The sequence below is a fragment of the Heteronotia binoei genome, chromosome 2 (genome assembly GCF_032191835.1).
Source record: "Heteronotia binoei isolate CCM8104 ecotype False Entrance Well chromosome 2, APGP_CSIRO_Hbin_v1, whole genome shotgun sequence".
In the NCBI taxonomy this organism is placed as follows: Eukaryota; Metazoa; Chordata; class Lepidosauria; order Squamata; family Gekkonidae; genus Heteronotia; species Heteronotia binoei.
The window spans coordinates 86470057-86541981 of NC_083224.1; the positions used below are offsets into that span (position 1 = coordinate 86470057).

Here is a 71925-nt window from a genome sequence, read left to right on the forward strand (position 1 = left end):
ATCCTGCCAATATGTTTCTCTTTCCCTGCCTGCAATAGTTGGTTGCACCTGTGGGAATGGTGATTTGGAGGCATGGGCATCTGGACGTTAATCAGGAAATGAACTGAAACTATCCCCACTCTTCGATACTATTGTTATAAGTAATCAGAACTGGAAAATTAACAACTGTGGGTAACATTCAGAATCATTTGGATCTGGCTGTTCTTCTGTTGTCTGATTATCTGGCTTAGGATTCAAGGAGGAGAAGGAATAATGAGGAGAGAATAATACAGCATGGATGTAACTGACAGGGACATTTACCAATCAGCTGAGTTGTTCAGGGAAGATTGGCGGGGGTGGGGGGAGGAGGAGATAGCCAGATAGTTGCATGCATCCAAGTACCCTTGGACTTTTGCACTTCCGCCTCTTGTTGCAACCCACAGAGCCATGTGAATTTTTTCGGGGAGTTCACAGACTTCTATCTCTTACTATTTCAAGGGGTTATCTTAATGAATTGGTAAAATGAGTACCCAGCTTGCTGGGGGGGGGGAAGTGTAGATGACTGGGGAAGGCAATGGCAAACCACCTCGTAAAAAGTCTGCCATGAAAACGTCGTGATGCAACGTCACCCTAGAGTCGGAAACAACTGGTGCTTGCACAAGGGACTAGCTTTACCTTTTTTTACCCTCTAGTTGAATCATGTAGAGGTTTCATGATGGCAGAATAGCCATGGACAAACTGTCTGTAATAACAAGTAAACCATAGGAAGGTCTTCAGATCCCTATAATGATGAAGATACAGCAAGTGAGTGAGCATACTTGGGGGGTTTTTTTCTGGGTCTGTACTAACCCTCCTCTTGTGACGCTATATGTCCTACTTACTTGATAGACATCCTACAAAACTAGCATTTCTCAAATGACAATTTAAATCTAGGGATGGACACAAAGTAATAAAAGAATTGTGATTTGTGCACAAATTGGGCCAATTTGTGTTTTGTTTAGAACCAATTTGTGGAATTGTGTCATCCCCAATCCAAAAACAAAACACATTTCCTTTGCAGTGTAACATTTGTTTCATTTTTGAAGTTGCTTGCAAGACTGCCTGGCACTGATTCAAACAATTCTTAGGCAATGCTGGGGGTGGACTTCTGGGAGCCCTAGAAACACCCATAACAGTTGTCCATAGCTTGATTGCCAGGTCTGGAAGCCAATCTGTTAATTTTATATGATGTTCAACACCCTTGGCTTTCCCAAGATCCCATTCATGAAGTGAGAATACTTGGGCTCTCTGGCAGAGTTTCTGTCTTAGATGGTCCTTCCATGCCTCAGGAATGGGTGAGCCCCCAAAGTCAATTACAGCTGGTCCAATTTTAATCAGGTGGTCTACACCTACTTGATTCCATAGGAACTGCCTGAGACAGATCCATCATCTTTTGATTGAACTTCAGTGCAATGTTGTAATTGGATATACTTGAAATCCACCATTTATAGATTCTTGCCTTTAGGTAGGTCAGTAAATCCAACCAGTATCGATAATCCAGGAAGCAACCCTGGATCATCAGGATGCTCTAGAAGATGGACAATTCCTCTTTTTGTCTCTGAGACAGATTTGTTGTTGTTGTTGTTCAGTTGTACAGTCAAGTCCAATTCTTTATGACCCCCAGGGACCAACTCATGCCAGGCCCTCCTGTCTTCTACCATCCTCCAAAGTCTGCTCAAATTCGTGTTAGTTACATCAGTAACTCATCTTTTGCTGTCCCCTTCTTTTACCTTCTGTCTTTCCCAGCATCAGAATCTTCTCCAGTGAGTGCTCCCTTCTCATTTTGTGGCCAAAGTATTTGAGCTTCAGCTTCAGCATCTGACCTTCCAGGGAACAGCCAGGGTTGATTTTCCTTAGGACTGACTGATTTGATCTTCTTGCAGTCCAAGGGACTCTCAAGAGTCTTCTTCAGCACCATAGCTCGAAAGCATCTATTCTTCTGCGCTCGGCCTTCCTTATGGTCCAACTCTCATAGCTATACATTACTACTGGGAATACCATTGCTTAACTATATGGACTTTTGTTGGCAGGGTGATGTCTCTACTTTTTATTATACTGCCTAGGTTTGCAATAGCTGTCCTCCCTAGGGGCAAACGTCTTTTAATTTCATGGCTGCAGTCACCATCTGCAGTGCTCTTGGATCCCAGAAATGTGAAGTCTGTCACAACTTCCACGTCTTCTCCTTCTGTTTGCCAAGGTGTGATGGGGCCAGATGCCATGGTCTCAGTTTTTTTGATGTTGAGTTTCAAGCCTACTTTTGTGCTTCCCTCTTTCACCCTCAACAAGAGGTTCTTTAGGTCCTCCTCACTTTCAGACAGAGACTACACACAGCCCTGTCTCCCACAAGGAGCCCAGCCTCATTGGCTGATCTCAGCCCCTTGTCCAGTTGCCTTTACAACTAACCAGCCTAAGCCCACAGTCTTCCCTTCAGACTCCATCTCTGAAGACCTAACTCAAAGACTCTCCAGCTAAGACTTCTATCCTGATGTGTTCCACTGCTAAGCAAACCTCATATTGTTACTTTTTCGTTGCTAGGGCAACGTTCCAGCCAATAGCTGCAAGCCTGTTTCCCAGCTCTCAGGCTAAGCTCCTGAATACATCACAACTATATATTCATAAGGGATGCAATCAAGGTCAAACCTGAATGGCCTAATGGCTTCCCCAGTTTTCTTCAGTTTAAGCCTGAATTTTGCAATGAGCCACATTGCAATGAGCCACATTTTGCAATGAGCCACATTCAGCTCCAGGTCTGTTTTTGCTGACTGTAAGGAGCTTTTCCATCTTTGACTGCAGAGTATATAATCAATCTGATTTCTGTGTTGCCCATCAGGTGATGTCCATGTGAAGAGTCGCCTTTTAGGTTGTTGGAAGAGGGTGTTTGCTATGACCATATTGTTCTCTTGACAAAACTCTATTAGCCTTTGCCCGGCTTCATTTTGTTCTCCAAGGCCACACTTATCAGTTTTTCCAGTTACCTTTTGACTTCCTATTTCGGCATTCCAGTCCGCTATGATGAGGAGGACATCTTTTTTTGGTGTTAGTTCTAGAAGGCGTTGCAGATCTTCATAGAACTGGTCCACTTCAGCCTCTTCTGCATCAGTGGTTGGGGCATAGACTTGGATTACTGTGATATCGAATGGTTTGCCTTGGATACAGACCGAGTTCATTCTGTCATTTTTGAGATTGTATCCCATTACTGCCTTCCTCACTCTCTTGTTAATTATAAAGGTCACACCATTTCTTCTATGGGACTCTTGCCCACAATAATAGATGTAGTGATCCTCTGAGTTAAATTCGCCCATTCCCGTCCATTTTAGTTCACTGATTCCCAAGATGTCAATGTTCAGTCTTGCCATCTCTTGTTTGACTACATCGAGTTTACCTTGACTCATAGATCTTACATTCCACATTCCAATGCAGTATTGTTCTTTGCAGCATTGGACTTTCCTTTCACCATCAGAGACATTCACAGCTGAGCATCCTTTCAGCTTTGGCCCAGCTGCTTCACTCTTTCTGTGGCTACTTGTATTTGCCCTCCGCTCTTCCCCAGTAGCATATTGGGCACCTTCTGACATGAGGGGCTCATCTTCCAGCGCCATATCTTTTAGCCTTTTGTTATTGTCCATGGGGTTTTCTTGGCAAGGATACTAGAATGGGTTGCCATTTCCTTCTCCAGTGGATCACATTTTGTCTGGGTTCTCAGCTGTGGCCTGTCCATCTTGGGTGGCCCTACATTGTATAGCCCACAGCCTCACTGAACCACGCAAGCCTCTCATCACATCAAGGCAGCAATCCATGAGAGGGCTGAGACAGATACATGTGTTCAAAGTTGTTTGTCAGCCCTTGTAGATAGAAGAAGAAGATAAGTAGGTTTTTACATCCCACTTTTCTCAACCTTAATGAGTTCTAGGACAGCCTTCCCTTCCTCTCCCCACATCAGGCACCTTGTGAGATAGGTGGGGTTGAGAGAGTTCTGAGAGAAATGTGACTGGCCCAAGGTTACCTAGCAGGCTTCATGTGGAGGGGTGGAATATGATGGACAGGAGGCTAGAGTGCCTTTGAGACTCCTCAAAAAGAGAAAAGCCAACTATAAAAACCTACTCTTCTTCTTCAAACCCTGCTTCTGTTAGTTGTTCCCACACCTTGAAGCACTGCCATTGGCTCATTATGATCAAAAAGGGGTTCATAGCCTCTGGTTGTATATGAAACTTTTGGAGCATAAGTTGAGATGCCAGCCTCCAAGTAGGACATGGGGATCCCCCAGAATGATAGTTCATCTCCAGTTCAGCCTGAAAAAAACAGATGCTTTGGAGGGTAGTAGACCCTATGGCATTGTACCCCACTGAGGCCTCTGTCCACCCCAGGTTCCATTCCCAAATCTCCAAGAGTTTCCAAACCTCCATCTAGCAGCTTTATCCCCCATTCCCCACTGGTGACCAGGGAGGACCTGGCAATCCTAAGCCTAAACCATTAGTTTCATGGTTCTTTGAGCCTACTCTGTTTTTTATTTCATTTTATTGCCAAGTGGGCTCTGTCTGGTGGACATTTTTTATATTTATATTTATTTATAATTATTGGTCCCTAGCCTTGGATTTTTATTTCTGATTCTCTGTACTATTATGCCATTTAAGGTCTGTGAATGTGCTTCTTTGAGCCTGTTTTCTAACAGCAATCTCCTCTCTGCCTCTTGGATTTCTTTCATTAGCAGAAGAAAAGCTGGTAGATTCCCTTGCTGTTCTTTCAGACAGATCCTCACTAGGAAGTTTATCATCTAGAGTCCCCTTTAGCACTTTGGCTCTCTTTTAGTCCCTGTGTTGGGGGTTTAGCCCCCCCCCCTCTTTTTTGAATTACTTGTTTCTCTAGCTTCTACTAATAGTTCAAATCCCTTCATTGGAAATAATGGAGGATGGGGCATCTTCTTTATTATTATAAATTGATACAGGGGTACAGAAAAGAAAAAAGGAACAAAGGGAAATAGAAATATTTTGTTTGGCATAAATTCCACATATCCAATTTTCAAATTTAGGTCCACAGTCAAGAAATTGTAAAACCCTTTGTAGAAAAGTCTAGGAAAGATTGTCAAATGCCTTTTCAGCATCTAGGAAGATAAATGCAGCTTTTTGTCTCTTTTTCTCTACAAATTCATTTCCATCAATAACAAATTGGACATTGTATTTCACAAACCTCTTTGGTACAAAGCCAGTCTGGTCGGGATGTATAATTTTTTCTATACATTTTCTTAACCTTTCTGTCATTATTGAAGTGAAGACTTTGTAATTTACATTTGATAAGGAGATTGGTCTAAGATCGTGGTAGCAGTATATCATTGCCCTCCTTATAAATCAAAGTTATGTGTGCCTCCTGCCTGTCTGGGGCAATATCTTATCTTCACTTATTTATATTCATTACCTTTTGAAGTTGCAACATTATTTCTTCTTCCAAGCATTCATAATACATTTGTGTTAACCCCTCTGGGCCCGGTGTTTTATCTTTCTTAATTTTTGTTATTGCTTGAGAGATTTCTTATATTGTAACATTTTGATTCAAAATATCTCTATTTTCTGATGTGAACTTTGGAATTGATGCATTGATGTATTCTTCAAGTCTTTCTTCTATTAAGTTTTCCTTCTTTTAGTTGTGAAAAGAGAGATAAATTGTTCATGTATTTCTTTTTCCATGTGTGTAATTCCACTTTGCATTTTAACTACTATTATCATTTTTTCTTTCAGATTCTTTTCTTAGGAAGTGAGCCAAAAAATTTCCTGGTTTATTTGCATGTTCAAAATACTTTTGTTTCATAAAGTTTAACTACTTCTCAAAGAATTCAGTTTTTCACGGCTGGTAACATCATTAGGGTTTGTAGAATCTTTCGGGATCAAGTGCCGTGTTCTACTGGAGAAAGTTTTCCTTCCAGACGTTTCGTTCTCAGCTGCGGAGAACATCCTCGGTGGCATTGCAGCCGGAGCAGGCGCTCAGACCTTCTTGGCTGCTGTGCATTGAGTGGGGCCAGGGCTGCTGGAGAACTGCTATTTGTAGGCTGGAGGGGGTGTGATGAAAGGGCAATTGTTTTGTGGATGTGCCCATTGTTTGGTGGGGCTTCCTGGAAGGGTAGTGATAAGGAAACTGGCTGTTGAATGTGACCATTGTTCTGTGTTAATTGCCGGGAAGGTTGGAAGGGGTTTGAAGATAAGGAAGATGGTTGTTGACTGTGCTGATTGTTCTGTGGAATTTGCTGGTTGTTCTGAGACTTTCTGCAATTTATAGTCTGTAGGGTGTTTTGCAGAGCTGGGTACCAAGATTGGTGGATGAAAATGCCTTCTTCCTTTCTGTTAAAATTGTGCTGGTGTTTGTAAATCTCAATAGCTTCTCTGTTCAGGCGAGTATGATAATGTGAGACCATAGAAAGGATTTCAGTTCTTTCAAAGTGGATGACGTGGTCTCCTTCTTGAAGTGCATGTTCAGCTACAGCTGATTTTTCTGGCTGAAACAAGCGACAGTGTCTCTTGTGTTTGGTGAGACAGGTGTTGATACTGCGTTGGGTAGTGCCAATGTAGACTGCACCACAGGAGCAGGGTATTTTGTAGACTCCAGGGGTTGAAAGTGGATCTCTCATATCTTTGGCCGAGCGCAGCATGTGGCGGATCTGTTGTGTGGGCTTGAAGACTGTGTCAACATTATGGCGTTTGAGAATTTTGCCAATGCAGTCGGTGACAGATTTTATGTAGGGCAGGAAAGCTGTACCCACATTTGTGTGTGGCTCGGGATTTGGTGTGGATGGTCTCCTGGGATGGAGGGCTCTACTAATTTCTTGTTGGGAGTATCCATTGGCCTGAAGTGACTGTTTGAGGTGGTGTAGTTCCTGTTGGAGTTGGCTTGGTTCACAGATGCGTGATGCATGGTGAATGAGGGTTTTTACAACTGTACGTTTTTGGCGAGGATGATGATTGGAATTCTTATTTAGATAGCGATCACATTATCATACTCGCCTGAACAGAGAGAACTGAGAACGAAACGTCTGGAAGGAAAACTTTCTCCAGTGGAACACAGCACTTGATCCCGAAAGATTCTACAAACCCTAATTTAACTACTTCTGCTTAACATCAGTTTGTAACATATTTAATTTGGTGGGTTTTTTAGTTGTTTAATTTCTGTTAGGATCACTTTCTCGAGAGTTTTTTTATGCTGTCTTTCCAAGGTTTGAATTTTTATGTAATTTGCAATATATGTTCTAATTTCTCTTTTCTTTTTTTGGATGCAAAGGCTATCAAATTCCCTCTTCATGAAAACTTTACTTGCTTTCTAAACTGGGGAAGGGAAGGTGAGGGGAAGCATCAAATGCTATGCTTGAAATTTGGGGCCTCTACCTCAAAAAAAACACACACATAGAACCCCAGCTACCCATGGATCAATTCTCCATTATATCCTATGAAGAACACAGGGTATAATGGAATGCCTAGTGGATATTCACCCCTCCAACACACTTTCTGATAACTCTGAAGCAGAGGGAGGGCCTCCAAATCAGGTGATCCCCTGCCCCATTGAGGATTGGCAACCCTACAGCATAAGCATAGCTGCCCTGAGCCTGTTAAGGGGAGGACAGGATATAAATAAAATAAAATGTCTTCATGCCTGAAGAACAGCCTAGTGATGGTCTATAAAGTCAGGGCCCTACTCACTGTTTATTAGGAGGACAACTCCCTGCTAATATCCTGGGTTATTGAAAAATTGGTTTGGCAGAAGGTAGCTCCTATGGTCCTGTAGTCCATGTCCTGGATGCACTGTTTTCTTGCAGAATGTGCCCCAGCCACAGTTCCTCCAATCCAAGCCTCCAAGGTGAAATGAAGTTCATAGGGCCACTCTGCTCCTCAGGATGTACTTTCAGCCAGCAATGGTTAGGAAGGCCTTGATCAAAAGAAATCAGTAACAATCCAATCAGGTAGTCAGGGCTGGGGGGGGGGGGACCTATTCCCCAGGAAGTGATTTCAGAAAAGAGAGGATGGGAGGAAGGTCCACACCAGGAAAAAAAAATCACCTCAGGAGTAAGATTTTGAATTTGAATCCAATGGGAGTGGCTTTCTTTGTAGCTCCTGCCTACTGTTTCTTCAACTCAGGCCTTTCAGAAATAAAGTAGCAATAGAACAGAACAAATACAGAAGTTTTTAAGAAGCTTACTCTGTCCCACATGCCTCCCAGTTCTCCCAGCCCTCATGCTCCACAACTTACCAAAATTACAGTGAGCAAACTAGCTGTATCCTTCCTTCCAACTTGTAAATTAAATAGTTGCATTGCTTAGGCTTCCCAACCCTCCTGCCCTGGCGGGGGACCCCAGGATTTTCAGCCTCTTCCCCCGCTCCCCCAAAAAACGGAAAAGGGGGGAAACGGCGCCAAGGAGCGGGCGACACCGCTGCGCAGCTGCCGCCTCTTCTCCGTAGCTGCTCCTCCGAGATGGGCTCAGCCTGAGCCCATCTCGGAGGAGCAGCTACGGAGAAGCGTGGCGAGCCCCGAATCTGGGTCCTTCTAGGACCCCGAGCAGCAACGCTGGAGGAGCGAGAGCGGGCCAGACTTGCGCCCTGCCCCTCCGCTCCCTGCAGGGGTGAAGGCGGCCTGCGTGGGCAAGGGGGGCGCGCTTCGCTTCTCCACCCGGCCCCTCTGCTGGGCCTATGGCTGCGAGGGCAGCAAGGGGCATGCTGGGCCGGTCTCGGAGGAGAAGGAGGCGGCGGCGCTGAGCTGAGCCGTGGCGGGAGGAGGAGGAGGCGCGCTGGCCTTCTGAGCCAAGGACTGGGTAAGGCCGGAGGCGATGCGGAAGGCGGGAGGGGAGCTGCGCTAGTAGCCAGAGGGAGAGGCCCTCCTCGTCTTCCCTGCTGGCCAGTAGGGTTGCCAATCCCCAGGTGGGGGCAGGGGATCCCCCGGTTTGGAGGCCCTCCCCCCCTTCAGGGTCATCACAGCCTTGATCTTGGCTCCACCCCTAATGTCTCCTGGCTCCACCCCCAAAGTCTCCTGGCTCCACCCACAAAGTCCCCAGATATTTCTTGAATTGTACTTGGCAACCCTAGCATTGCTCCATCCAACAGTCTGTATTTCTAAAGCTCTAGATATCTATTCCCACTTGACTGGCCTCCAGCAATTGGCTCACTTTTTGCAGTCCTTCCTGGGCTGGAAATCCAGTTTAGATATCATTCAATTGCAGACTGAATGCAGTGCCAGACTGGGTGGGAGAGAGATCTTCCTACAGAACCTTTAAACCATGAACTTGTCCCAGCCCATAGGATGTCATTTGATACAAACCTATGAGGCAATTTCAGTTCATAAGAAGGAGGAGTAAGTGGCAGTACCTAGGCAAAATATAATGCAAGTGGAGAACAGCAGATACTAAAGGTGGCTCTGTCTTGGAAATTCCTTTCTATCCAAGAGGCTGTCATCAGGGATTCTCCATGACTGTCATGTGGGTGGGTAAACAAAGTGCTCGGCTACTATGAGGCTTGCATGTTTTAGATACACCGAATACATCTAGACAGGGCTTTTTGGGTTAAAAAGGCCCAGCAGGAACTCATTTGCATCTTAGGCCACACCCACTGACATCACCATTGTTTCACACAGGACTTTTTGTAGAAAAATCTCAGCAGGAAATCATTTGCATATTAGGTCACACCCCTGGATGCCAAGCCAGCTGGAACTGCATTCCTGCTGGCATTCCTACTCAAAAAAACCCCTGTATCTAGAAAAACCTAGACATAAAAATACCATTAAACTCTACATTTAACATTCCAGAAATGACAGTACAGCTTTTTCTTCATTGCACATGCACTAATACAGTTTAGGTAATAAATGCTCTGGGATAACTAGTTTTAGGTGCCACACAGTATTGGTTTCAAATTCTGCACAATCTTATTCATACATAAAGGCTACATTTGGAGCTAAATCTGACCCAAGAGCAACACTTGAATTATGCCAGAAGCATCTTTTTAAAAAAATTAATTAAGTCTCAGGATAAAAATGAGCAAACCTCCTAAGTACTTGGGCCACACTTCATTAAATTTGTTCAAGAAAGAGCATTTAATAATTAAAAGGGCTGTTGAATGTTTACATAAATCCGCCTTGCGATTTAGTATTGCCATCCAGTCATGTTTAAAACTGGTTTACATCCCCTTAAAGTCAGTCTCCCATAGAATGGGAATGACAAAGCATGTTCTTAGCTCTGTACAGTTATCCAGGTTTATTAAGATGCTCAGCATACCAATGGGAATTGACAAGATGAGCTTATTAGGTCTCTTATAGGATTAGGGACTGTTGCACAGCTGTCTGGTTCTTTTTACCTCCTCTGAAGTTTATGGAAGAAACGAAAAAGGGGGCATTATACAGTAAAGCAATCTGCTTTGCTGCTAAAATCAACAGTCCCCTCACATCTGGGGAGGAAGATAAAAACATACAAAATCTTCACACACATTCCCATAGGTTCTCAATTCCCTACAAAGCAACTTGTATCATTGATTGTAAAAAAATAATAGAAAAATGGTCCCCTGATTAGAACATAAAAACTACTATAAAAGTAGAGCAAAATATGATGTGATGGCTGATGATTAATATACACTTACTTGTTAGCCAGATTTCTGAAATATAACTATAAAATTACAATAGAGCTTTGACACTAGCTGCTCCAAGCAGCAGTTTAAAACTCCTCAAGTATCAGTTATAAGTGCTGTAAGTTATTTCTGAATAACAAGTTACAGGTGTCTTTAGACAGCAGCTAGAAAAACAATCCCCCAATATCTCTGAGTCTAGATTTCAAATTAAGGAGGGCAGTCTGATTTAGCATTGTCCACTGTGGTTGGTAGCAGCTCTCCATACATATACATGAACACACCAAGTTATCTCTAATGATCTAGCTAAATTTGCATTGTCTATTATGAGTAGCCATGGCTTTCTACAGTCTTGGTCAGAGATTTTTCACATCTTCTACTACATGATCCTACTAACTGATGGAGGTTGAATCTGAAACTTTCTTCATGTAATGCCCTACCAGTGAGCCACAGTCCCTTCCCTGAGCCATGACCCCTCCCTGACTGTTCCAGATAGAGAAAGAGTTCTCCTAGTTAGTACATGCTATCTCAGATCTTTTACGTAGGGATTTTGTTCTTCAGTCACACAGTCAAATCCAACTCTTTGCGGCCCCATGGACCAAATCACACCAGGCCCTCCTGTCTTCCACCATCCTCCAAAGTCCACTCAAAATCATGTTTGTTACATCAGTAATGCTGTCCAGCCATCTCATTTTTTGCCATCCCTTTCTTCCTTTGCCTTCTGTCTTTCCCAGGATCAGGGTCTTTGGGTCCTTCTGTATAGAAGGCATGTTCTCTACCATTGAGCTACAGTCTCTTCCACAGTCTTATCCTGAGGGCAGATAGTTAACAAGCAAGTCTGTAAGGGAAGATCTTGCTTCACTAACCTGTTACATTTCTTTGAGGGGGTGAACAAACATGTGGACAAAGGAGACCCGATAGATATTGTTTACCTTGACTTCCAGAAAGCTTTTGATAAAGTTCCTCATCAAAGGCTCCTTAGTAAGCTCAAGAGTCATGGAGTAAAAGGACAGGTCCCCTTGTGGATCAAAAACTGGCTAATTAATAGGAAGCAGAGAGTGAGTATAAATGGGCAGTCTTTGCAGTGGAGGATGGTAAGCAGTGGAGTGTCACAGGGCTCAGTACTGGATCCCATGCTCTTTAACTTGTTCATAAATGATTTGGAGTTGAGAGTAAGCAGTGAAGTGGCCAAGTTTGCAGATAACACTAAATTGTTCAGGGTGGTGAGAATCAGAGAGAATTGTGAGGAACTCCAAAGGGATCTGTTGAGGCTGGGTGAGTGGGCGTCAACGTGGCAGATGAGGTTCAATGTGTCCAAGTGCAAAGTAATGCACATTGGGACCAAGAATCCCAGCAGAGGTCCATCAGTGGCTATTAGCCACAGTGTGTATATATATGTATGTGTATATATGTATGTGTGTGTGTGTGCGTGTGTGTGTATATATAAAACAAAAATTTTTGGCCACTGTGTGATACATAGTGTTGTACTGGATGGGCCATTGGCCTGATCCAACATGGCTTCTCTTATGTTCTTAATTAATACTTCTAAAACTATTGCATTTTACTTGATTCATCTTGTTGATTATTCAGCTAAATTTTGCAGTCTAGTTGTATTTGATTCTCCTCCATCCGGAAATATTATTTGAGTCATAACTGGGTATTTGACATAACATAGCCAAGATACTGTTCTGTTTGATTTTCCTCCCTACTTGAGAATCATTCTACTTACATCGTTAAAGCCAGACTTTACCCAGGCTATATTCTACTCTGTAGCCATCCCCCACTATAGCAGAAGTGCAAAAAAGGTAAGAAACCAGCATGGAGTGGACTTGTCCTGAATACATTTGAACTGTTAATAATCAGAAGCCTGGAGTGCATCCTGTTGCCAAAATACTTACAGGATAGGGATTCCCTTAAAAGTCACTGTGCTCAGGGTTATCAAGAAGCTCTTTGTGCCCAGGGCAGGTTTAGGTGACAAGACCACCAACTACTAAATTTGCCATAATTGCTACTGGGCCCAAACTCTGGTAGTGGTTGTCACGGTGGAAAAAAGCCTGACTCAAATAGTAAGAGTGTAGCAAAGCCATAGACAATGACATGTAACTTCTCTGCTTTTGTTTTGTTTTTAATTTTCTGTTATACTCCACTCCAGGATGGTTCCCAGAAAGGTGACAGCAACACTTCTGCTTCTGTACATGTTAGCCCTGCTGGCTAAACAGAGTGAAGGTTTCCTGTCCTTCCACACTTATGGAGACTTCGAAGGGATGCAGGTTAGACTCTTTAGAAATATGGTACAATGACAGGATTAGAAAGGATGGAGGAAAATCATAATTCCACCATAATCTCTCCTCTTGCTGCTGTAGTTGTGGTTTAGATCCTAAAACAGGGGTGGCCAAACTTGCTTAACGTAAGAGCCACAAAGAATAAACATCAGATGTTTGAGAGTTGCAAGAAATGAATGTCAGATCTTGAAAGCGACAAGACAGGAAGGAGGGAAAGAAGGAAGGAAGGGAAAGTGAGAAATAGATGGGAAATAGATGGGAAAGTGAGAGGTAGAGAGAAAGCAACTTTAACTTTAAATGCATTCTCCAATCTGCCAGCTGACTTGGCTTGGAGAAGTGATTTAAAGAGACAAATGCCTTCTCTATGTCAGCTGACAGGGCAGTGAGGGCTTCAAGAGCCACACAATATGTGTGTAAGAGCCATATGTGGTTCCTGAGTCACAGTTTGGCCACTCCTGTTCTAAGAAATACAAGTAGAGTTGCACTAGAGGAAGGCAACCCCCCCCCCCCCCCCCACAATCTTCCACTGTAGATTTCTGTGCCTTCTGAAAATAAGCTTCTATAGATTAATGAACCCTCAGAAATGGGGGGTGGATTGGCAATGTGGAATCTATTGTGCGAGGGGGGAATTGACAAAAATCACCCTGCCATCCCCATAAACAGAAAAGCCATTCCATCAGCAGGACTGCTGTTACATTACTGGAATAACAGGATCCAAGCCCATATTTCCATCTTTCTACTCAGGAGGGCAATTCTGTTGTTGATACAAAACCATTAGTGCTGGGGTTGGAATAGCCAAAATGTTTTGAATATTATTTGAGCCTAATCTGGATTGAGTTCTGGCCTGTAAACTGTCCACCTCTCTATTTTTATGGGGCTTTTACTTGTTTAGGACTTTCAGAGCTATTGAGGCTCACATCCAAGGGTCACACTCCCCGCAAAGGTACAAATGGTGCACCAACCAAACACAAATGAAAGAAAGAGAATATGCACAAAATGCTGATAAAGACAGTGGATAAGATTCTGAGAAAAGGATTTAATTTTCTTTAAAAACAACACAAACTTGGTCTTAAACATGTTTTTAGACCTTTAGCATGTGTGTGTATACACACACACACACCTTCTAACCATGGGAAATGCAGGAAGTCAAAATTTGGAATGGATGTAACTTATCTAATAGATATCATAAGGAAGATCTCAACACATAGTTGTTGTTTTCATTTTGAAAGCAGTGGATAGTTGTCGATTGTAACCAGTCCCATCTTCTCTTCTTTAATCTCCAACAATGTGCCATTTGTCCAATACGTAGTTCTAGAGCAGCAGGTTTATGATGTCATTGCGCACAAATTCCTGAGAAACTCCTCTGATTAAAAAAACCTTTGTACTGGCAACCAGGAATTTCTATTCCTGCATCTTTTAGTGCAATCTAAGCTGCACATCTGTATTGGGATCCGTGTTGCCAGAAAGTGTAGATCAGTGTTTCCCATTTGCAGGGTCATGACCTGGTACTAGGCCACAGAAGCCTCACTACCGGGTTACAAGAAAAGCCAAAGCTAGCCCCACCCCCAGCAAAGCTAGCCCTGCCCCCAGCAAAGCATGATCTCTGCTCTTATGTTCTTTCTTTCCATGTCTTTCTTTTCCTCTCCTTCTATTTCAATCTTTCCCTTTCTCTTTCTTTCCTTCCATTTTTACTGGATAAAACTTTTCTGTTCATCATACTGTTGTTGCAGACATAGGAGCTCTGCCAGTGAAAAGTTGGCACCCCCAATTGTAGCCAGCTGGCCTTTCTATGAGATTTCTGTGTGAGTGAGTGAGAGTGAGAGGTGTGGGGGCAGAAAGAGATTTTTGGAGATTACTGAAGTATATCTCAACAGCACTGGAAGTGATGGTACTATGAACTTGGCACCACCTGCTTTTAACAGCTTTCTGACTAGGCTTGCCAATCCCCAGGTCCCAGCAGGGGTTCTTCCGCTTTCCCAGGCTCCTTCCCGCCCCCAGTCAGCTGGCTGGTGGGGGGAAGCCCCGCCCCCAAAGCCACATGTGATTTTCCCCCTCTGGAGGCTCCCGTCTCCGATTGGAAAGGCTTCCTCTTGGGATGGGATATCTGTGTTACTTGGAAGAAGTTGGCTGCAACTCATGAGTGGAGAGGCCAATCACTCGCTTCAGAGTCACCAGAAACTAGGGGGGGGGCATCTGCTGAGCACTTCATTATTCCCTATGTGGAGATCGATTCTCATAGGGTATAATGGGGAATTGATCTGGAGGTTTCGGGGGCTCTGGGGGAGCTGTTTTTTGAGGTAGAGGCACCAAATTTTCAGTATAGTATCTAGCGCCTCTCCCTAAAGTACCCCTCAAGTTTCAAAACAATTGGACCAGGGGGTCCAATTCTATGAGTCCCAAAAAAGGTGCCCCTATCCTTCATTATTTCCTATGGAAGGAAGACATTTAAAAAGGTGTGCTGTCCCTTTAAATGTGATGGCCAGAACTCCCTTGGAGTTCAATTATGCTGCTCACACCCTTGTTCCTGGCTCCGCCCCAATGTCTCCTGGCTCCACCCCCAAAGTCCCCAGATATTTCTTGAATTGGACTTGGCAACCCTATTCTGACACCAAAATTAAACTCCTCCTGTAGATATTAAAAAGGATGAAAGAAGTTCACTAGCTAAATATCTGCAAAACAGGTTGCTTTTAAAGGCATGGGAAACACAGCCAGTAAAAAGCTGCAAACTCCTCATAAGTATCCTTTTTGGAATAACTGCAGAAAAGCTTGTATGAACTTCATAAAGCTTGAAATTAATTCATTTAATTGCAGTACAATTCTCTGCTACCTTTCACAGCAATTTCCCAGTGTTTCAGCCAAAGAAAAGTATGAAAAATAGCTGTCAAGATTTTCTTGAAACCAAGCAAGCTTGGTCGTAGCTTTAGTCAGGGTTCCAGTAGTGGCAGCTGAAGGAAGGGCCTACTAAATGTTTCAGCATATTTTGAGGTAGAGCAGCTGCCAGGGCCCAGTGTGGGTGATACAAAGTGCTGTCATTCCTGATAGCAATGGCAACAGCACTCCCAACTACATACGCTGGCCAGTGCTGTTGAGGAAGGGGTGTGTAGGTGGTGAAGGCAATTGAACATGGGCATTAGGAGTGCTTGCAAGCTGGAGAAGAACACAAAAAAAGATGCAGGTGTGGGAGTAGAAAGAGAGGACCACCCACTTTCCACCCCCATTTTGGCTCAGCATGAGTTTCAGAGAGATTTTTCTGAAAATGAAGTTACTTCAGAAGAAGAGGCAGGTTTGGGGGAGTGCCCTGGAAGTGACATTACAGGAAAAGATGGAATTTTGATTCAGTGAGCCCCGGAAGTGACATCACTTGGCCCTTGACACCACAGGAAATGACATAATTCCTGTCTCCTGGCTCCACCCCCAAAGTCTCTTGGCTCCCCTCCCTCCCAAATTTTATTGGGTCACGAAGGAGAAGTATAAAAATAACCGGACCACAGGAAAGAAAAGTTTGGGAAACCCTGGTCTAGATATTTTATGTAAAGAATACATCGCATTGGAATGACTTCATCCCATTGCTGAAGTAGTGGGGATAAGAAGTAGAGCAGTTCCTGAAGAGCTCAGATCAACCCAAATTAATATAAGAGAATGAAGGATATGGCAAAAAAAAGGCTAATTCCTGGAGCACTAGATACATATAACATGGATTAAAAGGACTGGAGGATATGGAACAAAGGAAAACATCCAAACTCAGAAAAATCAATTTCCAAAAACATACATAATGCCTAGCTGGAAAATTAAATTAATCCAAATAAATCTAAGACTGTCATCTAATGAATATAGGAGCATGTCCTAGAACATGAATAGGTTCTGGCTGTCAGGGAAATTTTAACAAGCTTTTGTTTGAGGGAATATATGACCAGCTATATCTACATTTGAAATGTCAACATAACTATTCTGAGCGATACTCCTGTTCATGAACTGTCTAATAGTGGTATTCTTGATTGTCCCTTGTTTGACTTTAGAAAACAGAGAGGAACCAAGGGCAAAAGGGACCCCTGAACTTGCAGAAACGATCAGACACAAGAGGTTTTGCCAAACATTCAGAAGATGAAGGGCAAATCTTCAAGGTAAATTGCATGCCAGATTGTGTAAACAAGAAATAATTATATAAACGGACTTATATAAAGCCATTCTTATTTTAATTGTATTTGGGCTGAGTTTATACTTTTGCAGGTAAGAAATCACCTCAATATTTGACTAATTTAACTAATATCACCTACATCAGGGGTCCCCAACCTTTTTGAACCTACAGAGACTTTTGGAATTTTGAGAGAGGATGGTAAGTGCCACCTCAAAATGGTTGCTGCAGAAGGTGGAGCTAAGCACAGTACTTCTCCCCCCACTTTGCAGAAGAATTGCAGTGAGGAACTGAAAAAAACTAAAGAAAGCCCCAGTGGGGGGAAGAAAAAAAAAGGAGGAATAAAAAGAAGGAAACCCTTCAGGGGGAATGGAACCAGAAGCTTGGATGTTTCTTCCTGAGCCTCCAGGAAGGCTTTTCATTTGAATGACAGCAGTCAATAACAAGCCCTGCCTTACGAAGGCCCTGTACACTTTCTGAAAAATTTGCTGGTGCCGGGGAAGTACTAGTGGGCACCATGGCACCCATGGGTACCACATTGATGAACTCTGGCCTACACCGATATTTACTAGAGTGGAATGAAATTCAGTTTATACTAATCAAATAATCAGCTTATAATAGTCAAATATGACAATTTTTTCTCATTCAAATTCATGTCCCTGAGATAGGCTTCCCAACCCTCCCGCCCTGGCGGGGGACCCCAGGATTTCCACCCTCTTCCCCCGCTCCCCATAAAAACGGAAGCGGGGGGGGAACGGCGCCGGGGAGCCTGGCAAGCCGCCCGATCCTGGATCGGGCGAGGCCTCCGCGCCGCTCCCGCCCCCTCCCCGCAGCTGCTCCTCCGAGATGGGCCCAGGCTGAGCCCATTTCGGAGCAGCAGCCACAGCGAGCAGAGAAGAGGCGGCAGCTCCCCCACCAACTCCAAAACTCGTTTTTTTTTAAAGCTCTCCGTTGCAAAAAAAAAAAAAGAGAAGCGGCGCGAGTTTGGCGTAGTTGCGCCTGTGCTTTTTCCTCTTTTAAAACCGTCTCTCCTGCATTTGGTCGTTTGCAGTCCCACGTGGGATTCCCAAGCACCGCCCCGTCAAAAAAAGTTCCTTGGTGGGTTCCCAGAGGAGAGGAGGGTGGCTGAGGTTTGCAAAGCTCCCTTCCAGCACGCTTTTCTGCAAACACACACAAGCCGGCGGTGGTGCAGCAGCAACGCCTGCGGCCTGGCGCGATCCTGGGAGAGGCGCCAGCTGAAGCGCCAGCGAGAGCTCCTCTGCCCTCTGGCCTCCTGTTGGCAGCAGACTTAGGCGTTGTGCAAGCAGCCCGCTGCCCTGGTGACGTCTGCTTCTCGCACGCCCTTCCACGCTACAAAGAAGTACGCAACATGCGGCAAACTGCAGCGTGACTGTCTTTGGAAACTCCCCTAGAGGTTGAGGAGTGTCTACGTTTCTGACACAAACGCTTACCGTCGGTGCCTAGAACTTCATTGGGCTTAAAGGTGCCACTGGATTCAAACTTTGTTCTGACGTTTCAGTGTCCGCTCCAGGAAAAAGATCCATGTGTACGCACAGAGATGCTTTTGTCACGGAGAAAGCTACACTGCGCTCGTTCTCCCTGATGTGCTAGCTTTCTACGTGTAAAGAGATTTTTTTTTGTTAGTTTTTGCCCTCTCTCATGGCAGTTTCCTGCCTGCGGTGCTTGCACAATGTTTAAGCTGGGGTGGAGCAAGGCAATATTATTAATTTAAGAGTCAAAAATTCTGGCCCAATTATCAATTAACTTATCTTTACTAGAATATTTATTTATTTATTCACTGGCAAACTGGACGTTATCTTAAATGCTAAATAATATGTGCTACAAGGTTATATGTACTATAGTACTTTATGCACAGTAGAATTTTGTTATGTGTGGAATTAAGCTACTTGATACTACTTCATTCAACAAAGTTCTGTATAACTTTGAATTTTCATATGAAGAAATTTATCATATGAGGAAGGAAGGAAGGAAGGAAGGAAGGAAGGAAGGAAGGAAGGAAGGAAGGAAGGAAGGAAGGAAGGAAGGAAGGAAGGAAGGAAGGAAGGAAGGAAGGAAGGAAGGAAGGAAGGAAGGAAGGAAGGAAGGAGTTGTGGGGCTCCTGTATCAGCTAAAACAGGCCTGCTTTCCAATTTCCAGTGTAGGGTAGGGTTGCCAATCCCCAGGTGGGGGCAGGGGATCCCCCAGTTTGAAGGCCCTCCCCCCCACTTCAGGGTCATCAGAAAGCGGGGGGAGGGGAGGGGAATGTCTTCTGGGAACTCTATTATTCCCTATGGAGATTTATTCCCATAGAAAATAATGGAGAATTGATCCGCGGGGCTCTGGGGGGGCTGTTTTTTGAGGTAGAGGCACCAAATTTTCAGTTCAGCATCTAGTGCCTCTCCCCAAAATACCCCCCAAGTTTCAAAAGGATTGGACCAGGGGGTCCAATTCTATGAGCCCCAAAAGAAAGGTGCCCCTATCCTTCATTATTTCCTATGGAAGGAAGGCATTTAAAAGGTGTTCAGTCCCTTTAAATGTGATGGCCAGAACTTCCTTTGGAGTTCAATGATGCTTCTCACAGCCTTGATCTTGGCTCCACCCCCAAAGTCTCCTGGCTCCACCCCCAAAGTCCCCAGATATTTCTTGAATTGGACTTGGCAACCCTACCCTGAGACTATGTATATGAAATTCAGCTTCAGATCAGACTGTAGTGTTGATTAGTTCAATGTTAGGCTAAGTTAATAGAGAAAAAAATGTTTGTTAAAGCTATACTTAATGCAGGAAAAATGTTGATCAGAACAGCTTCTAAACTCCTGTACCAGATTTGTTGCAGATGGGTACCCATGTCAATAAGAGCTTTGATGTGTTGTACACAGATAACATACAACACACTAGAGGGACTTCAGTCAACTACTCTCCACAAATTGAACTGGCTGACCTAAGACTCATGAAGCTCCAAGGAGTTTGGCAACTGTTCTGCATACCTGCTGTGTTGAATGAAAACAGTCCATGTTTCATAGAAAATACCCCTTCCCCAACTTGCTACTTGTTTCAGATCTACATCTTTCTCTTGTTTCACATTTTATTGCCTCTCATATGCTAACATCTTTTATGCTTACTACTGTAGCAGAAAACTCCCATTACTACCTCCAGGACTAATGCACAGGACATCTGTGTGAAGCGGAAAGTGTAATACAGATGCTTCAGAGTCTAAGACTGTCCACTATACCCTCCTTTCTCTCATAATTGTTCTTGTTGCCAGTAATGTTGTTCTGACATATAGATGCTGTTCCTTATTTGCTATCAGCAAGCTAAAGTACATGAACTCCTCTAGATGCCTATGAATACATCAACCTTGGCCAGCAGCTCAAAAACTGCTCTAGAATCATGATTCCTTTAAAAAGTCCTCATCCATCTCACAATCAAAACCTCATCATCATCCTGCCTCTATTCTATCTTGCCAAACTGCCTTTCAGAAACATTAAAAAGTCAAGAAACTAAGTAATGAATATCAGGCACTTCCTGTTTGCATTCTGCAGTCCTATTTTTTTTATTCCCTGTGCATCTATGGGAGTAGAAATTTGGGAGAAAACTCACATATCTTAATTCAAGACATTTGAATCAATCACCACTCCAAACATAATTCTACTGATTCCAATCCCTGTATGCATGTGTATCATTGTGAATCAGATTGCAGCCTCAAGCTTTCTGAAAGCTAATAAATTGTCAAGATTTAAAATATCAGAAATGACTCCCATTGACTTTAGCAAGCACCCATCCAATTAGCAATTTAACCCTGTTCTGGAGGTCTTATCATCTTAAATGCTAAAATACTGGATCAAGAAATCCCTTTTAGCAATAATGAATGATCCAATGCTAACGAATCCTTCCCCTCCAGTGTGCATGATGTGGACTGTGGTTAAAATGTTGGTTTTCCTCGCTTGTTAACCCTGCTTTCCTTCACAGCTGATTGCTCCTCTAGAAATTGGAATACATCTGAACTCCAGACAGCTGGAAAAATACCAAGATGTCCTGGAGGAACTCCTAACAGAGATGTTGCCAGACGCTCAGAATGGTACTACAGGAACCTCAAATTCTGTCTCTCCCTTTCCTTGGATGCCCTCTTGGACGTTGGTGCTGAGATTCCAGGGATGGCTTTTGTGTCATCTCTTGCTCGGTTTCAAAAGTTTCTTCAAAAATATAAATCCTTCTATCAGCACAGATCAAAGGCAACACTAAGCACACTCCTTCCACATTTTCTCACCAAATCCACTCCCTCAGCAACAATGATTACATCATATTTAATATTCCAGTTTAACTTGGGGGAGGGGCTGCCATACTGCAGGGGGAACAACTTTGCTTCAGGTGAGATGGTCATGCTGAGCATTCTTCTTCCCATTTTTTTAGACTGGAGACTGGATTTTGATTGTTTTGATTATTTCTGTCATGTTCAGGGCAGAATCTGGAACTTTTACTCTATCCAGAGATTCCAGGATGCCCAAATTTATTTACTTATTTATTTCAATTTATAACCCACTCTCCCCCAAACCAGCTCAGCAAACAATAAGAAGTAAAACAAAACACAAGGGCACAGTCCACAAACTAGTCTGGAGTCAGAGAGCCTAAGGATCAATCCAAAGATCAGAGGAAGAAGAGTTCAGGGTCCGAGGCTTGGAAACCAGGGCAGGATACAAGGTTTGGGTCTCTAGCTGTAAAAGCAAGCACAAGTTGAGCAGGGCAGGTTACAGAGTGGGCTGACAAATAAGTTGCATGCAAAGTTGCTTCCAATGCTTGCTCAGCATGTTCCTTTTAACTGCTTCCTTTTGCTGACTCATCCCCAAAGCCTAGGTGTTGCCTCTTCCTTGCAGTTTTCTATCAGTCCTGATCCTGCAAAGACTCTGCTTCAGGAGCCAACACTGATCAGTGCTGTGCTATTAGGCGAGCCTCTTTCCTCTAAGGCTGCGGTCACATTAGTAGTATGCACCGATATAATTGTGTTACTTTTGCAGATTTAAAGAGCACAATCAGACAAAAACATCTGTCTTTCATGCCTCAGTTGTTGGCACTCTGCTTTGCCTTGCTTTGGAAGCAGAGTAATCAGGCACCAAGGAAAGTCCAGTATTTACAGGTGCCAGCACTTCTGCTCTGCATTTCCAGCTGTCTGAACTCCCCTCTTGCAAATTCAAACTGTTTGGGAAGTCTGAACCTTTCTGTTCCTGCCTTTTTCTGAGGGCGGGGAGGGAAATCAGGTAGTAAAGTTTGCATAAGTGCATAATCAATCCTGCTGTTGTCAATCACCATGGGCAAGTAATCATTCTGACTTGGGAGTCCTAGGGAACTTGTTTTTGAGCAATAACACACACACAAGAAAACCTCTGTCTCCTGTTTCTGCATCAGAGTCTGAGAGCTTCACATGCTTGGTATAAGGATAAAGGCACTGAAGTCAATAGAACTGTTCTCATGTAAATCTACACTTTAACTCACATCCATGCATCCCATGGAAGAAAGGCAAAGGGAAGGAGGCTGAGAGTGGCTAGAGTACTTGGCAAAGTGATTATGGAGCTGTCAAAAAGAAGTCAGAGCTTTGAATACACATGTATGCACTTGGGTGAAAGACCAAAAAAAAAAATGCTGCAATCAACAATGATCGACCAAGGGGCAAGCATGAAGTACAGGATGGGATGTCTGATCATAACTTCCCCCAGCTATTTAAACTGCCACAAACAGAGGTACAGCCAGATTGCCCCAAACCTCCAGTGTGACCGCAGCCTAAAGCTGTCAAGTGTTCTTTCCTTCTTTTATCCTCCATTGGTTCAGGAGACCCCGGTGGGAACTGAGGCTCTTTCTGTGTCTTTCGTTTGACTCCTGCCAAAATGAGCAGCCTGGCCATGACTGGGAAGTGTTCTTGCTTCTCAATGCTTCCTCATTGTGTCTGTTTCTCAGCACAGCTGCTCAGGTGGGTATTCCACCAGCCCAGAGCCTGACTCCTCTGATTCCTCCCAGGAAGAGGAGGTGCCAACTGGCTGGCTTGTGACAGTTTTGTTTCTATTTTGGCATAAAGTAAGAAGGGAAATTGGTAGGGTTACCAAAATAGGAGAAACTCAAATTGAGTTGGATCCAGATTAAATTTTCTATTACAGAACTTTCCTGCCTTCCCCCCTCCAATCGTATTCCACTGCTCTCCACAAAATGCTGTTTCCTGGAGATCTGGGGATTGAGCCTGAGGAGGGAGGAGTTTGAGGAGGGGAGGGCACTCAGTGCTGATGTGATACCCTAGAGTCCACCCTCCAAAGCTTCCACTTTCTCCTGGGAACTAATCCTTGTTGTTCGAAGTTCACTTGTAATTTAGGAGCCACCTGGAGGTTGGTAAGCCTACTGCTGGGGAATCAGGTTGCTGAGGAATAATATGAGAGGGGATCTTCAGTAGGCAGGGGGGAATCAGTGTAAACTTCATAAAAGGAAGGCTGCTGATGACTTATATGACTAGACCATGTCTTCAAATTAGAGTTGTTGCCAATTCTAGGTTGGGAAATACCTGGAGATTTTGGGGTTGAAGCCTGGGGAAGACAGGATTTGGGAGGGGAGGGACCTTAGTGTTATATAATGGCATAGAGTCCACCCTCCAAAGCAACCGTTTTCTCCAGTGGAACTGATCTCTATTGCCTAGGGATCAATTGTAATAGCAGGAGATTTAATTTAATTTTTTTAATTTAATTTTTGGATTTATATCCCACCCTAGCCCACAAGTGGACTCAGGGCAGCTTAAAACAGTAAAGTCACCACCTGGAGATTGGCAACACTACTTCAGATTTGTTTGTTTACTTACTTAATTTATACCTCACCATTCTCCCCAATGGGGAGTCAGGACTCAAAGTGCCTTATATCATTCTTCTCCATGTTATACTCACAGCAACAACAATGGCACAGTGAATTGAAGCCTCCTACATCAAACTGCATTACTTCTTCACATGAGTTACTCCTGATGTTTTTAAAAACTGATATCAGGCCTGGGCCAATAATACTTTAGGCTTGTGCACAAATATTGCTGCTAATAACTTTTCACAATTACTTATTTTCTCCCTTGAAATGAAACGGATTGTATGTGCATAAACTGGAGTGTGAACATATACACATCCTTAACCGACAGAAGCAAGAACACTGGTTTTGAAGCAATGTGGAAGCATGTGTGAGCATGTGTGAGCTGAATGAATAAAACCTTTTGGGTCTAGGGCATAATGTTCAGATTACCTCAGTATCCACCACAAGAGCCAGATATTCAAAGATTTGTGCCAAGCTCCTCTGAAAATGTAATTAAAATCTCTCACTTAGTATATCATAATTAGAACTGGCAAAGGCCTAATGAAATAGAATTATAGTCCATTTTACACAAGTGGGTAAACTGCAGGATTACAGTGTACCCTCTGAAGGCATAAATGAGATTGGATTTAGTGTAGTGTAATAACATAGATTTGTTGTTTGATATGAGATCTGTAGAATTACTTTGATAATCAAAACCCTTTTTATTATTTAAACCTCAGCGGGGGTTTTTGTGGAGGAGGCTCTATGTGGGAGACTAGACAATCAAAATTTTAAGACTGCATAACACTGATTCCCAAGCATACATTTTTATTGTTTCTTCTCTTTATAGCTAATTGATGTTCCCAGAATCAGAAGAAAAAAGTGAGATACTTCCTGAAAATTCACTTAGTGGAACATCTGTCTATAAGGCACTTGAGGGAAAAAATGGTTATATGGCTTAATAAAGCATGAAACTGAAATATATCACTTGTTTGTTCTAAGTTCATTAGAAAGGATTTAGAATGGCAGAAAGATGTCACCATAAATCATTGGGCAGCTGAAGGGAACATTAACTTTCATCCACAGAATTCTTTGCAAACACAAAGTATTTCAAACACTGCCCTCTTTCCCATTCTCAGGGCCTTATGAAATATTATCTTTATGACGATGATTCATTAAACCCTAGAACCAGCAACTTTGGATAGAAACCTAACTCTTATTAAAGTATGTTTAGATGTATGCACATGTGTACAATTGCCACAGTCTGCAGATACTAGTGGCATATATCCAGTGGGATGGACCCTAAGAAGTGATCTGATCATACACAATTATGAAGGCTGACTGCATGTTTTTCCAAACTTCCATAATACATTGCCAGTATTGAGTCCATTGATTAAGGCAGATAAAATGTTTTGCAGAAATCAGTAATGTTCTGCTTGACCATTCGCGTACATTTCCACCATCAACACAAATCCAGTATGGTTTAATCTAACCCCATCTTGAATCCTTAAATACTACTAAGGGTGCATTCACACTACACTAAATAATGTGTTTTGCAAGTGGATTTTTGCTATTCTTACACAGTAAAAATTCAGTTGCAAAATGCATTATTTAGCATAGTGTGAATGCACCCTGAGTCTTTTAGATGGAGTCATGACTACAGCATAAGCAATTTAAGAAAGAAGAAAAAACAGTCCCAGAAAAAAAATGCATCCCCCTTCAGATAATGGAGCCCAATAACTCCATGAGCACCACAAAATGAACGTATGAGACCAGTGCTTGCTATTACATAATTAAAGAACTGGAGTAGCATGGTGTCAAGAGCCAAGACATTCTCGCTTTTGAATCTCATCACATAGCCACCAAATTCCTATTGCTTTCAGGCAAACTCCTATTCTGTCAGTTTCTTTTCCATGTCTGTAATACAGGCATCATGATAGTAGGTTGGTGGTGGACAGTGCCATCAAATCACAGATGACTTATGTGATCCCACAGTTTCTTCAAGACAAGTAATGTTAAGAGGTAGTTTTCCATGGCCTGCCTCTGCACAGCAATCTTGGACCTTCTTGGTAGTCTCCCAGCCAAGTACTGATCACGGCCCATCCTGCTCAGCTTCCACGCTCTGATGAGACTGAGTTAGCCTGGGCCATCCAGGTCAGGGCAATAATAGCTTTCTTGCCATTGTTGTTGTCAGGTCACGGCTGACTTACAGCAACGTCGTAGGGTTTTCAAGGCCAGAGACATTCAGAGGTGGTTTGCCATTGCCTGCCTCTGCATCACAACCCCGGTATTGCTTGGTGGTCTCCCTTCCAAATACTAGCTGACCCTGCTTACCTTCTGAGATCTGACAGGACTGGGCTAGCCTGGCCTATCCAGGTCAGGGAATAATAGCTTACCAGACTATTATTATTGTACAAATTACTTAGTTACTGTATGTGAAAGACTCTGAAAAATTTCAGTGTAAAATATATAAATGCTAAGTAAATACTGTTCTCTTGTATGACAGAACACACTGAACCAGAACATTTGCCAATGCTGCCACATGGGCCAACACTACCACATCAGTAACAATCCCTATAATAAGATATAGCTTAAAACAACTGTGGCATGCAAAGCCACTGCACAGCATAGAAAGGGTGCAGCTGAAGTGTGTATTGATGGAATAAGTGCCACAAAGATTACTCAAGCATCATTCTAAAGACTATAGCTGCTTCCACACACAAGGGGTGCATTCACACCACTAAATAATGGGCGTTTTCGCACAGAGCTTACCCCCGGAGCGACGTCCCTCTTCACCGCACAGCGTCCGCGCGGATTTCGCACCAACTGCTCTGGAAAACCAGGAAGAGCCGTGAAGTGCCGAGCCTTTTGCGTCGCAAATGTAAACCGCTAAAAACCAGTTTACGTTAGCGACGCAAAAGCCGTGGTTCTTCACGGCTCTTCCTGGTTCTGCGGAGCAGTTGGTGCGAAATCCGCAGAGGGACGTCGCTCCGGGGTAAGCTCTGCGCGAAAATGCCCAACTGGATTTTTACTGTATAAGATTAGCAAAAATCCAGTTGCAAAATGCATTGTTTGGTGTAGTGTGAACACACTGAAGGATTCTCTGTTCCTTTTATCATCCCAACAACACTTGCCTGGCTTTCCCCTGATCCTCCGCTGGCCAGCAGGGGTCAGTTGACCAACTATGCTTCCTTGGTGCTTTCCCCACGCTCCGTTGGCCAGTGGGGGTCAGGAGGCTCTGCCGTGATTGTGCGGCATTTTCCCACATTCTGTGGGCCAGTGGGGGTCAGGGGGCTCTGCCATGATCGTGCAGCATTTTCCCCACACTCTGCTGGGTCGGCGGGGATCTGGGGGCCCAGCCGCACTTGTCTGGCTTTCCCCCAATCCTCTGCTGGCCAGCGGGAGTCAGGGGGCTCTGCCATGAGCGTGCAGCATTTTCCCCACACTCTGCTGGGTCGGCGGGGATCTGGGGGCCCAGCCACACTTGTCTGGCTTTTCCCCAATCCTCTGCTGGCCAGTGGGAGTCAGGGGGCTCTGCCGTGATTGCGTGGCATTTTCCCGCACTCTGCAAGGGTCAGGGGGCTCTGCCACAATCACACAGCATTTTCCTGCACTCCCCTGAGTCCATGGGGCTCAGGGGGTCTGCTGCGATTGCACAGCGTTTTCCCACGCTCTGCTGGGCTGGCGGAGTCAGGGGGCTCTGCTGCGATCACGCTGCATTTTTCCATGCTCCACTGAGTCGGCGGGGTCAGGGGGCTGTGCCACGATCGCATGGCGTTTCCCCGCGCTCCGTGAAGGTCAGGGTGCTCTGCCATGATTGTGTGGCATTTTCCTGCACTCCACTAGGCTGGCAGGGGTCAGGAGGCTCTGCTGCAATCGCGCGGTGTTTTCCCGCACTTGGCTTGGTGCTTGCTGGGCATTCTCCCCACACTTTGCTGACCAGCGGAGGTCAGGAGATCCAGCTGCGCTGTGTGGAAGGCTTCCTGTGATAATTGGCAATTTTAGAGATGAGTTGGTTCCATCACTTCTTCCCCCCCCCTTTCTTTCTGGTTCTTTTCTTTCCATTTCTTTCTCTCTCTCTCTCTCTCTCTCTCTCTCTCTCTCTCTCTCTCTCTCTCTCTCTCTCTCACATTCATTCATTCTGTCAGTCTTTTTCCCTATTTGCTTTATTTCCTAATTTCCCACTCTTTCTGGTTTTCTTTCAGTCTTTCTTTCAGTCAATATTTCTTTTTCCCTATTTGCTTTATTCCCCCTCCCCCCCGTCAGTCAGTCAAGTTTTTTTTTGCCAATGATTTTTATTTGTATTTGTCAAACAGTTATTTGGAAACAAGCAAGCAAGTAAAAACAGCTGCACTCTCAAGGGGGAAAATTCCCTTCTCATTTTAAAACTTCACACAGCACTTAATCTGTTGAGGACAGTTTCTAAATTAACGTCTACTTCAAATTTCAATTTAATCTAGATGTATGTGTACTCAAGCTGCAGCATCAGCTTCTAAGAAGTTCTCTCAATAAGAGTCAAGAATTAGAAGTCTTCCTCACCTTCCATAACAAGCAGCACATTACTGTTGTAGAGAAGCAATTTGAGCATAGGGCCTCACCAGTGTTCCCTCTAAGCTGAGTTAGTGTGAACTAGCTCACACTTATTTAGCCCCTGGCTCACACATTAGCCCCAGAGCAAACTAATTTATGAAGCAGCTTACAACTTTAACACCAGTAACTCACAAACCAGAATTTTTGCTCATATGATTCCACGCTTAGAGGGAACATTGGGCCTCACATGTATCTTGCTCAACTGAACTACTACTAAAACAAAGACCAGTGGCACTGCAGTCAAGCATATCTCAGGGTCAAATACCTGAGCACCATCAACTGAGTCTACTAAAGGGGGTGTTGGAAAAGTATGTGTAGGGAACTTTCTCTAGTATCTGTGCGTAGCACAACCAACCACAGTGACACTGCTTTGTTTAGAACCTGCAGACAAAGTAGGTGAAGAGATTAAGAATGATTCTGTCTTGCTCATTTAATACATAAATTAAATGTCGCACTCTCAAATAACAAAACCAAAAAATTTCCAGTTCTGCCAAAAGACACACCATAGTAAAGGGTGTTCAAACTGAAGGCAGACACTGAAAAAAAAATCCATACTTACCTGGGATTGAATGTGTGTGAACAGAAGAGCAACATTTTAAAAAATGAAGCCTAGAAAAGTATGAAGAGGCCAATGGCCAAATACATCATTGTTTTGGCAAGGTGGAACAGTGAAACATGTCTTATGGGCCAAAGTGAACAAATGCTTTTATTTTTATAAAGTATTTGCTACAGTGGCTAGACCTGCATCTCTGTAGCTGCTATCATACCTGAAGATTATACATTTGGCACCCAATTGTGTTCTCTCCATGTATTGGGGGGAGGGAAGAGAAGAATAAGTTTTAAATTGAATTTTTCCAACTCTCTCCCCCCTTTCATTCATTTTTCTTTCTTTCTGTCAGTTTTTCTTTTTCTCTATTTGCTTTATTTTCCACTCCCCCACTCCTTCTTTCTGTCAATATTTCTTTTTCCCTGTTTGCCTTATTTCCCACCCCCTCTCTCTCTTTCCTTCTTCCCTCCCTCCCTCTCTCTCTTTCTGTCAGTCAGTCTTTCCCCCTGTCTATTTTCTTTCTTTCTTTCTTTCTTTCTTTCTTTCTTTCTTTCTTTCTTTCTTTCTTTCTTTCTTTCTTTCTTTCTTTCTTTCTTTCTTTCTTTCTTTCTTTCTTTCTCTCCTACACCAGGGGTTGCCAAACTGTGGCTCAGGAGCCACATGTGACTCTTTCACATATATTGTGTGGCTCTTGGAACCCTCACTGCCCCATCAGCCAATTTGGAGATGGCATTTCTCTCTTTAAATCTCTTCTCCAAGCCAGCCAGCAGCTTAGAGAATTTATTTATTTATTTATTTATCTGGGATTTATATCCCGCCCTTCCCACCGAGTGGCTCAGGGCGGCTTACAACATATATAAAACTAACATAAAAATATAAAATTACACTTTAAATTAGCATTTCACAATATATAATTAAAATCAGACATTTGTTATAACTATACATCATTAAAACAGCCAGCAGTCGTGGAGCTACACTCTATTCAGCTTCAGATAAAAATTCAGTATACAATATACAGCATTCAGTAGTCGGTATACAGGGCCGTTAGTTGTGGGCCAGCCGGAAGAGGACTGTCTTACAGGCCCTGCGGAATTGGGTGAGATCCCGCAGGGCCCTTACCTCCTCCGGCAGCTGGTTCCACCAAAATGGAGCCATTACAGAGAAGGCCCGGTCTCTTGTGATCTTCAAGCGGGCCTCCTTTGGCCCGGGGACAACCAAAAGATTTTGAGATCCCGATCTCAGTGCTCTCTGGGGAACATGCGGGGAGAGACGGTCCCTCAGGTAGGCAGGTCCTAGACCATATAGGGCTTTAAAGGTAATAGCCAGCACCTTGTATCGAACTCGGTAGGATATTGGCAGCCAGTGCAGCGCCCGAAGTCCCGGCTGAATGTGCTCCCACCTTGGGAGACCCAATAACAACCGGGCGGCGGCGTTCTGCACCAGCTGCAGTTTCCGGGTTCGACACAGGGGCAGCCCCATGTAGAGGGCATTGCAGTAGTCCAGCCTCGAGGTGACCGTAGCATGGATCACTGTTGCTAGATCGTCACGTTCCAGGAAGGGAGCCAGCTGTCTAGCCCGCCTAAGATGGAAGAATGCGGACTTGGCAGTGGCTGCTATCTGGGCCTCCATAGTTAAGGAAGGCTCCAGAAGTACCCCCAGGCTCTTGACCCTGTGCGCCGCCATCAGTGGCGCACCGTCAAAAACCGGAAGGGGTATTTCCCCCCCTGGGCCACGACGGCCCAAGCAAAGGACCTCTGTCTTCGCTGGGTTTAGCCTCAGCCCGCTCTGTTTGAGCCACCCAGCCACAGCCTGTAGCGCCCGGTCCAGATTTTGTGGGGCGGAGACCGGCCGGCCGTCCATAAGCAGATAAAGCTGGGTGTCATCAGCATACTGGTGACAACCCAGCCCGTACCTTCGGGCAATCTGGGCGAGGGGACGCATGTAGATGTTAAATAACATCGGGGAAAGAACCGCACCCTGAGGCACCCCGCAATCAAGCGAGTGCCTCCGGGACAGCTCATCCCCAATCGCGACCCTCTGTCCCCGACCTTCAAGGAAAGAGGAAAGCCATTGCAAGGCCAACCCCTGAATCCCCGCGTCGGCGAGGCGGCGGGCAAGTAACTGATGGTCGACCGTATCGAACGCTGCCGATAGGTCCAACAACATCAGTACCGCCGAGCCGCCCCGATCCAGATGCCGTTGCAGGTCATCTACTAAGGCGACCAGCACCGTCTCCGTCCCATGGCCCGGGCGAAAGCCGGACTGAAGAGGATCAAGGACGGAAGCGTCATCCAGGAAGGTCTGTAACTGCATCGCCACTGCCCTCTCAATAAGTTTGCCCAAATAGGGCAAATTCGAAACCGGCCGATTTCATTTAAAATTAAATTTGCTTTCTTTCTACCTCTCTCTCATTCCTCCCTTCCCTCTGCTCTCAAACATCTGTCGTTAATGCTTTGCGGCTTTTGAACATCTGACATTTATTCTATGTGGCTCTTAAGTTAAGCAAGTTTGTCCACCCCTGCACTACACCATGCTGGCTCTTGTGATCCAGTAGTTTGTTGGATTTTTTTTCTGGGATGGCTATATATTTATGGCTATATATTTGTGGACTTTTCCCAATACTAGAATATCTTTTTTTGAGGTATGGTAACCACACAACAAAAAAGGTATTATAGCACTTTGTGATGTCAGAGGTGTGGCCTAGTATGCAAATGATGGTGATGTCAGAGCTGTGGCCTAGTATGCAAATGGTGGTGATGTCAGAGGTGTGGCCTCACATACTAATGAGTTCCTGCTGGGCTTTTTCTACAAAAAAAGCCCTGGAAATACATAAGTGCAATGGAATGTTGTACTGCTGTAGTACTACAGCAATTACTGGTTTGTTTTAAAAGCCATCCAATGCTGAGGCAGGAAAAAAATACAGGAAAAATTGCCTCTATGCAGAATGATGGGGGAAATATGTTGACGTAGACAGGACCTTCCCAAGGCAGGAAAATTTACAGTGGTGTGCTAATGTGCCTGGACTGAATTCTTGCTAAAAAGATGGAAATACCAAAAGTACCTTTTTTTCTACCAAGAAAGCCCAGCCAGAACTCATTTGCATATTAGGCCACACCCCTTGATACCAAGCCAGCCAGAACTGTGTTCCTGTGCATTCCTGCTAAAAAAAAGCCCTGGAAGTACAGTATACTTGGGAAAGATCTGGGAATAGGGAAAGCCTGGAAACAATATGACTAATCCACACTTTTGTAAGGAAGCTCCCCTCCCCGCAAAGTATTCCAGTTTGGAAGCCAAGGCAGCTAACAACCTCTTAATGGAAACAGTCTCTATCATCTTAGTCCTGTAATAAATCCCACATATTGCAGTCATCAGTCATAAAAATGGAGTGTCAAGTGACCTATGAGCTAATGGGACAAGACTGCCCCGCTTGCCTCACATTGGAGGCCATGCAGGTGCAAACCTGCATTTTCACAGCTGCACACACCTCTAGAAACAGAATGGTTCAGTATGAAAATACAAACCACCTTAATAATAGTATTACATCATCATCATAAGTTCCTAGTCTGCTACTCTTTTCCATGTCCATTTAATTTCTTCCTGTTTTAGTGTAACTTCCTGTTGCTGTATTATGTAGAACTTGCACAATATATTACACACAAACAGGTGTCATGTTCAGGCTTGTAAATAAATTTTGCTGGGGGGGGGAACCTGAAATAGGTTTCAATTTTACATTAATTGCTAACCACTTAAATATCTGGCACTTGATGAAGAACTGTCACTCTCAGGTTGGCACAAATGTTTCACAGTAGCAAGGTTTGAAAGGAGGAGAGAAAAAAACAACCCTCCAAGACAAATGAGATGTGTGACACAGATTCAATTCCAATCCAATTTTGTACTTCTAAGTTAATGTGAATTCTTCTGTCACTCTGAATCATTGGGTGAGCTAGAGTATTGCTGCCAAAACAACATGTATACAGCTCTAACTGCTTTGCACTTTGGTATGAATACTAGTCCTGAGGCTCTTCTGACAAAAAAAACCCCTTATTGTATCTAGTTGATATTAGAGATGTAAAATTTCCAGAATTTTTGAAGCTCAGAAAAAAAAACCCAGTTTTCTTCCTTTTTTTTTTTAGAAAAAAAAACAGAAATTTTTGAAAAAATTGAAAAAAATGCTACATTAGCACTTCTTTTTTCTTTTCCAGATTGAAAGTAATTCTGTTACTTTAGGACCATAAAATATGACTATGAAAAATTTTACTTGGCATGAAATTATTGCAACTAGAATATTAAAAATATAGTGTATCCAAACAATTATTACAAACAAAATTTACTTTTAAAATAATATTTATCTGTAATTGTAACAAATGGAGCAACAATCTCCTGAACTGTTTACTAGTTTATGTGGAACAGACAAAAAAAAAAACTCCACAAAACTATTTTCAAAAATCCAGAAGTAACAATTAATCATATTTCCTCTCCACAGTATTAAATGAAAATTAAAAAAAACTCATTCTCATAAAAAGAATCGAAGAAGTGGAAAGTGTATAGAAGGGAGTGTAGGACTAAGTTTCAATGAATGAGCATGACCTAGGACTTGCTTGTCCTCAGTGCACAGAAATTAAAATAATCTGATACATTTTTTTTAGAAATGATTTGGGAAATATTTGAACACCTTGCCTTAAAATATTTTATTCATTATGTTAAAATAAAATGTTCCATAATCAATTATTTTTCCTTTTTTTCAATTTTTCCAATTTTTTGGAAAAAAAACGAAAAAGGCTTCAGGAAAAAATGGAAAAAAAACTGGAGGTTTTCTGAATTATTCTGGGGTTTTTTCCAGGCCTTCACATCTCTAGTTGATACCTGTGGCCACCAATGGCAAGCACATTTTATATATCAGTGCAGATATTCAATGGCATTATTTCATCCTCCATACTGAATCCATCTAGAGATAATATATCCAGAAGGACAGAATTCCTTTGGTGAAGGTTGAACCAACAGGGAGAATTTCAAAATGTTCTCTGTGTTAGCCAAATTGCCCTCAAGGAGGTATGGGGGGATTTAGTTAGGTGGGCAAAGATGGCAAATTTGTACAGGAACAATAACCTGTGTATACAGGAGTCAGTCCTCCATAGAAGCATCTTTAAATAACCAGGAGATTTGTAAACTAAAAATAGATTTTATAAGAAAACACTCAAGCATACAAGAAAACACAAATATTCATCATATACGCAGTCCTAGGAAAAATAGGTAGGAAAATTGATAAAGACATTTGCATGAGCAGAAATTTTGATGAAGGGTAGGGTAATACTCTTCATCAAAATTTTGATGAAGGGTAGGGTAATACTCGAAGTTAAAGCTGCCTTCCAGGCAAAACTCCAGTCAAGAATTGAGGACCCCAGTTGCCCCACAGACCCTTCTCCAGAAGCACTCTGGGAACACCTAAAAACTACCGTCCTGCAGATCTCTGAAGAAGTCCTCGGGTTCTCCACAAGGAAGAACAAGGACTGGTTTGATGAGAACAATCAAGAGATCCAAGATTTACTGGCGAAAAAGAGATCTGCCTACCAAGCACATCTTGCTCAGCCCTCCTGTCCTGGGAAAAAAGCAACCTTTCGCGCTGCATGTAGCAACCTCCAGCACAAGCTTCGAGACATTCAGAACGATTGGTGGACCAAGCTTGCAGAGAGAACCCAGCTGTGTGCAGACAATGGTGATTTAAGACGGTTCTACGAAGCCCTGAAGGCAGTATATGATCCATCATATCAGGCTCAGAGTCCCCTGCGTAGTGCAGACGGCCAAGTGCTCCTCACAGACAAGGCATCCATACTGAACCGGTGGTCGGAGTACTTTCAGGTTCTCTTCAGTGCCAACCGCGTAGTTCAAGATTCAGCAATCCACCTCACCCCACTTCAACCAGTGAAAACAGAGTTGGATGAGATCCCCACCCTAGAAGAGACTGTTAAAGCCATCAAGCAACTGAAAAGTGGCAAGGCAGCAGGAGTTGATGGAATTCCACCAGAGATCTGGAAGCATGGGGGCACAGTACTACATAGCTCACTTCACAAAGTACTTGTCACCTGCTGGGAACAAGGCAAATTACCACAGGACTTTTGTGATGCAATCATCATCACCCTATACAAGAACAAAGGGGGAAAGTCAGATTGCTCCAACTACCGGGGGATAACCCTGCTCTCCATCGCAGGCAAAATCCTTGCCAGAATACTCCTGAACAGACTGGTGCCCACCATTGCAGAAGAATGCCTCCCAGAGAGCCAGTGCGGCTTCAGAGCTAACAGGAGCACCACTGACATGGTATTTGTTCTCAGGCAGCTCCAAGAGAAATGCAGGGAACAGAACAAGGCTCTGTATGTGACTTTTGTCGACCTTACCAAAGCTTTCGATACCGTTAGCAGGAAAGGCCTGTGGCAAATCTTGGAACGTTTAGGATGACCCCCAAGGTTCCTCAGCATGATCATCCAGCTACACGAAGACCAGCGAGGCCAAGTCAGACACTGCAACGACCTCTCGGAGCCCTTCCCAATAGGCACAGGTGTAAAGCAAGGCTGCGTTCTCGCGCCAACTCTCTTTACGATCTTCTTTAGCATGATGCTTCAAAGAGCCGCAGTAGATCTAGATGATGACGATGGTGTCTACATCCGCTATCACATCGATGGCAGCCTGTTCAACCTGAGGCGACTAAAGGCCCACTCCAAGACAATGGAAAAACTCATCCGAGAGCTACTGTTTGCTGATGATGCTGCACTCGTCTCCCACTCGGTATCAGCTCTGCAGCATATGACGTCCTGCTTTGCAGAGGCTGCCAAGCTATTCGGCCTAGAAGTTAGTCTGAAGAAGACAGAAGTTCTCCACCAGCCTGCACCCCAGGAAGATTATCACCCTCCCTGCATCACTGTGGGTGTATCAGTTCTGAAGACAGTCCAGCAGTTCAGCTACCTGGGGTGCATCATCTCCTCAGATGCCAAGATCGACAAGGAGACTGACAACAGGCTGGCAAAGGCAAACCGTGCATTTGGCCGACTGCACAAAAGAGTGTGGAGCAACAAGCATCTGAAAAAAGGCACAAAGATCAATGTTTACAAAGCGGTTGTGATGACAACCCTCATCTACGGCTCCGAATCGTGGGTTTTATACCGTCATCACCTGCGACTCCTTGAGCGCTTTCATCAGCGCTGCCTTCGCACCATCCTCAACATCCACTGGAGTGACTTTGTGACCAACACTGAAGTCCTCAAGCGGGCGGAGGTTACCAGCATCAAGGCACTGCTGCTGAAGACGCAGCTGCGCTGGGCAGGGCATATTTCTAGGATGGAAAACCACCGCCTTCCCAAGATTGCCCTGTATGGCGAACTCTCCACCGGCCATCGAAATAGAGGGGCACCAAAGAAGAGGTACAAGGACTCCTTGAAGAAATCCCTTGGCACCTGTCGCATCAACCATCACCAGTGGTCTGACCTAGCCTCAGATCGCAAAGCATGGAGGCACACCATCCACCAGGCTGTCTCTTCCTTTGAGAACGCACGCATAGCTGGTCTTGAGGACAAAAGGAGATTGAGGAAGAATCGCACTGCTACAGCACCAACCCTAAATCAGACCTTTCCCTGCAGCCACTGTGGCTGGACCTGCCTGTCCCGCATTGGTCTTGTCAGCCACCAGCGAGCCTGCAGCAGACGTGGACTATTGCACCCTTCTTAAATCTTCGTTCGCGAAGCCAAGCTGAGAGGGTAATACTAGTACCTGTTGACAACAGAAGAAAAGCGATTCCTCAGCGAAAATAAGCAAGGGAAGAGGGTAGCAAGAGACAACCAGTATCACCCACAATAAGGGACCCAAAATGATCAGGATTTGGGGGTGGCTCCAGCAGCAAGGTTGGGGTACTATTGAAAGCACACCTGAATGGCCAAAAACCTGGCTTTATATAGCCAATTTCATATCCCAAGGCAGGGACTCATGATGAGTTATGCCAGTGATGGCTCCCAGGAAATAGAACAAAAGAATTTGATGGACAATGATGATCCATGGAGTGCAGACCATCTTTTACTCAAAGAAACTGGAGTGGTTAATTTAGTGTCAAATATTCACTATTGTAATTCCTCAGATGGGAACAAAGAGGAAACAAATGAGAGGAGATGGGTTGCAGGATATAGCTGATGGCAAATGATCTCTTCAATAATTCTTTTATTTGGAAAAAAAGATGTTGCAGCAGTTCATTGTTGACAGCTATGCCTTTGCATCTGCATTTCCAAAGCGGGACTTTGGAATGTGGTGTGTGAGGAAGAAACCTTGCAGGAGAGAGTGGTCTTCTTGGAACATCTCAGGAGCACGGCTTCTCTCAGGATCGCTTCTGGTGCTGTCTTTTTGGAGACAAGGATGCAGTTGCTGTTCTGCAAAGCTGGGCAGCTTGTCAATGAAGCACAGTTCAATATTCTCTTGATTTTGCAGGCATAGGCAATTCACACAATAGCAGGCACAGACAGGAAACATGCTGGGGCCTGGCCTGATAAATGTCCATAGCTGGTCTTGCATAACAACCAGATGATTATAGTCCGGAACAGTCCAGAACAGTTGGAGAGAAGGATTTAGGGCTAACGTGTTCTTTCAAATCAAATGCATAATGTCGTAGTGTTTATGTATGTGATAAGCCTTTTTTTACACTAAATGCACCGTGAGGGATCCAGATAGTCTCCCTTGAGGATGTTCTGCTCTTGCAGTGAAATCACATTTCCCTCATGCTCATAACATAATGCAGTCCCTTGCCTGTGCTTCAGTTGTAATGATAACTGATGCTAAGATTATGGCAGCATCTACAGAACAGTGCCCACAGTTTCACAGGTGATTAGTGAATCACAGTATTATCCTAAGCAAAGTTAGACCACTCTAAGTCCATTGAAGTCAATGAGCTTAGAAAGGTATAGCTCCACTTAGGATTGTACTGTCAGTGACCTGAATCCCCATCTTCTCATACCTGTGCCACTTTATGATTTGTTGTCTCTATGCTTTGTTTAAAAAATGTTTCTGGAGGGACTAAGCACTTCCCAGATAAAGCATCTAAAGTCAGGACACAGGGACCATTAAGAAAAGAAGTAATCATCATATGTATCTGGCTTACCCATATCTGCTTCAGGGACTATTTACAGGACTGAATCCTACCATTACAAGAAGAAAACATATCCAACTTACTATAGCTCTGCAGCAAGACTACCATCCCTGTGCTGTTCACTTGGATTATTTCTTACAATATTCCCAACAGAGGAAATACTCATAAATGCTAAATCAGGGGTGTCAAACATGTGGCCCGGTGGCCGAACCAGGCCCATGGAGGGCTCCTATCAGACCTGTGAGCAGTTCACTGTTGTCCTCTTCCTTCTCCCTCTCTTGCTGCCTTCGGCATCACAACGTGCTTTCCCTTGGGGAGGAAGTGGGGGAAGGAGAGCTAGCTTTGCCAGGCTCTCTCAATTGCACAGCAGAGCTACTGAGCCAAGCCTCTCTTCCTTCTATTGGCTGAGGTTCAGCAAGTCAGTGAGGTGGATTAGGCTGAGTGTGTGTGTTTGTCTGTGTCCTTTATAAAGTTTATATCTTTCTGACCTGGCATTACATTTTATGACACACATGGCCTGGCCCAACAAGGTCAAGATCCAGCCCTCATAGCAAATGAGTTCAACATCCCTGGCTGTTCAGGTATATTTTTAATGTTCTCACTAGCACAAGGACAGCACACACTCCTTGGGCTCATTATCACCATGTAACCCATATAACTAATATTACTGATAGTGCCCAGTAGGTAGCCATGTTGGTCTGAAGCAATAGAACAAAGCAGTAGACAAGTGCACCTTTAAGACCAACTAAGTTTTATTTAGAATGTAAGCTTTCCTACGCTCTTAAGCAGATTTCATCAGACAAAATGGGAATGGCAAGCAGCAATACTTAATGTAAGTGGGCAGTGTGGAATCATGGGAATGTTTTTAGCAGATTAAAATAATCACAAATAGGGATCTGTGTTTGCTAATGTAGGACAAAACGGGGTTGAAAAAACATTGGAGAGTGATAAAAAGCAGACTGCTGTCATAGGTGCAGGTGCCATAAATCTAGGTAACATTCTGGCTTTGTTAGTTTAAATAAAGGACATGGTTTCTCAAGAGATTATAACATCCATATAGTTTGCCATAAAATGGGTTGGTATATGCAATAAGACAAACAGCCAATATCCCCCATTTGAGTATGTCAATACAAAAAGACAAAAAACAAAAACAAAAAAACCAAATTTTCTGATACATGGTTCTAAAAGAGAAATAATATAAGTTAGCCCTTAGAAAAACAGGGTGCATTAAAGTATAGCGGAAGGTGGTTTGGTATATGTAATGAGACAAACAGCCCACATCCCTCATTTGAGCATGTCAACACAAAAACAAAAAAAAAGCATTATTCTGATACACTCTTCTAAAAGAGAAATACATTGGAACACTGTGGATGCACAGCTATACTCAGTGAGAGTTGGTTTAGCATATGTCTCTCGGCTTGGCTTCACGAACGAAGATTTAAGAAGGGTGCAATAGTCCACGTCTGCTGCAGGCTCGCTGGTGGCTGACAAGACCAATGTGGGACAGGCAGGTCCGGCCGCAGCGGCTGCAGGGAAAAGTCTGATTTAGGGCTGGCGCCGTAGCAGTGCGATTCTTCCTCAATCTTCTTTTGTCCTCAAGTCCAGCTATGCGTGCGTTCTCAAAGGAAGAGACAGCCTGGTGGATGGTGTGCCTCCATGCTTTGCGATCTGAGGCTAGGTCAGACCACTGGTGATGGTTGATGTGACAGGTGCTAAGGGATTTCTTCAAGGAGTCCTTGTACCTCTTCTTTGGTGCCCCTCTATTTCGATGGCCGGTGGAGAGTTCGCCATACAGGGCAATCTTGGGAAGGCGGTGGTTTTCCATCCTAGAAATATGCCCTGCCCAGCGCAGCTGCATCTTCAACAGCAGTGCCTCGATGCATATGTAATGAGATAAAAACAGATATGAGATAATAACAGCATATGTAATGAGATAAAAAAAACAATATCCCTGTTCAGTCCTGGGGTGGTGTTTGTTCCAAGTTTCATGATAATTTGTAATTCAGCAATTTCTCTCTCCATTCTGTTCTTGAAATAAAGACTGAACCCAAGAGCCGTTCTGGTAGGTCTTAGGTCCATCAAGTCCAGCACAGTGGGGATGACATATAGTTGGTAGAGTCTGTATTAGAAATGGATCAACACCCCCCCCCCAAATTGCTCATTTTATGGTGAGCATCCTTGTCAAACCATTTAAATGTTGTTTGCACACATGTGAATGTTCAGTAGGGTGCCCACAAAATGCAAGCATTCACACACAAAAAACAATTCAGATAATGGACACTACCAGTTGCACAGACACAAATATACTCAAAATACTGCTCACTTTAAATTTGGATCAAATCATCTGAGTAAAAGTATGAGTTCTGGACTCAAAAGAAAATGTTCATTGCAAGCTGGGTAAATTTATTTGTGAGAACTGCAGCATAACCTATTTCAGTATGGGAAACCCTGGTTGAAATACCTGTTTGGCCATAATCTGCCCTCAGGGACATCTGGTAGGTCACTGTTTGAAAAACATGATGAATCAAATAGACTCAAGTCTGATCCAGTAGGGCACATCTTATGTTTGTATATTCATCGTATGATCTTAGGCAGGTCTCTGTATCTTGGCCTAACCTATTATATAAATCAATCTGTCAATTATACAATATTACAGAAGTGAAAAATGAAAATATTTGTAAAATAATCCACCAGCAATGCAATCCTAAACAGAGTTATACCCTTCTAAGCCCATTGGACCTAAAAGGGTGTAGCTCTGCTTAGAATTACACTGTTTGAAATATAGGTATTCTAAAACAAAATAAGGACCCTCATTTTGATGGCAGAGTTGCCTACCAATAGAAATCTGAAACTGCTGCATAGAAGAGATTATTTTTGCAATCATTTTGTTCTTCCTAGGACTAGCCCGGTTTGATTTTCCCTTTAAGCGCCCATCACCTTTTTGTCATTTCTGTATATAAACACACAATTACTCTTCCTTTCCCATTAAGCCCTGGCATTTGCCTGACTCTGATGCATTTCTCTGTAATGAGCCAGAGCAGAAAGCAAGCTGCAGTTTCCATCTGTATGCAGAACAGCCCAGCCCCCTATTCAGAAATATTGTCCCTGCTCTCTCCCCTTCTTTTTCCTATTGTCAATGTTCAAGGATCCTCCATCAGTACCAATCACATTCCCCCCCCCACCACCAGCAGCAGTTTATCCATTTTCTAGGACAGCAACTTATTTTAACGCAAGAAATTCACGGGTAGCTGCAAACAAGCTTCTAAAGAAATATATCATAAGGAGGAGAAACACCATTAAAACAGGACATACCATGTGATCAGTGACAAATTCAGAGACCACCAGACAAATCAAGATTCCCACTCCTCATTAGCCTTAAAAATGTCTGCATTGCTGCTTCTGTCCAGTCTCTAATGTGTTCTAGCTAATAGCCACCACTCATCTATGCTGCTTCTAAACACCAAAATCCATAAAGCAAGTATCCTCAGGTTGCTTTAAAAAAAAGCTGTCCACTATTAAAGATAGTCACCTCACTCAACACCACTTGACAATTTATTATTTATTTTATTTTATTTTATTTTATTTTATTATATTTAAGACATTTATTAGCTACCTTTCTCCTTTGCAGAACTCAAGGTAGCTTACAATATAAATAAATGATTATTAATAAATATAAATAAATGCTTATTTTAAAATGCAATAAAACAATATGAATAAAACAGCAATGATAAAAGCATACAACAGGACATAATTTATGCTGCTATTGGAAATGATTAGTACTGGATCAGTAAAATGGAATATAGGATGACAAGAATGAATATCTGGATGCACCTTGAAAGACAGAGTCAGAGGGTGCATTCGCACATACTAAATAATGTGCTTTGTAACTGGATTTTTGCTGTGTAAGAGTAGCTGAATCCACTTGCAAGCAGTCACCAAGTGAAAGCACCCAGAGAAGTATTACTAGGTTATTTTGCTGATCAAAGCTCTAAGGTTGCCAATCCCCAGTTGGGGACAGGGGATTCCCCAACACTTCAGGGTTATCAGAAAGTGGGGGGGGGAGAATGTCCACTGAGCTCTCCATCATATCCTATGGAGGCTGGTTCCCATAGAGCAGGGGTGGCCAAACTTGCTTGATGTAAGAGTCATATAGAATAAATTTCAGATGTTGGAGAGCCGCAAGGGAGGGAGGTGTCAAGCATGCTTATTTCTGTAACATAGTTGTTTCTTAGACATAGAGCAGGTCACCAGCTCTCGACTGCACCCCCCTTATTTACAACCATTGGGCAAGTAATAAATCCATCTGGCCCAAGGATGTTTATGCTACAGCCTGGCTGGTACCACTTTCAAGTTGCCTCTCCCACAGGTTCACACAGACAACTTTTATCTTCTGCTATAGAAGTGTGAAAAAGGGAGATGTTTTTAATAGCCTAAATTCCTTAGTAATAAGAAAGATAGTGTTTAGCAACCTTTGAACCCGTGACTCAAGTATGCATCTATATATGCATCTAAACTTTGAAGATATCCTATATAGCAACTGTGTAACCCTGTGTACGTCATTACTCCCAAGGCTTGTGTCCTTGGTACAGCTGCTGAGTTTCTAACAATAAAACAGCTTTGATTTAAAACAAAAGACTGCTTATTGAGAAAAATCGGCACTTGACAGAAGCAAAGCAACTTTAACATTAAATGCATTCTCCAGACGACCAGCTGACTTTACTTGGAGAAGTTATTTAAAAAGAGAAATGCCTTCTCCGAGCTGGCTGATGGGAGGGGGGACTTCAAGAGCCACACAATATGTGTGAAGAACCACATGTGGCTCCCGAGCTGCAGTTTGGCCACCCCTGCCATAGAGTATAATGGAGAATCAATCAATGGGTATTTGGGCCTGGGGGGGCTGTTTTTTGAGGTAGAGACACCAGATTTTACACATGGCATCTGGTGCTTCTCCAAAAAAAAAAAAAAAAACTCCAAAGTTTCAAAAAGATTGGCCCAGGGGGTCCAATTCTATAAGGACCCAAAGAAGGTGCCCCTATCCTCCATTATTTCAATTGAAGGAATGCATTTAAAAAGAATGTGATGGCCAGAACTCCCTTTGGAATTTAATAGTGCTTGTCAAACCTTGCTTAAGGCTCTACCCCCAAAGTCCCCAGATATTTTCTGAGTCGGATCTGGCAACCCTACAAAGATCTGACTGCATAACCCGGATTGATCCAAACAATCTGAGGCCTGTGCTTGTTAAAACTGAGTTGCTACAATTCTAACACTTCCCTGGAAAACTGAATACAATGGGGCTTTCTTCTGATAAGAACGGTTCCTGCTATTAATGCAAAAGGAGGTACTCTAGTTCTATGTTTATGTTAGATATTGCTCCATATTATTAAATGTCATTTTGCTGCTTTCTAGTTAAATAACATACAGATTCGGCCTAGCACCCTCAGGCTTCCTCGTCAGACCAGAAACTTCATTCATGGGCTCATTTGTGGCGGCTAAATGAATTAAGAAATTGCAGTGTAGTTTGCAGCTGCCTCCTTTAATAAAGAAAGAAAGTCAAACATGGCTTGATCTGATGCCTTAAATTAGAGTAAGTGATGAGAGCAAAGTGCTTTGAAAGGACGGCACCAGAAGACAGAAGCAGCACAACCAACATTTCCCTGGCATTTAACGCATTCATTAAAATCAAAGGCACAATCACTGGTGGAAATTGCACAAAAATGCATCTTTTCATCAGCTGACACAACCCTATAAAGGGTCGGTATTTCCCGAATTACAACTGAACCCAGCAGAATCCAAATGAAATTTCACACACTTCAAAGGTCTCCCACTCATCTTAAAAGAGAATATAAACTGCATAAATGAGAGGAGGAGGAATTCTCTGCTGATGGGACCAACCACACAAGGCTTTTATGTATGAGCAGTCTAGCAATATCCTGCCGTTGAATGCTCTGAGTTGCTCTGATGATTCAAAGGGGGTGCTAGAGAACACTAAATAATACATACACCACACTCCATTCCATTCCCCCTGAGTAGCACTTGTAATCATTACAATTTACATAACTTAGAAGAATGGACAGAGGGCGTTAAAAATGGGTAACTACAGAGAAGTATGTGAAAAGGGCACTGTGCCCTACTGGCAAGCTTCTGAAACAGAAATTGTGCTTTAACAAGGGAAAGTTTTTGTTTTCTACATATTGAATGCTAAGTTTTTAAGGTGACTTGATGATTTTTACTGAGCTTGAACCAGGGCTTTTTTTGTAGCAGGAACTCCTTTGCATATTAGGCCACACTCCCTGATATAGCCAATCCTCCTGGAGCTTACAGTAGGTTCTGTACTAAGAGCCCTGTATGCTCTTAGAGGATTGGCTACATCAGGGGTGTGTGGCCTAATATGCAAAGGAGTTCCTGCTACAAAAAAAGCTCTGGACAATTAATAATCTCATGCTGCCAAAGCTTTGGTACTAATGGGTGGGAGAAGCACACACAACAGTTCTAGGGAGGTGACAAGATGGAGGAGACAGTCATAAATTAATGTTTTCTAAATTCCCAGCAGTCTCCATCTTTTTGTGCTTCTCAGAGGGCCAAGCAACATGTTACAATTTTCCTTATGCTATCCCTGGGTCCATGCAATCAGGCATCCATGACCTACTAGGAACTCAGCTCAGACTGCCAACCTCCAGGTGGTGTCTGGAGATCTCCTGCTATTACAGTTGATCTCCAAGATCAGTTCCCCTGGAGAAAATGGCTGCTTTGGAGGGTAAACTCTATGGCATTATATGCTTATGAGCTCCCTGCCCTCCCCAAGCTCCACCCCCAATGTCTCCAAGTGTTTCCCAACCCATAGCTGGCAACTCTAACAATGAAGCACAAGGAAAGAGTGCTTATGTCTTCTCCTGTACCTCTGTCCCAACCTGAAACAGCCCTGGATGTGACAGTTCCATATGAATTGTGATTTAGTAAGCTAGGGTTCCTCAGTGGGGCAAACGACAGCAGCAACTTCAGGTCATGAAAATGCATGAGAGGGAGGGTATAAACTGCTGTCCTCAATAGATTTACCAACTCCAGATGGGACCTGGAGATCTCTTGGAATTACAGCTTATCTCCAGACTGCAGACCCAAGTTCTCCTGGAGGAAATGGCAGCTTTGAAAGGTGGACTCTATAATGCAGTATCTATTACATCACTCCCCGGTTGAGCTACTTCCCCTCCCCAAACTCCACCTTCCCCAGGAACCATCCCAAAATCTTCAGAAATTTATCAAGGTGGAGTTAGCGATCCCGTCATCCTTGGCTGAGGGTTTGGAGGCCGTGGTAAGCTGGCTGAAGCAGAGTACATTGAAACTGAACCCCTCAAAGATAGAGGTTCTGTGGCTGGAGAGATCGAGGTTGGAGCTGGAGTGCAGATTGCCTGCTCTTGCCAGGGTGCTCTTAACACTGGCGCCAACAGTCAAGAGCTTGGGAGTGACCTTGGATGCCTCTCTTTCAATGAAGGCCCAGGTCACACATATTGCTAAAACAGCACTTTCCCATCTACACCAAGCCAGACAACTAGCTCCCCTCCTGCCTTGTTCGGATCTAGTCACAGTAATCCATGCGACAGTTACCTCCAGGTTAGACTACCGTAAGTTGCTCTACACTGGCCTACCCTTGACTTTAACCCTGAATTCCAACAGCGGCTCCAGTCCTGAGAGGAATGCCATGGACAGCACACATTCTACCTATGCTGGGTCAGCTATACATACCATGAGCATGTGCCTTTTGTAAGTTGTGTGAAGACATAGCTTGCCATCAGTGGATAAATATTTTGCTAAAAATTTCATTTAGGGCTGGCTCTTCGAGAAAGCATCTTGATGTGAAGCATGTACCAAGTAGTCGACAGGTATGTTAAGGATATATCAACCTTTGAAGCCTTCTTTTGAGGAGATCTGGTTCCTCAATACTCAGGAACAATTTTGTTGCCACATGAATTTATGGACTTTATTGTCATAGAACCTACCCCTTGTTGAATATATTGTTCATAGGGTATCTGTGTATATATTTTTTCTAATGAAATAGAGACTGTTTGTAATTGTTTTGGTACAGTTGTTTTTGTTTGGGTCAGCTACACTGGCTTCCAGTTGAGTACTGAGTTAGATTCAAGGACCAATGTATCTATGGAACTGCCTCCTCCACTATGTCCCTGGAAGAGCACTATGCTCTACTGGTCAAAATCTACTGGTGATCTCTGGCCCTAAAGGGGTCTGACTGTCCTCAACGAGGGCCAGGACTACCAGTCTCAGCACTTTCTTTAATCAAATAATTATTACCTGAGTCCATAATTGTCAGCAACTGCAAACATTTAAATTTACAGAAATAGAATAAAGCACAAAACTCATAAATAAATGCAAATAAAAATCTGACAGTTAAAACTAAGTTTCCCAAGTGGAAAAATGTAAATAAATAAATAAATATTTTTTTAAAAAAAAACCCTTCAAAGCATAATTTCTCACAGCCCAGGCAGGCTCACAGAATACAAATGTAAAAGGTGCTTAAACTTCATCATTTATCAGAGCTCCAAATATGTAAAACTAAAACATTGTCTGATAGGATTGGCTGAAATTATACAAAACAAGCTTTATGCCAATTGTTACTGGTAACTGTTTGTGCCTCTTCTGCTGATCATCGAGGTATCTTGGACTTTGCCCACTGGGCTTCCAGTCTAGCAGCCCATCAAAAAGCTAGGCACCTTTTAGCACAAAGATTGGACACTTGTCAGTGGGGACAAGGAGGACAATGTTCCAGCTTGTACACAAATCAGATCAGGAGGCTATTTGCATTACTGTTTCAGAAAGAACCTTTTTAGCACACCAGCATTACACATACACATGTGGGTAGTTCTGACAGGAAGCAAATATCAGCCAAGGATTAAAATAAAAAGGGGCAAATTGGACATCTTAGGCTGTTGCCTTAGCTATTATTTTGCTGCAATCTTAAGGAGAGGTGCTGTGGCTCTGTGGTAGAGCATCTATTTGGTATACAGAAGGTTCCAGGCTCAACTGCCAGTCTGTTAGCCTAATTGCATGATGCCAGTTCTTGGAAAATCCATGTGACATCACAGATCTCCTAAAATCACAGAGATCACTGGGAATTCCAGAGAGGTTTGATGTCACTTCCAAGACAGAGTTTACAGTGATTCCTGGAGAGGCCTGATGTTACTTCTGGGTTTTCCCCAGAAGCGATGTCATACCAATTCCAGCAATTCCCCACCCACCCATCAGTTTCCTGATGGCTGCTGGCCCTGAGACACTGGAGAAACATTTGCCTGAGACACTGGAGAGCCACTATTAGTAATACCGACCTTGATAGGCCAATGGTCTGACTGAGTCTAAGGCAGCTTCATATACAGTTTATATTTTGTAATACAAAATAGTAGGTTGGGCCTTTTTTTTATCCCCCACAAACTTGACTAAATTGTGATACACTGTGCTGGGCCAACAAATAAGTATAGGACCTGAAGCAACAAATGTGGCATCATTGCAATGTCACAATGCATGATGCTGTATGGTACTGCACCATTGTCACAATGCAGCCCATAATGTTACATAGGAGCAGCAGCCACAGGCATATCCAGCCACAGAACAATGGCACTATACAAAACTGGTGCACAGAACAGAAATGGTGATGAGCTCTGCTGAGGCGGATGGGAGGTAATTCAGTTAAAAACCATTCTAAGGGCTTATTGGTCGCCCAAGCACAACTTGCTATGTCAACACACCCTGATTCATACGCCTGACTTATAGTAAGAATATAAAATAATTTTGCTGCTGAAAAAGCCGCCCTGAGCCACTTGTGGGAAGGGCGGGATATAAATCCCAAATAAATATATAAATAAATAAAGCACATCTCAGATAGGACATGCACCATCTGTGCTTCACATGTACAGCTAGCTATGTCAGTATAAGCACGGATGGCACTGAGTTTTTTGCTGCCCCAGGTCGCCATCCCACCTGCTCCCCCCCCCCCAGTCCCTGCCCCCCATGGGGGGTCTTTAAATGGGGGGGAGGTGGAGCTGCTTCTGCCACCTCCCTGCTAAGTGGAGAAGCGGCAGAAGCAGTTAATCTTGTTGGAACTCAGTCCTGAAATGGCTGACTGACTCCATCTTAGTAATAGTAATGTTGTTTCTGCAATGTCATGCTGCATCATGATCCAGCTGTTACCTGTTACTGAGGTAAGGTTAGGATGGCGAGACCGTCCCGGTCTCCCGGGAAAGTCCCAGTTCTGGCCCCCAATTCCCGGCTCCCGGGCTGGCTATACCGGGACCATTAGAAGTCCCGGTATAGCCAGCGGGGAGCCGGCGGGCCGCGCGCGCGGGCGGGGAAGGCGGCAAGTGAGGGAGCCAGCGTCCCTGCGCGTGCACACGGCGGTGTGCGCACGCGCAGGGACGCTGGCTCCCTCACTCGCCGCCTTCCTCGCCCGCGCGGGGCCCAGCGGCGGTGGTGGAGGCCGGGGAGGCCGCGGAGAGGCTGGCGCTGGTCCCCGGAGGGCCTCCAGAGACCAGCGGAGGCCGCGGAGAGGCCAGCGCTGGTCCCCGGAGGCCCTCCAGAGACCAGCGGAGGCCGCGGAGAGCCCGGCGCTGGTCCCCAGAGGCCCTCCAGAGACCAGCGGAGGCCGCGGAGAGCCCGGCGCTGGTCCCCGGAGGCCCTCCAGAGACCAGCGGAGGCCGTGGAGAGGCCGGCGCTGGTCCCCGGAGGGCCTCCAGAGACCAGCGGAGGCCGCAGAGAGGCAGGCGCTGGTCCCCGGAGGCCCTCCAGAGACCAGCGGAGGCCGCGGAGAGGCCGGCGCTGGTCCCCGGAGGGCCTCCAGAGACCAGCGGAGGCCACGGAGAAGCCGGCGCTGGTCCCTGGAGGCCCTCCAGAGACCAGCGCCGGCCTCTCCGCCGCCTCCCCGGCCTCCACAGCCGCCACCAGCCCCGCCAGCAGCACCAGCCGCCCGGAGGAGAGGCCGCCACCCACCCTGGAAGAAGGTAAGCAGGGAGGGAGGGGGCCGAAAGCGGGGGGGGCTGGCGGGAGGGGGCGGCCTTCCTTCCTTCCTTCCTTCCTTCCTTCCTTCCTTCCTTCCTTCCTTCCTTCCTTCCTTCCTTCCTTCCTTCCTTCCTTCCCTCCCTCCCTCCCTCCCTCCCTCCCTCCTCCCTTCCTTCCCTCCCTCCCTCCTTCCTTCCTCCCTCCTTCCTTCCTTTCTTCCTTCCTCCCTCCCTCCCTCCCTCCCTCCTTCCTTCCTTCCCTCCTTCCCTCCCTCCCTTCCTTCCCTCCCTCCCTCCTTCCTCCCTCCCTCCTTCCTTCCTTCCTTCCTTCCTTCCTCCCTCCCTCCTTCCCTCCCTCCCTCCTTCCTTCCCTCCCTCCTTCCTTCCTTCCTTTCTTCCTTCCCTCCTTCCCTCCCTCCCTCCTTCCTTCCTTTCTTCCTTCCTTCCCTCCCTCCCTCCTTCCTTCCTCCCTCCTTCCTTCCTTCCTTCCTTCCTTCCTTCCTCCCTCCTTCCTTCCTTCCTTCCCTCCCTCCCTCCTTCCTTCCCTCCCTCCTTCCTTCCTTCCCTCCCTCCCTCCCTCCCTCCTTCCTCCTTCCTTCCTTCCTTCCTTCCTTCCTCCCTCCTTCCTTCCTTCCTTCCTTCCTTTCTTCCTTCCTTCCGTGGCTCTCAAATATCCGATGTTCATGTCTTGCGGCTCTCAAACATCTGACCTTTATTCTGTGTTGCTCTTGTGACTGGAGTAGACAATACTGACTTTGGTGGACCCAAGCACTGATTCAGTGTAAGGGAGCTTTGTGTTTGTGTCTTCTGGTGCAATTTTGTTCTCAGATCCTGTATTTACTTCATCAGTATATGGGATAAGGCACTTTCTCAACTGTGCTGCATAATGCAGCGTATTTATTTTGTCCTGTTGGCTCTGTTGGCTCTATCTGCGCCACCTTCATCATTTTCGGGGTGTGGATCCCCCAGTGGGGTGGTCTCCCGACTCCCCCCGCCGGCTGTTTCTGATAGCCCTGCGCCCCCTCTTTCATTTGATATGTGTCCCGTGCGGGTGCCACCCTCCCGCCGGGAGATACTGCAAAATGAGCCCCCTTGAGGCTTATGGCGGCAGGGCTCGGGGGAAGCGAGCTAGACTGCTGTTCTTTTGAGGGGTTATAGAGTGTTTCGAGCCCGTCCCTGTGGCATCAGTCCCATCGTTGTGGGGCCCAGGGGGCCAGCGCAGCGGCACGCTGAAGCAGCCTGTCGGTCATTTCCGGGTTCCTGTCCTGCATCTCGACCTGTGTTATTAGTGACAGGCTGCTTCGGCGTGCAGCACAATCTCTCACACCAACCAACACACAGCAACACAGCAACAATAGAGAAGTCCAACAAGGAAGACTCCTTAAAAAGGTTCTCTGGCCCTACAGAGAGCAGTTTCAAAAAATAGCACTGCTCTCTGATTGGCCAGACAACAGTGCTTACTTGGATACCCAAGTAAGCAAAAGATCAAAAGAACAACAATGTTGTTTATGGCTGGGCCATCAGCTACACAACAGCCCTGCAAAGCATGCATTTGCAATGCATTTTGCAAATGCATGCTTTGGATTGGCTGCTGGGGCTCCACTTCCCCCTCCCCCCCTCCCTGATCCCAGGAAGGCTATGGGAGAGGCGGGAGAAGGCTACCAAAGGTGGGAAAGTAGGCAAACAGCTCCCCTAAGGCTGCAGAAGCCACTTTCCCGCCTTTTGCATTGAATTCCGTATACTTCTGAATATATATACGGAAGTATACAGTGAGCCGTATTCGGCTGCCGCATAATGGGCCCCAATTGGAATCGGCTGCAGCTGATTCCGTATACAGCCGAATCAGTGGTGATTCGGCAGTTAATTCAGTTCGGCCAAACCGAATGCACACCCCTAGTGCTAACCAGGAGAACAGATAGTTTCCAGTCGCTCCGTGCGATCCCCATCTTGGCCTTTGAAGCGGAAGAAGGTGCGCTGCCAGGAACTGTCCAGGCAAGCGGTTTCCAGCCTCAACCATAGAATCCATCTTGGGAGGCTAACACTAGCAGCAGCTATCTTCCTGCAGTGCCAGACTCCATAACAGCAAAGCGAGAGGCTCACGTACTCACCAGATGTCAACTATGCATAAAGCCATCAAGTTTATCTTAGGCGTGGATCCTGCCAGACCGCCTAAGCCTTTGTCCAACGGAACTAAAGACAAAGACTGGTGCCAATAGAAGGCTGAAGAAGAGGAAGAACATCTTCACCCAGAGCCAAGTTTCTTTGTATAGACCGGGTGTTACCTAGGTAGCAATTTGGCCATCTATTGTCACCTTTTTAGATAAGTTTGATAGACTTAAGTACCCCCCCCACCTTAATAATTTTTCCCATTCTTTCCTTTAATGGTCATCCTAGAGCCTCCCCCTTGGCCCATTGTTACCTGGAAGTCCAATCAGGTAACTAAGGCCAAGTCTGCTCATTGGCTAGTTATGAGCATCCAATCAGGGACCGCCAATTAACTGGTTATTGGCTACTGCATAAGTCCAGCCCTTATGGTCATTGCAGAGCCTCCCCTTTTTCTGAGGTCATGTACCAGCTGGCAACTGTCATCCGACCCTGTACCTCCCATCCCCTAAGGGCTCAAGGTAGTCCTTATAACTTGTGACTCAGCTCCCCACAGGTGTGCATCTAGCAGAACCCCAGTTCCGCTGTCTAGATACATCCCCGATTCCTGATCAGTTGAGGGTCCCCTCCCCCTAGTCCTCGTTCGTCGCCATTGGAGCCTTCCTTGAAGACTACGATCGGTAATTATCACCCTGTTTGTCCATCCTTGTGTCATCTCTGAATCTCTATTTTTCTTAGGACTGTATGTATGTTTTATGAGTTTATTATCTTGTATGTATGTTCCATATTTTTCTATAATAAATTTTAATTGTTTTTACTTAATTAGTGTCCTTGGCAAATTTAAGCAATAATTTCTGGACGTGTATTCTGTATACATAGATTCAAGATCCTTTTTAAACCAGGAGCCCACCTGTCAATTCCCCAACCTCATTTTGAGGGCATTTTGGCTTACACTACTCCCACATACCAGCCATGAGTACAAGCCTGTGCCACAAAGCCCAGAATGAAAGCTTGTTCTTACTTCCAAAGCATCTCCAGCTAAAAGAATCAGGTAGTAGGTAATGCAAAAAAAAAAAAAAACCCTCTACCTGAAATCCTTCAGAGTTGGATTGGCCAAAGATCTTATACAGTACAAGGAAGCTTCATGTGTTCATGTGAGGTCTTTGTGATAACAGGAGCTAGTACAAACAACTGGCAACAACTAATGCAGTTTAGCAGTAGTCCATATGCATGAGTAGCCACACTGCCAGACTTCAGCCATAATATGTATTTTTTTTTAATATAGGTTCAATTTAATCAGTTTGGTAAAACTATCAGTTTGGTAAAAATAAAATTACTAGGAGTGCCAAATTCTGCATCATAGATGTTATACCAGGTAAAAGGAACAAGTAAGTCCTCCATTAAAGTCTCAAAGAAAGAAGTCATGAGAAGTAAACAGCCCCCTAACCCTACACAGCAAAGAATTGTTCCATCTGCCAGGTGCACACAATCTGTTGAGTAAAACCTGGGTGAGGATAGCACTCCTGATCCAATCAAGGGAAAAAACAAAAAAATTAAGGGGTGGCAGAACAAGAAGTAGCTTCAGCTTGCCCTAGCAACGACTTACACTTTTGTAGGAATTACTACTTTTTATGTTCATTGCTCTGACGGTAATTCAGGAAACTATTGATATTCAGCGACCCACCCACACACACAAAAGAGCACACAAGGAACATAAGAACTCAATGAGACCCCTAGGTACATTTAAACATCCTTTATATTATAGGCATTATGCAGGAGCATTAGTCACTATTTCTGCATTATCTTTAATTAAATTCAAATATTAAGCAGCAATATTTCAGCTGTTTTCATTTATTTTTTATATAGAGCAGCGGGAAAAGCAATTACTCTACATCTCTGATGTGCTAAATTTAATTTTCAAATCACAGTCTTTTCTTCTTCTTCTTTAATTATGAACATCAGCCTTCCCTTCTCCCTGTAACTCCCAGCCAATTCTTGTTCCTTTTAACTTCAGAGGTAGATGATCAAATTTTTTTGGCAGGAAATTAAAAGGGGAGGGGGGAATCAAGAAAACGTTTAGGTCAGATTCCATCTAGATATGGTCAGGAGATCTGTAACTGACAATGCAGTTAAACAGCATATCTGCTTCTCTCTCAGTAAATGCCTCTGATAGTCTTGCTGAATAAATGTATCTTCCTCCTTAAATTCTTCCATTACAGATTTTGAGGCTGAACCTTGCTGAAGGATTTATATTTGATCATGTTGGTACTTGGCATTCAGTATGGTATCTGACACTGAATTTGAACTGGATATGTGCTCAAAAATAATTTTCTTTCTGTTATTTGTGAACTCTGTTTTTCTCTATGAATTTTATGGTCCTATAGCTAATGGAGTTTGAGCTAAAAACCTTCTGATCAGAGCATGCATTGATCCATGTAGTAAAGAGTAGAGCTGTGGCTCAGTGTAACATCGGGAGAAGGAGGCTGAGGAAGAAAGCAAAACCGTGAGAAGTCCTTTTAAAAGTGGTTCCTGTTAGAGAATTTGCACACAGCAGAAGAGCTGAAGGAGAGGGACAGGCAAAACACAGGAATTAATAGACAAGAGAAACAACTGTACGCAATTGTAGATATATTTACCAGGATAGTATCCAATATTCAGAGTCGTTGCCAGGCCAAGGTCATACAGTAAACAGTACACACTTCAGTAGATAACAGTATACAGCAGTAAGTATACACAGCACGATCCAAGCACAGTAGCATAGGATCCAACACCAGCAGTGTTCGCTGCCACCCAGACAGTGAGTTTCACAGTACCCACAATCCTTACAGGCAGACTGAGCAAGCTCACTGAGCTTCCCTAAGTACACGTACCAATCATGCAATCTTACCAGAAGGTTGCATCAGCTTTGTGAGTCAGCACAAAGCCTAATTACAGGTGAGGTCATCCCACCTTACCTCAGTAACGGGTAACAGCTGGACCATGATGCAGCATGACTCAGCATGACATTGCAGAAACAACATTACTATTACTAAGATGGAGTCAGTCAGCCATTTTAGGACTGAGTTCCAACAGTTCCTCCGTACAATCACGAGTGGAACACTAGGGGATTAAAGACTTTGCCCATGTCTTCATCAAGTCCAACTTTCTAAAACTGTTGGGAGACTTTGTGGGAAAATTTCAAGTATTGAATGTTTAGTGTTCCTTAGTTTTGTTGCGTTTTTCACTAAAACGTATATTTACACACTTTGCGTGACAGTTTCATTGCTTCCAGTGGTTACTTTATATAGCTTACTTTCACTTTTATTATTTTCTCTAGGGGAACTGATCTGACTTCAGCTTTCCATCTTCTCCTCAGTCCCTGCAGCCTCTACCTAGGCAAAGTAGTCTTTCTCCACAGTGGGGACCAAAGCAGGAGGGAAGCAACTTCAGCAGAGTATAATGACATAGAGTCTACCCTGCAAAGCACCCATTTTCTCCAGGGGAGTTGATTTCTGCCATCTGGAGAGCAGCTGTAATTCTGAATGATCTCCAGCCCTCACCTGGAGATTTGCAACAGTGGTTTCCCAGGAGGAAATGGTTGGTTTGGAGGGTGCAGTCTATGGCATTGTATCTGTCTGAGGTCCCACCTCTCCTCAAAGCAACTCTCTCCAGACTCCACCCTTCAAATTTCTAGGAATATCCCAACCTGAAGCTGGCAACTGCTAAATCATAGTGGCTGTCATAGTCGGGTTGCTGCTGAACAGGAGTAAGCAGCAAGTTCTAGTTAAGTCTTGCTAGTAAGGTCACCCAGACCGAGGGTGCTGCCAGACTGAGGGTAACCAACCTCCAGATGGAGCCTGAAGATTTCATGGGATCAAAACTGAGCTCCAGACAACAGATCTCTCTCCCCCTGGAAAAAATAACTGCCTTGAAGGGTGGAATCTATAGCATTATATTCAGCTGAGGGCTAGTTCCCCAATGGCCAAATCCTCATCTGTCCTGGGGTGAGGATGAGGGGAGGAGGGAGGGAGTGACAGGAAAGAGGCAGCCGCCATGGCTTCTGAGGAAATGCTTCACGAGGCCACAGTAGAGCAGCAGACCTTTCTGAGGCTGATAGATGGAGAGGAGACAGAGAAGCATGGGAGATGTGTCTGTCTGAGGTAAGACTGTTTTGGTGGTTTGTTCAATGTTGCTGGGTATGCAGTAGGCGGGGGGACAGTGGAGTCAGCCAATGGGAACCCAGAGGTGATGACTGACGCATGATGGGCCAAAGGTTTGTTGAGTGCACTTGTCAACCAATAGGAGTACTCCATTTGGCCACCACCATTAGGGAATAATTATTGATGATGATGACGAGGGCCAGTGTCCACAGGGTATTCTGATGACCCTGAAGTCGGGAGTGAGCCTCCAAACTAGGAGATCCTCTGCCTCCACTGGGGATTGGCAACCCTAGATGGGGTGTGAAATGTTTTGTGTATGTAAAGATGTTTTCCTGAAGAGTCACAGCCTAGAACAGAGGTGGCCAAACAGTGGCTCAGGAGCCACATGTGGGTCTTTCACACATATTTTGTGGCTCTTGAATCCCCCACTGCCCCATTAGCCAGCTTGGAGAATACATTTGTCTATTTAAATCACTTCTCCAAGCCAAGCCAACCAGCGGTGGCTTGGAGAATGCATTTAAAGTTACTTTCTTTCCACCTCGCCTTCTCCATCTATTTGCCTGCCTGCCTTCCATCCTTCCTTGTGGCTCTCAAAATCCAACATTCATGTCTTGTTGCTCTCAAACATCTGATGTTCATGTCTTGTGGCTCTCAAACATTTGATGCTTATTCTATGTGGTTCTTACATTAAGCAAGTTTGGCCACCCCTGGCCTAGGAAAAACTTGAAAACTCCACACAACTCCTTAGTCCCCCCACCAATGCTCCCTCTGGAGTCTTGTGAGCAAAAATTCTGCTTTTCAAGCTACTGGCATTAAAGTTGTGAGCTACTGCATGAATGAGTTTGCTCTGGGGCCATTTTTCCTGAGCTAAGACAAAAATATGTGAGTTGGAGGCTAAAAAATGGTGAGGTAGCTCACACTAACAGCTTAGAGAGAAGCTGCGCCTTGCCAGAGGCTCTTGCCAGCTAAAGGGCTCTTGGCCTGTGGCTCTTAGCCTGGGGGCTGTGTAAGGACCAGGAACCCAGATCCCTAATTTCCTTGTGCTCCCAAAAAGGTAAGTTGACCCTCCAGAAGGGAAGCCACATACACCAACAGGATTTAAAGGGGACTGTATATTTTAAAAAAAAAAAACTATCATGAAGGTAGAATGCCAGAAAGGGGGGGGGGCTTTCCAGTGTTTTGCACTGTGTCACATGTATGACTATCTGTCCATAGAATAGAAGATTTGGGTGTGTGCTTGATGCAAGGAGCTCCTGGTCCTCAGGGAACGAGTTCGTACCCTTGAGGCTGAGGTGACTGACCTGGAGAAGCAGAGACAGTCAGTTGGCACTCGGGGAAGACTCTTGGGGGCGTATTACATGAGCCCCGCTCCAAACGTGGCAGCCCCGTTGCTGCCAGGGAGCATGAGGGTTGAGAGGGAACAGGGCGCCGTGCTGAGGATAAGGGGAATGCGCCCTCAGAAGGGACCTCTTCAGTTGGTGAGCGGGAATCCTTTCGTGCCAAGGAACCATCCTTGGGCGGGGAGAGAGGAGGGTTCTTGGTAGTTGGTGATTCAATCCTTAGGCAAGTAGACAGCTGGGTGGCAAAACCGTGTACTGACCATATGGTGACTCGCCTGCCTGGTGCGAAGGTAGCAAACATTATGCATGTAGTAGATAGGCTGATAGTGCTGGAGAGGAGCCAGTGGTCATGGTGCATGTTGGCACCAACAATGTGGGGAAATGCAGTCGTGAGGTCCTGGAGGAAAACTTTAGGCTGCTAGACAGGAGACTTAAGGCCAAGACCTCCAAGGTAGCCTTCTCGGAAGTGCTACCTGTTCCATATGCAGGGCTGGAGAGACAGGCACAAATTAGAAGTCTCAATGTGTGGATGAGACGATGGTGTAAGGAGGAAGGGTTTAAGTTTGTTAGGCACTGGGATGCTTTCTGGAACAAACAGGAGCTGTGCAAAAGAGACGGTCTCCACTTGTTCCCAGATGGAACCAGGCTGCTGGCACTTAAAATCAAAAAGGTGGCAGAGCAGTTTTTAAACTAAATCTTGGGGGAAAGCCGACAGGAGATGAAATGTCTCTGGTTCGGGAGGACTCGTCTCAAAGAGATGAAGGGTTAGCTGTTACTTTTCTACCGGGGAATGGATCAGAGTTGTCCACTGAGATGGTGACAAACAGAATGGACTGTCTGCCAAAGTCTCGAGGCGGCTGGAGGAAGGTTGCAAGCCTAGCTTGCCTGGGACATTATAGATATTTGTATGCAAATGCTAGAAGTGTTCGGAGTAAAATTGGTGAGTTGGAATGTTTAGTGTTGAGAGAAAACATAGACATTGTGGGAATTTCAGAAACTTGGTGGAATGAGGAGAATCAGTGGGACACGGTGATTCCTGGATATAAGTTATATCGGAAGGATAAGGAGGGAAGGGTTGGAGGTGGGGTAACTCTGTATGTCAGAGAGGGTATACGGTCCAGTAAGACTGAGGTCAGAGAATTAGATTCCCTTCTAGAAATGCTTTGGGTTGAAATAGAGGGCCCAAAAGGAAATTTAACTATGGGAGTTTGTTATCGCCCACCAAATCAAAAGAGAGAGGACGATTATAATATGATGGAAGGCTTAAAGATAGCGGCTAGATGTAAAAACTGTGTCGTAATAGTTGATTTTAACTTCCCGCAGATTGATTGGGTCAATATGCGTTCTGGTCGAGAGAAAGAGATTGAGTTTCTTGATGCTCTCAATGACTGTGCTGTGGAGCAGATGGTCTCAGAACCTACCAGGGGTGGGGCGATCCTGGATTTGGTTCTAAGTGATGCCCAAGACTTGGTGAGAGATATAAAAGTGATTGCACCGCTTGGGAGCAGTGTCCATAACGTTATTGATTTCACCATTTGTATAAATAGAGAGTTGCCCCAAAAGACCAGCACAACCACATTTAACTTTAAAAAGGGTAAATTATTATTAGGAAGGGATTGAAAACAAATCAGCCAGTATCATAATGCCCCTGTATAAATCAATGGTGCTGTCTCATTTGGAATACTGTGTGCAATTCTGGTCATTGTATCTCAAAAAGGATATTATAGCATTGGAAAAAGTCCAGAAAAGGGCAACTAGAATGATTAAAAGGTTGGAACACTTTCCCTATGAAGAAAGGTTAAAACGCTTGGGGCTCTTTAGCTTGGAGAAACGTCGACTGTGACATGATAGATGTTTACAAGATAATGCATGGAATGGAGAAAGTAGAGAAAGAAGTACTTTTCTCCCTTTCTCACAATACAAAAACTCGTGGGCATTCAATGAAATTGCTGAGCAGTCAGGTTAAAACGGATAAAAGGAAGTACTTCTTCACCCAAAGGGTGATTAACATGTGGAATTCACTGCCACAGGAGGTGGTGGCGACTACAAGCATAGACAGCTTCAAGACCAGCTTCTGGTCGAGAGAAAGAGATTGAGTTTCTTGATGCTCTCAATGACTGTGCTATGGAGCAGATGGTCTCAGAACCTACCAGGGGTATGGAGCAGAGGTCCATCAGTGGCTATTAGCCACAGTGTGTATATATATGTGTGTGTGTATATACATACATATATATAATTTTTTTGGCCACTGTGTGACACAGAGTGTTGGACTGGATGGGCCATTGGCCTGATCCAACATGGCTTCTCTTATGTTGTTATGTTCTTATGTACTCATAACAGTACATGAAATTAGAAAGAAAATATATTCTTCTCGTTTTTCCCCACCTCCATTTTTTCTCTGCTTTCTTTGTCATCTTGTAAGTTCCTGGGGCAGGAGATTTGTCTTCTTGTGGTCTGTAAAGCCTGTGCACATTGACTGTTCTGTGGAATAAAATATCCACCATTTGATTTCTCTGCAAATCAACTGTGCCTAAGCTTATAGGTTCCAGTGGGATAGCTGTGTTTGTGTCAACTGCTATGTAACCAGAACAGAAATAAATGGAGGATAAAAGGGGGAAAGAGCATGCACCAACCCCACCCCAGTTTCCTCCAGGGGGTTGCTGGCTGTGGCCTGGTCCTTCCCTGGCCTTAACAGCTGGGAGGGGCAAGGGTCTCCAGCAGGCATCACATGCACACAGAATGCTAGTCTTTACAAAAACTGTAGGGTTACAAGTCTTATTTTAAGATCTTGGTGGAAGTTTATTTCAATGTTCAACCTAATAACAACAGACAGATAAATGACAATGTACTCTGACAATGATATTTAATATTTAGAGGAATATTTCAATACCATTGTAGGTCTCAATGTTATCAATGCACCAGTACAGTGAAATAAACTCATATATTTATTTTATAGACATTACTAATGGTGGCTCACATCCAATTCCAGGATTGGTATTTTGCATACTGATCTTTAAAGTAACAGTGCTGTTTCAAAATCAGCTATCTTTCCCATTTAAGCAACTGAGACATCACCAACACAGAGACCTACAACTTGTAGAAGGTGCAATCCTAAACAGAGTTATGCCCTTGGTTTTAGAAGGGCGTAACTCTGTTCAAGATGGTGCTGTCAGGATATTAGCTTGAACACTTTTGCTCTTAGCCTAACTAATATATATAAAATCTAAACATAAGAAATCCCTTCAAAAGAATGGCTATAGAAAATAGTCCATGTTGGTGAATGTGAATCTCATAATTGCCATCACTTTTAAGTATATCTGGTGGAATATTTAGAAATATTGGAATAAATCAGACAAATATTGCCCAAGATCAGTGCACTATGACTTCAGTGTCAAACTGAAAGAATTTTCAAAGAATTTTCTGAAATTATTCCAATAGACAAATTTGATTAATATCAAGCAATATTAAAAAGATCAAGCTACAAGAGTTGCATTCTTCTTTCTGGATCTACAATGAAATGTAAAGAATGTCTAAAAAGAAAGAACCAAACTCCTGCTCTGCAGCAATCTTGAATCAAAATGATTAAAAGCCTTATGTCATCCTTCCCACAGAAGCCAATGATATTTAATTTTGACTTTCAGTATTTCAAGACTAACATCTTGATAGACATATGACGCTTGTATTTTTCTATATTTTTGCATCCAATATTTTGTAATCATTTTTGTAACTGCTATTCATGACCAGAAGTACAGTTACATTTGACAGCCGTATTTCCAATCACAATGAGTCTGATTGTGCAAGAGACTGATTATTCTTTTGCAAAAACTTGCTCCATCAGTGCTTAACTAGAGTTCTTTACTAACTTTTTTTTTTATTTTAAATGGATTTTAAGCCTTGTAGTTCAGAGGAAACTACTTTTCTTGACCATTGACTATATTTGACACAAAACATTTCACACAGTTTCAGAGACACTATGCGTTTGTAAAAGAAATATGGATAATCAGACAGGGAAAGAGTGAAAAAATAAAGGTCTGCCCTGTCTCTTGGCACTGGAGCTGAACTTAGACAGCAATGCCCTTCCTGGAAAGTTCTGCAGGCAAACAGCCTACGGACACTTATTCCTGCCCCAAGCAAGCAAATAGCCTACTAATGCTTACGTCTGCCTCAAGCATACAGAGAAAATTTAAGGATATGATTGAGAAAGAAACATAGAACTACTTCATCAGCAGTGTCTCTGAAATGTGGAGAACTAGAACAAGCACACACCAAATACTAGATCAGGAATTGTGACTAATATGACATGGACTCAAGCTAAGAAACCAGATAAACCAAGACAGTGCATGTTGTAAGGGGTTAATACACAGAGGTGAAAACCCAATATTCTGTTGTTCCATTAATGTAACCTGCTTAGTAGGCCACAAACTACTGATAACAAAGAGTGCACAACATTACCACCTTTCATTAAAGCATGTTTTCCAGTATTATCTTCTTTTAAATAAATACTCATTCTATTACAGATCATGGACTATTGAAGTTCCAGATAGCAATGTGTCCAAAGAAAAATCCCAAAATTAATGCCATGTAAACGGGACTTTTTTGGTTGAAAAAGCACAGCAGGAATCATTTGCATATTAGGCCACACACCCTGATGTCACCACTGTTTCACAGGACTTTTTAGTAGAAAAGGCCCAGCGGGAACTCTTTTGCATATTAGGCCACACCCCCTGATGCCAAGCCAGCCGGAACTGCGTTCCTGTTCAAAAAAAGTCGTGCATGTAAAACTTTTTATTAAGTGCAGGGTGCAAGCGTCCAAGTACTGTTCAGCATTATAGATTTTAAAGAAAAAATATTCCCTTTCACCCCCTTCTTAACTATCCTTTTTTCAAAGGGGGCGGGAGGCGTTGGCATAGGCCGTCCGTCTGGTGCACAGTCAAACGGGATTTCGGTTGGTAAATGGCAACCTTTCCTATGGGTCTCCTTTAATACCACATTACATTGAAGTCCAGTGATGGAGGCCCAGACTAGCCTGATCTGATCAGTTTTCCAGCTAAGCAGGATCAAGCCTGGACTTGTACTTGGATGGATCAGCAAGGAAGTCTAGGGTGGTTTTTCAGAGGCAGGCAACGGCAAACCACCTCTGTTGGTCTCTTGCCTTGATGACCCGACGGCATCACTAGACGGCAGTTTCCATCACTAACGAATAGGTGAATGTTGTTGAAGCGAGCCGATCGAAACTATCGTCTCTAAAATTACACATGCGAGAATCTCTTTTAAAATCGCGGTGAAACAACCTTTAACGTAGACTTGTAACAAGAATCTACAACAGCGACTACAAACATTGATTGACGGCCCCTTACTTCTACTTAGAAAAAAGCGTCATTGACCTCCTCAAGATGGTGAATCCCACTGTTATTATTCTCTTTCAAGATGGCGGCGAAGGCAGTCCTAACCTCCGCAAGAGGAGCTACTAATAGCCTCTACCAAGATGGCGCTAGTGCTTCCGTGTTAGAAAGGCATCACTTCCGATTCGCACTTTTTCCTGTCTCTTTGGCTATGGCCGCAGTGGGGCTGTCAGACGCAGAATTGCGGGCGGAACTGTTGGCTCTGGGTTACCAGTCGGGGCCTATCACTGATTCCACTCGCAAGCTTTACGCCAAGAAGCTCACCCGCCTGCGGGCTGAGGTGGCTGCAGGGCAGCGGAGCCGCAGTAATCGGGCGCAGCCTCAGGGCTTTAGCGGCCCCGCGAGGCCGAAGCCGGCTGCCAGTGGCAGTCCAAAAATAACTCTGCGGGCCCGCGTCCTGGTTAGTAGAGAGAGTGAAGATGAAGAGGGCGAAGGCGAGGAAGAAGAGGTGGGCGATGGGAGTTTCCAGCCTCCTCGCAGGGACGCAGCATCGTCGAGCAAAGTGCTGCCTCAGAGAAACCACTGGTGGACAGAGAGTGGGGTAGCTTCCGGGGGGAGCCCGCTGGCGGCAGAAGTGAGGGTGGTCCCTGGCAGCTCTTTGGCGGGAAGTGGTGGATTAACCCCAAAGAGGACCCGACTGGAGACGGGAGGAGGGTTGACATCTCCTTATTCCAGAGACACCCCAGACAGGTTCCCTTCCAGCAGCCAGTATGGAGCGACATCGCCAGGAGGAGGGGGGCTACGTTCTAGCAGATGGTGGGAGAGGGAGCAGAGCACGACCCCCGGCGCCCCCTGGGGATCAATCACGGGAGGAAGCGGTACAGGCGTCAGTAATAGGGCCTATTTAGAGAAAGAAAGGGGGATAACTCCCAGCTCCTATTCGGGATCAGGCAGAGAGGGGTTAAGCTATAGAACCCCATGGACAGTGGAGAGAGAAGCAGGCCTATCTTGTAGAAGTTCCAAAACCCAGTTGAGTACAGGAAGAGAATTAAGACACAGTGCCCGCTGGGATAGCGCACATAGAAACCTAGGTTTGAAATCTAAAACTCAGGGCACGGGACGAAAGGACAGGGGCCTGGAATTTTACCTGTCCTGGTTCTTGTGGCTGGCAACCTTAGGGCTGCTGGTAATTTTCCTGGGCATCCTTTGGGTGAAGATGATGGGACCTGCCCGACTACAAGGGGGTGAGGACTGTACGTGCAGAGTTTAACCCTCTTTTTGAGATACTTTTATCCCTTTTCCACTTCAACCCCAGTTCCATCCTTCCCCTTCCTGATAGTCTCATAATTTTGCTATTTCAGTCACTTGCACTTTTGAAGGTTTTGCTTATTGGGGAAAATAACTCACAGATTTCTTTTACAATTTAATTTTGCTTTTGAGCTTTTCAGTCCTAATAATGAATGTATAAACAAATGTGTCTCCAGGACACGTTCTAAGGATGTGTTTTATAATGATCACAGTCTTTTATACTGATTACCTAACAAGTACAACATCCGAAACATGTATGATGATCTGCCACTGGAAATTTTAAGCAAAGAACAGTGGGTTATCCTATATTTATAATTGAAACAAATGAGTTCTGCTTTATCAAATTCTGTGAAAATACACCATGGTATTCCAAAAAGATATATAGGGAATTTGTCTCAGCCTTTATTTAAAAATTAATGGGTAGAATACTGCATGTTTCTGGAAAACAATTCTGCAGTGATTCTTCCTAAGAAAATAGATTATCACTTACTTCATAATGGGAAAAGAATGCAGTCTCTTCATTCTTATAGTCCAGGGCCTTATTATGGTCAAATTGTGCTACTCATGACAGAAATCAACAAACAGGAATCTTGGACTCTTTCATCTATAACATTTTAAGTTAACTTTCCTACAGTGTCACAGCAAAATGCATTTTTAGTCAAAAGTACTCATATTTTAAGACAGGAGTTTAAATTGCCTATATATGACGAACATCCCAGATTGCCAAATATTCTTATTTTGACATGAAGTTTATAATATCTCTTATTTACTACCACAGTATGCAAATAATGTTCATTGTATAGTACTGTATCTGTAGAGCCAGTTTGGTGTAATGGTTAAGTGTGCGGACTCTTATCTGGGAGAACGGGGTTTGATTCCCCACTCCTCCACTTGCACCTGCTAGCATGGCCTTGGGTCAGCCATGGCTCTGGCAGAGGTTGTCCTTGAAAGGGCAGCTGCTGTGAGAGCCCTCTCCAGCCTCACCCACCTCACAGGGTGTCTGCTGTGGGGGAGGAAGGTAAAGGAGATTGTGAGCCGCTCTGAGACTCTTCAGAGTGGAGGGCGGGATATAAATCCAATATCATCATCTTCTAGTTAGATGCAGTTTCAGTTGAATGCACAGATGGAAGCAGGTCCCATTCAGTTATATGGGGCATAATTCCAAATAAACATGCATTGGTTGTAATCCTAAGCATACTTGTCTAGAAGTAAATCACACTGAAATCTGTAGAACAAACAACCATGATTAGGTTCATGATACAAGTATATCAAAATTGTATATTTTTAAAAACAAAATAATTCTGAAAGGATAGCTATGTAAGTTTCTAGCAGCAAAATAAAGTGGCTTCTAATCAAGGAAGTCAAAAGTAATACCTTAAGGCACCACAAAACCCTTAATTGTTTTAAAAGAGCAAGCTTGAATCTCTTAGGCCTTGTCAGGAATATGGAATCTATAGATAGCTAATCCTTTTTTCTTTGCATCCACAGTGAAGCTGTTGTCCATGGATTGTTCAGAAAGGACAAATGATGTAAGCCCAATTTTTTCTTGGGGACCCCAGGTGTTAAATTTAATATTTAAGCACTGCATATATCATTTATTACCATTGTCATAAAAGTGAGCTGCTGCTGTTTCCAGGGAAGAATGTAATGGTTTATTGATGTGGAATTAATAAACTGCATTTTTTAGAATAAAAGAATCTTCATTCAAACCATGTTACTTTAAGCTGCTACAAATCTGAATCCCTGCTTTTATGGAAATATTCTTTAGTCAGTTGTAACAAAAGCGAGATTGATTTGTGTTAAAAGTCTCATCTGCAAAGCTGCTTTTCTGTATCAAGCTTAAAGAAAGCTAGCAACCTTTAATCTCTTGTGATGTGCATATGGAATCTCTCCTGATGTGTGCATGTAGCTGTGACTTGTTCCAGAACACAATAGAATAAAACAAATTTTGATGTAGCTTTGTGATTTGGGGATGCATGAGTTACTGTGGCTGTTCATCTTATCATATAGTCTAAGGTTTGGGGAGTGAGCATTCTATGATTGCTCTCATCTGATCTCTTTACCTACATGTCTAAGCTTTCATGGTGAATGTAATCCTTAAGTATCAGCCTGCTCAGTGATACTTTTCATAGACTGAATCTCTTGAAAAAATAGATATATATTGTGGCTACTTCCTCATCTGTCATACAAATGGAGCTGCCATTCAGTAGTGACACTTGTGCTAAACAAACTGTTTGGTAAGGAGAGAAAGGTTATGACACCATGCTTAATTTTACTAGTGAAAGTGTTTCAGAAGAGAAGATTCCATATAGAGCCTGATCTCTTTTTCCCCTTGCAGAAGACATTTCCCTTCCACCTATGGAGGTAGTTTGACTGTTTCCCAGATTGGGGGGCGTAGCAGCCTAAAGTGGAAGATGGAGATGGGAAGAAATACCGACATCTAGTACAGTTGTGCTCATACTAGGTAGAATCCACTGCACTCATACCAGATTGTTGTCTTAGTTTCTTGTAGCTAATTAAATTCCTGATCTGTGGACTTATGTTATCTCTTTTCAGTTCTGTCAAGCAAAACAGGAAGAAAGAATAATGAGCATACTATTTGAGTTATATAATTACCTTGCAGTACAAGCTGGTGAGTTCTTGTTTCCCTTTCTAGAAATAACTTTTGAGTCAATAAAAATAGGTCTCCCTACCATCAAGATATTTTCAGTCAATTCCTATTTGGGAGATGACAATTGACTATTTCACTCTCTAAACTTGAGCTCTAGTTTTATTAACCCATAGACTTAGCAGGAGAAATTTTTCCAGTTATTGCATTTGTGGTAGCCCTTTTCATGTGTTTTAAGGGAAAACTGAAGGATGTGGCAGAGAAGAAGAATGGGTGTTCATTGCAATGTATGTAGAGAACCTATATGCATGAAGTTTTTCCCACATAATAAGCAGGACATAATAAGAAGTAGGCTCTGCCTTCCTGCCCCTTTCTTTCCCTTCAGTCCTATGTTCATTATTGCCCTTCAGAATGGGTGAAAAGGGTTTGTGTTTTTATAGAGAGGTTTTGGAATGAATAGTTCTTATATACTCCTTTCCCCCACTCCCTGACCAAAATGCAGGTGCCATTCACAGGTTTAGAATCATTGTAATATAGTGGCTCAAATCTAGTGTCCACTTGGACAATTTACATATTCTCAGTCTAACCCTACTTCCCAAAATTGTGAGGATAAAATAGAGGAGAGGAGAATAACGTAAAAAAAGGCGGGAGGGGGGTCCCTATTAGGTTAAATGAAGTTAATAAATAAAACGTTGAAGGCATCTTTTATAAATCTATGTTATCATTTAAAAGGGGCAACCAGCACTATCTTGAAACTTCCAGATTGGCAAATGACTAGTTGAAATGTAGTACTAAGCCATGTATAGGAATTTGAGACAGACATCCAATGTTTAGATTTTTATAGGATCTTGGACTTTGACTTTGAAAGTAAAGGTTCTCCAATGTTGGTAGTGGAGCGCCATGATTTTCAGAGCAAAAACTTAAGTTGAGCTTTTGGTAGTCTTTTTCTCAGTTGGATAAGTATGTAAAGCTTTGGCTGGAATAACCTGTAGAGATGAACTGCTACATGAGCTGACTTCCAGAAAGCTCATTTACTATTTTTTTATACTATAAATATATTTTCCAACCTATTCATTTCTGTCTATAAGTAATTAGCTTATAGAATCTATAAATAATTAGCTTATAGAAGAACCTATGAGGACTGTTGGTAGATAACAGTTTTAGTACCAGTTATCATCCTAGGCGCTGTATAGTATTTCACACTAGAAAACTTCAGATTAGGAGAATATGTGGTGGTGGTGCACAAGGTGTTGGATGAGTGCCTCTGTTCGTTCGACGGAATGAATGTCCGTGATATGCTTTATGGAAAACTTAATAAAGTATAAATAACAAAAAAAAAAAAAAAAGAAAACTTGGAAACAATAATAGTTATTGTAGTTATTGCAGAGAAGGTCTTTAGTAGTTAGTTTAAAACTGGTTATCTAATGGATTGTATATGGGGATGGAGGATGCTAGGAGGTTTACTCTTTGATATTGTATAGGAGACTTGCTTCCAGAATCTAAGTGGTTCTTAAGCTTTGCTGAAATGAAGACCGCTATTGTAGTATTTTTTTGCACACTGCCATATATCAGCATCTTTTGAGGGAGGATGCTTTAAAAATCGTCTACATTTATTGTGTTTGTTGTCCATAGTCAGCAAAACTACCTATACACATAGGAGAGGTGTCATCAGGAAGGTTCTTTGAGGTTGCCATTTCAGATGCTTGCATTGCTGAAGGGGAGAGTTATTTTTAAATTTAAACTGGGTGCTGGGTTGCCTCGTTCGCACTCAGTGATAAATTCACAGCTGCCCTTTAAGCTGCATAAGTGCAAGATAAATTTATAAACAAATTAAAAGCTTCTCACTGTTGAGTATTTTCCTCCCTTGTTTTCACTGTCTCCCCAGGACTGCCTGGAAGTATACCTGGAACCATAGCTGGGAACTATGCTCAGAGTGACCTTTACTATAGGCATGAATGGCAACAGTCCTTCCTTACATCTCTAGTGCCCACTTATGTCATGGACATGAGATTTAGTTGGCCTTATGTTAGTCTGTGTACAATAACTATAAATTTTATCAGAAGTCATAAAATAATCTGGCTATGTATATTCTATATAAGCATTTTGGCCTTGCTAAAATTGAGGTAAAGAGGAATTTGGTTCAGCGTTCTGTACTCTTCAGTAAGATTGCTAAGAGAAAAAAGTTCTCTCTGTACAGTAACACTCTTTGTTTCTCCCCCCCTCCCCAGGCAAATTTGAGTGTGGAAATACTGAGAATCTAGAAAGTAAATGCATTCAAGTTGAAGAAGCAAGAGATTATATAGAGGTATGCCCAGTCACAGGACATTTCTGTTGCAAGTTTGGGTTTTTTGGTATTTGCTTCTCATTGCCCTAAAACCAGCCCTTCATTTGTTTTTTTTTTCCCTTTCATTAGTTCCAGGGCAAGGGATGGTGGTTCTGGTTTTTAGTTGATACTCCATTTTTATATTGTATTTATTTACTTTAGATTTATATCCCGCCTTCTCTGCAAGCGAACTCAGGGCGGCTAACAATCATCTGAATCATTACAATGCTAAGATCATTAAAACAAACAATATTAAAATCCTTAAACTATAGACATAATAGTGCTATTCAAGATAAACAGGCGGTTCTAACCTTTTCCAGTAGGCAGAATCAATTCATTATTAATTTCTTAAAGTTATTCTATCCATCGGTAGTCTGTGAGATGTTACCCAGTTACTCCTAGTTGACAGTTGCTCAGTTAATTGGGTGGCAGTCCTTTCCCACTCAGATATCATAGGCCAGTCAGAATAATGCTGTGTTCTAGGCCCTGTGGAATTGAGAAAGATCCTGCAGAGCCTTTATAGCCTCTGGGAGGGTGTTCCACAGCTCCGGCGCTGCCACCGAGAAGACCCTGGCCCTTGTAGAGCTCAATCTGGCCTCCCTTGGTCTGGGGACAGAGAGTAGATTTTGCCCTCCCAACTGCAGTGCTCTCTGAGGAACGTATGGGGAAAGGTGGTCCCACAGATAGACAGGGCTGCAACCATATAGGACTTTAAAGGTCACTACCAGCACCTTGAAGCAGATTTGGAATGCAATAGGCAGCCAGTGCCACTCTTTTAGCACTGGTTGAATGTGCTCCTGTCAGGAGAGCCCCATTAACAGCCATGCTACAGCATTCTGCACCAGCTGCAGCTTCTATATCAAGATCAAGGGTAGCCCCATGTAGAGGGCATTACCGTAGTCTACTCTGGAGGTGACGGTAGCGTGGATCACCAATGCTAAGTTGCTATGCTCCAGGAAAGGGGCCAGCTGCCGTACCTGCCACAGATTTAAAAAGGCAGATTTAGCAGTGGCTTCTTACTGGGCCTCCTTAGATAAAGAGGACTCTAGGAGCAGTCCCAGGCGCCTAACCTTTGGTGCCTTTAACAGTGGCACTCTGTCAAAAGCTGGCAATCGGATATCCCTTCCAGGGCTGCCACAACTTAGATGAAGAATCTCTGTCTTCGTCGGATTCAACTTCAGTCAACTCAGTGTACTGTTCCCTCTAAGCTGAATTAGTGTGACCTAGCCTCTGGCTCACACATTTTTGTCTTAGCTCAGGAAAAATGGCCCCAGAGCATACTTAATTTATGCAGTAGCCCACAACTTTAATGCCAGTAGCTCACAAAAGAGAATTTTTGCTCATTAGATTCCATAGCTTAGAGGGAATATTGCGTTTTATACTTTTTTTTGAGAAGCCTAAATAATGTGACAGCTCAGACTTGCAGTCTCTTTTTGCTTTCGAAAAACCAAAGGTTTCCTACATTTAGAGCAATTGGAAGTAAAGTTTCTGCATTCTTCATCACAAAACAGTATAAAACTTTGCTTTTTTTCTGTAGGTATATCTCTTTACAGAATAAGACTGCTAAGTGTGTGCTGTACTTAGCTCTGTCTTGGCTCTTTAGTCATGGTGTTTTCCGTGATGTGTGTTCCTGCATTATATATAGCAAATGTAAAATGTAGCCAGTCTGTCTTCTGTTTTCAAGGTACTTGCATTCATTTAAATGTATTTTGGAGCTTGCTGAATCTAGTTGTGCAGTGTTAATAACTTAGGGGGAAAGTTATGCTTCTGTAAGAAAATTGTTCATGAACAGGACAATACAGAACTAATGTTCTGGAGTAACTTTCTTTACAGAATGTGACTGGCAGCTCTACAGAGAAGTTCAAGGACGCCTTGCAGTGGTTACTGGATAATCAGAAGGATTCAGGCATATGGTGAGTGAGCAGGAACAATAAGTGTTGTAATTCCCATGTGAGCCCATCATCTCTTAAAATGTAGCAAGATATTTTATTTAGGATCCCATTCATGAAAGAAGTGAGGCTTCTTGGAAAACATTTTTTTGTGTGTGGAGAGGCCAGCTATCTTCTTTTGAGTTTGCAGGCATTTCATGGGCACTGCAAAATGTTTTTATTTAGCTTAATATTTAATATATCTAAGAATATGACTGCACAAAATGTGAGCCCCCATGCTGGATGCAGCTTACCAGCCATGAATGGAAGTGTTCCAGGAAACGGGGTTTTTTTTGCTGCCTGGGACTGCATGAGAATCCCAGACACCTTGAAGGTCATCATACCTGGTGATGGGCTTTGTGGCTGCATCATGTTTTACAGGCCTGATCAAGAGTCTTCAGTTGTTACACGGCTATAAGAGATTGAACCTTGCTTATGCCATGATTAGATGGCTATAGACAAGGCACTATTTCTAAGCCCCTGTCCCCTCTCCTTGCCTTCTGCAATATGTGATTAATACAAAACTACTTTTTTTTTTTAAATTACTGAGATAATATGAAGCACTTTAAACATTAAGCATATATAAATACCAAATTATTTGGCTGGTACATTACTTCAATATGTCATTATGAGTTATTTTTAAAAATTGCACACCTTTGGCTACCTTTATGTTATTTAGCATCTTATGTATATTGATGGGTTTCATTCCTCAGCCTTAGAGTCTTGTTACATCATGTAAAGTAAGCAACAGCTTTGGCAGGTCAAGAAGGGGAAACCTGAGAATATACTAATACCAGGGGTTTGCTTGAAATACTGAGCGTCTGGAATGTGGCAGTCTCTCAGTTTGGAGGAGGAGTATACAGTGCCTTTTCTGGGCTGTCAGATGAAATGTAAAACTGATTCCAGGCATCAAAGATATTTATTAACCACACTTTGTTTTAAGTGATTTTATACTTGAACACCATGGTACTTTATGCAAGTGGTAGAAATGTGACCTCAGTTGTGCTGTCTTTGGCTTCCTTTGATATTCAGGAGAGTCACAGAGATTGTGTTTCACTAGGAGCATTTCCAGCTATCTTACTTGTAAGAATGTTTCTGTGTTTATTGAGGTGTTTTATGGTCTGTAGGATTGAAAACACATTAGCACTTCAAATATGCTGTATCACATCCACAGTGTTAGCTGATTTGCTCACTGACATAAATGGCAAGATCCTTGCTATCTTTAGTTCTGGACAAATCTAAAAGTGCATTCCCTCTTAACTTCCATTGATGTTCTTGTGCTTGGAGTTTATTGGTACAATAATGGCTGCTCAGTATATCTGGAGGGTAAACATCGCCGTGTGCAAATCATCCTGAGGTTTTGCTTAGCCCTTTGAAAAATTGCAAAGTCTCTTTAAGTGCCTGTTATATATTTATAAGGACTTCCTTGCTTGTCTCAGCCTGATGTTATAGATTATTCTCTTAAACTGTGTGGGAGATATCAAGAGCCACTCACTACAGGCAGGGTACCCATATACATATGTTTTCAAGCTCTCAAATACAGATGTGCTATTTGAAAGCAAAATCATTTTTGATAAGGAAAGAAGGGATAATAGCAGTCTGAAGTGCATTTCTTTGTAGTTATTCAGGGAGCAAACCAGCTAGTATGCTGTGATTATGCTGCATCCACTCATCTTTGTTGTTTCTGTATCATTAAAATTCTTTACATTAGAAGTCCTGTCTGTATGGCAGTTGCCCTTGAAGCGACCATAGCCCTGAAGTTTTGAAATAAACATTTG

The 71925-nt window shown here is 43.7% G+C and overlaps 2 protein-coding genes across 2 annotated transcripts in view; both read left to right on the forward strand.

Annotated features, from left to right (window-relative positions):
- Positions 1-12748: 12748 nt before the first annotated feature.
- On the forward strand, positions 12749-24791 carry MLN (motilin). Its single transcript, XM_060233279.1, has 4 exons — positions 12749-12865; positions 16894-16998; positions 20976-21084; positions 24658-24791. Exons 1-4 carry the CDS (start codon positions 12749-12751, stop codon positions 24663-24665), a joined length of 339 nt encoding a protein of 112 aa, XP_060089262.1. The 3' UTR covers positions 24666-24791.
- Positions 24792-62139: 37348 nt separating this feature from the next.
- Positions 62140-71925, forward strand: part of LEMD2 (LEM domain nuclear envelope protein 2) — a 17724-nt gene continuing 7938 nt past the window's right edge. The window contains exons 1-5 of the mRNA XM_060231493.1: positions 62140-63233; positions 64777-64817; positions 65845-65920; positions 68125-68201; positions 70053-70132. Of these exons, the coding sequence (XP_060087476.1) occupies positions 62192-63233; positions 64777-64817; positions 65845-65920; positions 68125-68201; positions 70053-70132 (1316 nt within the window). The 5' untranslated portion in view covers positions 62140-62191. The remainder of the gene's footprint in view (positions 63234-64776; positions 64818-65844; positions 65921-68124; positions 68202-70052; positions 70133-71925) is intronic.

What these genes read in the sequence shown, in the direction of transcription:
- MLN (XM_060233279.1), top strand. Translation starts at nt 12,749, where the DNA reads ATGGTTCCCAGAAAGGTGACAGCAACACTTCTGCTTCTGTACATGTTA. An exon ending in GAGACTTCGAAGGGATGCAG is followed by an intron (nt 12,866 to 16,893) that starts GTTAGACTCTTT and finishes GTTTGACTTTAG; the next exon opens with AAAACAGAGAGGAACCAAGG. An exon ending in ATGAAGGGCAAATCTTCAAG is followed by an intron (nt 16,999 to 20,975) that starts GTAAATTGCATG and finishes TTTCCTTCACAG; the next exon opens with CTGATTGCTCCTCTAGAAAT.